This window comes from Stenella coeruleoalba (genome assembly GCF_951394435.1).
Source record: "Stenella coeruleoalba genome assembly, chromosome: 8".
NCBI classification, from domain to species: Eukaryota; Metazoa; Chordata; class Mammalia; order Artiodactyla; family Delphinidae; genus Stenella; species Stenella coeruleoalba.
This window is the reverse complement of record NC_137154.1, coordinates 44813522-44865253: the sequence shown is the minus strand read 5'-3', so window position 1 is coordinate 44865253 and position 51732 is coordinate 44813522. Positions and strand designations below refer to the sequence as shown.

The window sequence follows — 51732 nt, the reverse complement described above, 5'->3', positions numbered from 1 at the left end:
ATCACTGATGAACACAGATGCAAAAATCCTCAACAAAATACTAGCAAACAGAATCCAACAACACATTGAAAGGATCATACACCATGATCAAGTGGGACTTATCCCAGGGATGCAAGGATTCTTCACTATACACAAATCAATCAATGTGATACACCACATTAACAAATTAAGTAATAAAAACCATATGATCATCTCAATAGGTGCAGAAAAAGCTTTTGACAAAATTCCACACACATTTATAAAAACTCTCCAGAAAATGAGCATAGAGGGAACCTACCTCAACATAGTAAAGGCCATATATGACAAACCCACAGCAAGCGTCATACTGAATGATGAAAAACTGAAAGCATTTCCACTAAGATCAGAAATAAGGATGTCCACTCCTGCCACTCTTACTCAACATAATTTTGGAAGTCCTAGCCACAGCAATCAGAGAAGAAAAAGAAAAGAAATACAAATTGGAAAAGAAGAAGTAAAACTGTCACTGTTTGCAGATGACATGATACTATACATAGAAAATCCTAAAGATGCCACCAGAAAACTACTTAAACTAGTCACTGAATTTGGTAAGGTCGCAGGATACAAAATTAATGCACAGAAATCTCTGGCATTCCTATACAGTAACAACGAAAAATCAGAGAAATCAAGGAAACAATCCCATTTACCACTGCAACAAAAAGAATAAAATACCTAGGAATAAACCTGCCTAAGGAGGCAAAAGACTTGTACTCAGAAAACTATAGAACACTGATGAAAGAAATCAAAGATGACATAAACAGATGGAGAAATATACCATGTTCTTGGATTGGAAGAATCAATATTGTGAAAATGACTATACTACCAAAGCAATCTACAGACTCGATGCAATTCCTATCAAACTACCAATGGCATTCTTCACAGAATTAGAACAAAAAATTTTACAATTTGTATGGAAACACAAAAGACCCCGAATAGCCAAAGCACTCTTCCAAAAGAAAAACAGAGCTGGATGAATCAGGTACCCGACTTCAGACTATACTACAAAGCTACAGTAATGAAGACAGTATGGTATTGGCACAAAAACAGAAATATAGATCAATGAACAGGATAGAAAGCCCAGAGATAAACCCATGCACATATGGTCACCTAATCTATGACAAAGGAGGAAAGAACATATAATGGAGAAAAGACAGCCTCTTCAATAAGTGGTGCTGGGAAAACTGGACAGCTACATGTAAAAGAATGAAATTAGAACATTCCCTAACACCACAGCCAAAAATAAACTCAAAATGGATTAAAGACCTAAATGTAAGACCAGACACTATAAAACTCTTAGAGGAAAACACAGGAAAATCACTCTTTGACATAAACCACAGCAAGATCTTTTTTGACCTACCCCTAGAGTAATGAAAATAAAAACAAAAATAAACAAATGGGTCCTAATGAAACTTAAAAACTTTTGCACAGCGAAGGAAACCATAAAGACAACAACACTCAGAATGGGAGAAAATATTTGCCAATGAAGCAACAGACAAAGGATTAATCTCCAAAATATACAAACAGCTCATGGATCTCAATATCAAAAAAACAACCCAATTTAAAAATGTGCAAAAGACCTAAATTTTACCAAAGAAGACATACAGATGGCCAAGAGGCACATGAAAAGATGCTCAACATCACTAATTATTGGAGAAATGCAAATCAAAACTACAATGAGGTATCACCTCACACCAGTGAGAATGGCCATCGTCAAAAAATCTACAAACAATAAATGCTGGAGAGGGTGTAGAGAAAAGCGAACCCATTTGCACTGTTGGTGGGAATGTAAATTGATACAGCCACTATGGAGAACAGTATGGAGGTTCCTTAAAAAACTACAAATAGAACTACCATATGACCCAGCAATCCCACTACTGGGCATATACCCTGAGAAAACCATAATTCAAAAGGACACATGTATCCCAATGTTCATTGCAGCACGCTTTACAATAGGACACGGAAACAACCTAAATGTCCAACGATAGATGAATGGATAAAGAAGATGTGGTATGTATATACAATGGAATATTAGTCATAAAAAGGAATGAAAGTGGGTCATTTGTAGAGATGTGGATGGACCTAGAGTCTATCATACAGAGTGAAGTAAGCCAAAAAGAGAAAAACAAATATCGTATATTAACGCATATATGTGGAATCTAGAAAAATGGTACAGATGAAGTTATTTGTAGGATAGGAATAGAGACACAGACATAGAGAACAGACTTGTGGACATGGAGGGGACAGGGAGCATGGGACGAATAGGGAGATTAGGTTTGATATAAATACACTACTGTGTGTAAAATAGATAGTGGGAACCTGCTGTATAGCACAGGGAGCTCAGCTTGGTGCTCGGTGATCTAGATTGGGGGGGGCGGGGGGGAGGGCAAAGGTGGGGAGGGAGGTCCAAGAGGGAGTGGATATTGGTATAAATATTGCTGATTTACTTCACTGTAGAGCAGAGACTAACACAACATTGTAAAGCAATTTTGCTCCAATAAAAAAATTAAAAAGAATTAAAATCTCAAAAAAAAGTATAACTGCAATAAAAGGAACACTCATCAGACACAGTTCCTTGAAAATTTTTATACCTTCAACCTCTAAAGGAATATGTGATTAGAAAGAGGATGCCAAAGAATTAAGACTATAAACAGCTGCAAGATTATCAAAATATATCTGAGGGGACGTTTATGTCTTTGATACCAAAATGTGTACTTCTCCATGACAATATACATTAATTATTAACTGCTACTCCTTCTTATAAATGGCTTTCCACTTCTCAGCACTAAGATTCTAGCCTGCTTCTCTAATTACATTCTTTTATCTTAGAAATGATCTTATAAGGTAAACATCAAAACCACCATAAAGTATTTTATCGATTATTTTTACTATTCAGTAGGGTAACAAAAGACCATGAAAACAAATGAAAGTCTGTTGCTAACTCTTTATATTATATTGTCATTGTGTTGCCCATTTTAAATGTGGGTGAACAGCTGATTTCCCTAATCTCCAAGTAGTTTTCTTATTCCTAGACAGACAAAGTAAGCTGGACTTACTTAATGAAGAAAAAAACAGTGAAAAGTGCAAATTCTTTGGACTACCTTTTAATGAATCCAACTTTCCAGTGATAAAAATCACTGAACCAAAATATATTTTCAAGCAGCCTTATTACCCATACATATATTAGGTATAAGGAAATTGAGTCTAATTTGAAATGAGTTTTAAAACATAGCACAAAAACATTACAATCCCCCAGAGCACAATACAAAATAGTCCTCTAAGGAATATAAACACAGTATATAAGAATGTGAAACTACATGATAAGAAAAAAAAATCTCTTCAATTAGCTAAAATTTACTTGCTAAAGATTATTTATTGCACAATATGTCAGTTTGCCCTAAGAATAAAACAGATACTATTATTTTCAACGTCTAAATTCAGTACATAGTCAAATCCACTTTCTCAAACTAAAGTTCTACAGTATTATGAGTAAACCCTTTGTTATTGGGTTAAGATAGGGAAACTTTATAACTTATAAAACAAATTTCTTAAGAGATCATGAAACCACTTCATAAATCCTAGAAGGCACACATATTTCCTATCATAGTAAGTGCGTTTAAGTACTTCATATTTAAAAAAGACAAGCTGTACAGAATACAAAAAGTATACATTTCATCCATTAAACAAATTTATAACTTCTATGATTAGCTATTACAGTAGAACCTACCTAACATTCACATCTGAAGAATTATCACCCAGTTTAATGGAGTGAGCAAAAAACTGTGCTCCTTTATTTGATAAGGCTAGTAAAAACGTTTAATTTCACAGTAGATCAGTTAGTGTCTTGGAGCTCATATTGGAAAATAAATAAAAGGTTTGGGCAATATCAAGTCACTGGGCTCACTGTTAAATAATTCCTTGAAAGGTGAAGGATTCTGGGGGATAAAATCATTGGCTATACCTGGAAAGATCTAAAAATCAGTAAAGCCACTTTGTTCATTTTCAGAAACATTCTTAAATTGGGCAATCTGAATGAGACTCAGAAAATCTAATCCATAAAGACAATTTAAAATCTTAGAGCTGGAAAACACCTCAGAGGATTCTCTGTCTCAAGGTTTTCAAAATAGGTTCCATGGAGTACTAAGAATCCATGGAGGAGATTCAGAGTTCTGGATTTTGACTTGAATTATTTAATTCTTTCTTTTGAAAAAAAATTTTAAAAACAAGTCCCATCATACAACTGTATTACTCATCAGATTCCAATATACTGGTAATCACCAGTGCATTAATACATGTTTTCATTGGTTGACTTCATAAATATTTAGTTATTATGGTATATAAAGTTTATATAAGGAAATTTATAATGATAAAATGACATTTAGTGGGGTAGGGTGTGTGTTCATGCATGTGCAGCACGTGTGTGTAAGGGTTCTGAGTAAGATTTTTACTTGAAAAAAAAGTTCTATTGCTGAAATAAAGTGTGAAAACCACAGATAAAGTCTGTTTCTAAAGTAAGAACCTACAAACCAGAGGAAGGGGCTTTCTCTAGGTCACACAGCCATCAAGTACACTGCCAGGTTGATATGCTACAGCCCCCAGTACTCTACTTGCATAAGCGTCCATAGCAAGTGTTTAGCTATTTGGTACTGAGCTGCCCCCATCATGAATGTCAACCAATTAGTTATCACTATTTTTGGGGTAAAATCAAGCTACCTTTTGTCAGACATTTTTCCTAAAAATGAATTACTTAATTTGCATGCCTATTAAAGTCCCTAGTATCCAAAAATTCTGCTGTCAATAAGCAGCAACTTAAATTGTATACTTTGGTACTCTGGAAAATAGTAACATTTGCAATTTACCAATAATAAATCAGAAAAGTTACATGGAATGTTAAAATACTTTTTAAAGACATCAGGCCCTAGTTTATTATATGCTGAAATGTTAGTGTTTGCATAAAATAAAAAATTTTACTTTATAAGCAAAATTTTAAAAAAATGGTTCAAATGCCACTGAACATAACTATACTCTTTCAGGGTATTTCAAATAAAATGCAGTGAAACAGTAAGTCAAATTAATCTCCTAACTTTCAGAGGTGTTTTATGTACGTATGGTTAAAAGGCTACACCCTATTTTCTTCTCTCTTAATCTAAGAAATTTGAAGACTTTGGGACCTCAGAAAGATGCCTTCAAATTAAGAAAATAAAAGCACCATAAACCAATATTGAATGATTTATCATAATTTGGACATAAAATTTAGGGTCTGTGATGAAGAAAAATTTCCATCTGAAACGGCAAGATACATACGTATTATCAAAAGCTATTTAGAACAGTTTCCCAGCTGTGGGAAAGCATTTCCAGAATAGCCAAGAAGATTCTCCAGCAGAAATCCATTTACAAGGCAAAGTCCTGCCCAAGTTTATAGTCCTAATCCAAATTATACAGCATGGGGGAGGGGGGAGAAGACTTTTAAGTGAAAAGCATGTAGTTCCAAAACACTTAAAGTTATGAAATAATTGCGGATTATTTCAAGTAAAAACTATAAAAGGAGCAATAGCTAACCACAAGGGGGCATACATACTCCTTAGATTCCAGCAGTAAGACTAATTTAAGTAGTAACATGCACTTTGATGTATTCTACATTTTCAGTCATTTAAGATTTTCTCTCAGATGGCTACAGCTTTTTAACATTCAAGGTTTATTTTAAACCTAACTAAATAGATTCCAGAATACTCTTGTCCTGAAAAATAATAGTATTTCAGAAGCCCCTGGAAATGTTGCTGTTACCTCAGCAAAGGAGTCAAGAGCTATTAGTCCTAATATATATTAGAACAGATAAACAATAGGAAAATATGGTCTAAAACAGTAGCAAGTTTTAGTTTACCATAAATGGAAGACATGGAAAGTTTATCAAAGGAAATGGACAAATTGTCAGAATAGTGAAAATAAGAGGGTGGGGAAAATTGACTTCTCTGTGTCTGTCCTACAACATCCCTGCATTCTTCCGCCATGACCAAAGTGTTTGTAGCCCACATTAGCAACAGAACACTTCACCCCAAGGTCATGGCCTATGGGGCTGGCCTGCCTCATCAGCCATGTTAAGAATATAGTTAGCCATATCATCTTCAGTGGGTGCATCTGACACCACCCAAGATTCATTTGCTCCAGTCATCTGTAGGCGGCAAATCGGGCAATTCCTGTGTCGATCACTCCTATTAGAGAAGTCAAATAACAGTTTGTTTTCTTTTTCTGTTTAAAAAATGGATTTGGAACAATACAAGTACATTTATTTTTAAAGTAAACAGCATAAAAGTATATAGTGAAAAATATATCTCTTCCTCCTATCCCAGTCTTTAATTATTATCCCCAGAGGCAACCACTGTTACCAGTTTCTTATACATTCTTCTAGAGATAGACCAGGCATGACCAAGCTTGTGTGTATCTATACATCACTGCTCTTTTTACAAGTATCAGCACCTGTTAGAGCTGTCTATTCAAAATAAACATACACTGTTTGGATAGGCCATACTTCATTTAACTTATCTCCCATAGAAGGACATTTAGGTTTTCTCCTATCTTTTGCTGCTATAAACAATGGAATGGAAGCATTCAAGGTTTAAAATAATAAATGAACTTTACATGCAGAATAATTTTGGGGGGAGGAAAGAGCTTATATATAATCACTTAAATCAGATTATGTTTTCCAAAGGGATTTTTTTGTCTTGTCAAACATTATTTTGGAAATTTCAAAAATAACATATTTGAGCCAGAAACATGTCATAGAGGGAAAATATTTTTCTCTTCATCTCTCAGTGAAGTCTGAGACCAAAGTAATTAAATTATATCAATTGCTCCTTGGCTTCTGTGCAAAAATTTAGAAATCTGTTCCAAAAACTCAATGTGAAAGTAGAGCTGGCATATATAATTCAGATTCATTTCTGGTTCCTCAGAGATATTTTTCAAGATAATTGTGTGCTTTTCTGTGCACAAAGTTACAATTTTAAAACAGTCAGTTTCTGGCCAATAGGGAACAGATTTATCTTCCCACTTGAAACAACTAAAACACTGGACAAAATACATGAAATAATGGTTTTCAACACTAAGCATAAGATGACAAAAGATTATAACCCTGGAGAGATAGGAAGCAAAAGAAGGTGAGCCCTATAATTGCCCAGCTTACTGCCCTTGAGAGTTTCCAGGCTACAGAGCAAGCAGGGGAGACTGAGATGGAGCCCGGTAGACTCCCTGAGTTGACAAGTCAGAGCTGAGGACCTCGGAAGCCAAAGCAGCTAGAGTTCATAGGGTGGAGTACTGCAAAGGAGAAAGCTACACAAAGGGAGAATCCCACAGTCTACTGAAGGTCCCCGTAGATATATTCAGTAGAGTAATGATCAGTGTGTGCATGTGAGGAAACTACTCGAGGCTGTGGAATCACCCAAAAGGATTTGAGGGAACAGTAACCAAAGCTCACACAGGGCCTGGGACATTGCCTGTTCCCACCAGCCAGCGTGGAAAACCTCATAATTTATGGAGCATTGGGTAGAGTACTCTGAAGTCTTGTCTCATTAGTGGGGCATAATTAGCTTCTAAACTAAACATCATTCTGGTCCTGCCTAACAAACCATAAAAGCAAGACTCAAAAGGATTAAACTGTTTCCAAGTAACTATATTCCAGAACAAAGCTCAAGAATATTTATACGTATACAAAAATATCCAGTACCCCAAAAGGTAAAAAAATCACAATGTCTGGCACCCAGTTAAGAACTACCAGTCATACAAAGAAGTATAAAAATACAACCCAAAATGAAGAGGAAAATCCATCAAAAGTAATCCAGAACTCACACAGATATTAGAATTAGCAGCAAGAAAATGAAAGGTTATGATAATTATATTCCATATATTAAAAAAGTAGAGGAAAGACAAACATATTAAGCAGAGATTGGAAGATATTAAAAACTTAAACTTCTGGATGAAAACTAAGATATCTCAAGAAAAAAATACACTGGGTGGGATTAATGGCAAGTTAGACATTGCAGGAAAAAAAGATTAGTGAATTTGAAACGATATAGCAATATCCAAAATGAAATACAGAGAAAATGACTCAAAAAAGAAGGAAAGGGCTTCCCTGGTGGCGCAGTGGTTGAGAGTCCGCCTGCTGATGCAGGGGACACGGGTTTGTGCCCCGGTCCGGGAGGATCCCACATGCCGCGGAGCGGCTGGGCCCATGAGCCATGGCTGCTGGGCCTGCATGTCCGGAGCCTGTGCTCTGCAACGGGAGAGGCCACAGCAGTGAGAGGCCCATGTACCGCAAAAAAAAAAAAAAAAAAAAAAAAAAGAAGGAAAATAGCATCAGTGAACTGTGGGACAACCTAAAGTGGTCTAATACATTAGTAACTGGAGTCTCAGAAGGAGAGGGGACAAAAGAAAACAGAAAAAAATATTTGAGAAAATACTGGCTGAAAAATTTCCAAAACTGATGATACTATAAACCTACAAATCCAAGGAGCTCAATGAACCCTAAGTGCAAGGAACATGAAGAAAACTAACGCACATCAATCAAATTGCTCAAAATCAGTGATAAAGGGAAAAAACCTTAAAAGCAGCCAGAGAAAAAAAGGCACATTACCTACAGAGGAAAAATGATGAGGATGAGAGCAGATTTCTCACAGGAAATGATGTAAGCAAGAAGGGGGGGGAGCAACATCATTAAAGTACTGAGAGAAAAAATATCAGTCTAGAATTCTATATCCAGAAAAAATATCTTTCAAAAGTGTTTTTCACACACTTGATAAAATCCTATGGAATCTACAATAAAGCTATAAGAGCTAATAAATAAATCCGTAAGGTTGCACGATAGATTGATACACAAAATCTGTTTATTGCTAGTACATAGAAATACAATAATCAGAAACTGAAATTTAAAAATACCATTTAAAGTAGCATAAAAATTATAAAATACTTAGGGATCAATCTGTCAAGGATATGCAACACTGGAAACTACAAATATTGACGACAGAAATTAAAGAAGACCTAAATAAATCGAGAAATATACTGTGATGTGCGTTGGCAGACTCAGTATTGTTAAGAAGTTAACACTCTCAAAATTATTTAATGCAATCCCAATCAAAATTCTTATAGCTTTTTTGTAGAAATTGACAAGCTGATTATACAGTTCACACTGAAATGCAGAAGATCTAGAAAAGCCAAAACAACTTTGAAAAAGAACAAAGTTGGAGGATTAACACTCCCTGATTTTAAGACTTACAAAGCTACACTAACCTATGTAGTGTGGTATTGGTGTGAAATAGACAATAGGTCAATGGAACAGAATAGAGTCCAGAAATAGACTCACCTGTGCTTTAACAACTGATTTTTAACAAAGGTGAAGAGGCAATTTAGTGAAGAAAAGATAGTCTTTTCTACAAATTGTGCTGGAGCAACTGGAAAGCCATGTAAGCGTAAAATAAAAACTTTTTGATCCACATGTCACAGCATATATAAAAATTAACTCAAAATAGATCATAGACCAAAATGTAAAACCTAAAAACTATAAATCTTTTGGAAGAAAAAATGGATGAAAACCTTTGTGACCTTGGGTTACACAAAGATTTCTTAGATATGACAGTAAAAAATCATTATCCATTAATCACAAACTGAGAAATTGGACTTCATCAAAATTAAAAACGTCTACTCTTTGAAAGACATTCTTAAGAGAATGAAAAGATAAATCAGAGTGGGAGAAAATATTTGCAAATCATATATCTGATAAAGGACATGTATCCATAATACATAAAGAACTCTCAAAACTTAATACAAAACAACCCAATAAAGAAATGGGCAAAAGATCTGAATGAATACTTCACCAAAGATGAAATAAATACAGATGGAAAATTAGCATAAGAAAATATGCGCAGCATCATCAGTCAGGAGGGAAAGGCAAATTAAAACCACAGTGAGATACCACTACACATCTATTAGAATGGCTACAATTAAAAGGACTGACAAATACCAAGTACTGGCAAGGTTGTGTGGCAAGTGGAGCTCTCATACACTGCTGGTAGGAGTGTAAAATGTCACAGCCACTTTGGAAAACAGTGGGCAGTTTCTTACAAAGTTAAACATATACCTACCGTATGATCTAGCCATTCCACTTCTAGTTATTTATCCAAGAAAAAAACAAAATGTATGTCCATAAAAGCAGTTGTCCACAAATGTACATTTAAAGTATATATAAAGGCAGCTTTATTTGTAATAGCCAAAAATTGAAAACAACCCGATGTCCATCAATGGGTGAATGGATAATAAATAAGCTGTGGTATATCCATACAATGACTACTACTCAGTAATAAAAAGGAAGGAGCTACTGATACATACTACAACATAAGTAAATCTTGAAATAATTATAATGAATGAAAAAAGCCAGACAAAAAAAGAGTACATACTGTATGATTCCATTTATAAAAATTATAGAAAATCCAAATTATTTTATAGTGATTGAAAGCATATTAGTGGTTGTCTGGGGACTAAAAGAAGGGGTGGGGGGAAGGAGACCTTACAGTGGGCATGAGGTAACTTTTGGGAGTGACAGATTTGTTCATTACCTAGATTGTGATGATGATTTTTATGGGCATATATATATATCAAAATATATCAAATTGTACGTTAAATATATGTAGTTATAACTGACATATTGTATGTCAATTATAAATTCTCCTGAACACTTGATTCTTATTTTGTAAAATAATGAGCTTGACTAGCTATTCTCTAAAGTTCTCTCCAGGTCCAATATTCAATATTCAAGGATTCATATTATTCTTTCTAATCATATATGGAGGAAAAAAGTAGAAATGAGGAGGAAAATAGAAGAAAAGGCGGAATGTTTGATTCTAGACTCTAGTCAGGCACAAATCTCCTTACAGCAAAAGTAAATTGTCAAAACTAAGATACATCCCCACATTTTATAAACTTTAGGTATAAAAATATTTTAACCAGTAGGAGGCATGTCATAAAATCCAAAGTACTAAAGAACAAAATCTCTTATACTTAACTATAATATTTTTGCATTTTTTGAAGTTTATTCATATACACTCTCCCTCTTGATCTTGGCCTAACCCATGAAAGCAGCAGATTACTTACCACTTGTCAATGCACTTCTGACAAAAGCTGTGAGCACAAGGCAGGATGAGGTCAGCTCGACCATCCATACAGATACAGCACTCCTCCTCGTCAGTCAGCTGCTTTACCCTGCAATGTGAAAACTGAGCTGGAGCAATGATATTCTCTGTTGTCACTGTGCAGTAAACTTTGTTTCCATTGCCTTAAAAAGCATTATCAAGCATCTATGTGCCCCCAACATAAAGCACAATATGACTCATGCAATATCAGAGTAAATTAACTTATCTTTTAGGGACAGCTAATATATTAGGGAAGAAGTACTAGAGGGGCAAATTCCATAAAGGAAGGACTGGATAAAAGATAAATCCTGAGATGGTTAAAAGGAAAATATGGACCAAAACTGGAAAATAACTTAGCCCATTTTAATCATATTGAATTTTTATAAATGAATTCAACCAATATATGATTTATGTACCATGCAGGATACAAAGCTTTCTAAAATAGGGATCCTGCCATCAGGGTCTTGTTATGCTACTGCTGATAATGGGCATATAAGTGAAAGAATAGCTTAGTCTTAAGGATCAGGTGCTTGCTATATGAAATACAAAAAGAGTTAGAAAGCAAAGTTATTTGTCCTCAAAGAGCTCTTTCATCTTGGGAAGAAAAGAGATACTGAACCTTCTACTCCAGCCACAATTCTGAAGGCCCCTGAATGAGCCAAGGACCTTTGTATGTGGTGTTTTCCTTTCCTGGCATACTCTTGTGAGTTTGGTAAACTCCAACCTCAGTTACTCAGCTCAAGATACCATCTTCTCTATGCTCTCAAAACCAACATTTTCCTCAGTTAAAGGACTTAAATACTGTATTTTAATTGGCTATTTATTGGTTGGTCTATCCATACACTGTAAGCTCTTTGAATACAAGGAGTTTGTCTTAGGTTCTCAATACATGTTTCTTGAAGTGATTTTAACTTGCTTTTAATCTTTGTGCTATTCTGTAATTTTTAGGTTTACTTCATCAAGCATGTACTACCTTTTATAATTATACAAAAATTAAATGTTTCAAAGTATAGCCACTGGACTATAAGCTTCTTGAGGGTAGGAACTATCTTTAACATGTTTTTATTCCCTGCTGTGCTTATACCACTGTATATAAGACATTATATAGTACTTTAAAATCTGTCAATTTGTATATAGAAGATAAGCAAATGTCAAATGTGCATTACATGTAGTAAGTGCTAAGTAAAGAAGGAAGAAATGAGTATATTTCAAACTTGTCGGAAAGATGAGGTAGAAAAAAATGATAGGATTTCGACAGACAGAGGACGTTCTATGTGAATAAACAAAGCTACAGAGGTAGGAAAAAAAAACCCCAAAACTCTGTATATGTGTGTAACAAGGAGGCTAGCATCATGCTCCGGGGAGAAAAATAAGAGAAAAGATTGCTTAAGTATAGCAGAGATAATCTGATCCTTGTATGTCAAAATAATAAGTTTAAACTTGTTCTGACAGAGTTTAATCAAGGGGAAAGTGAACCCCCATTGGAAATAATGCTGTAGGAGATTAATTGGGAGAGCAGTATGGAGGACAGTCTAGAGGGAGGAACACCAATCAGATCCTTATTTCAGCAATTCACCTGGGAGATAATTAGGGCCTGGTCTAAGTGGCATTACAAAAGACAAATCATCAGGATGTGGTAATAGACTAAATGCTATGCTTTAGCAATGCATAAAAGAGGGCAGCCCCTGAATTGAAATGGGGAAACTTAATGAAACCCTAGATGGATGTAGATCTAATGTTATTTGAATTTTTCTATATCTATTCATTTAAATGTTTAAATGCCTTTTAGGTGCCACGTATTGTGCCAGACCCAGAAGAACTAGGGTCTCTGCTCTTGAGGAGTTTACAATTTATGTCTAAGGACATGGACTTGGGTGTCAGTAGCAGAGAATATAATTGAATCCATAAACAGTGACAGAGTCCTGACGGTTAAAGTTTAAAACTGAGGAGTAGAGGGTTACAAAGAACAGCATTCTGGATGGAGGTGAAAGAAAGAACAGGAGACACAGAAGCAGCCAGTAGAAGCTGTACTATGTTCACTTTTCTTGCTACCTTCCTAGCAATACAGTGACCAGAAGAAGGAAGGAGGAAGAGTCTTGCTCTGTTTGTCCTTATTAGAACACTTGTAAAGTGGAGAATTCAGTTCTCTGCCCCCTACCCTGAAAGACAAATTGACAAATAAAAGATCATCCAGGAAAGCCTCTGGGATATAGAAGAGACCTATACAAACAAAGGCCGAAGGAACTGGGGAGGCTTATCCTGGAGAACAGAGGCTCAGTGAGAATCTGATTTCTGTTTTCAAGTATTTGAAGGACTGAAAGAGAGAACAGACTTGTTTGGTGGATTTCCAGAGGGCAGTCACTGAAATAAGTAGAATACAGTAATAATTTAAGAATAATGATAGTTAACTTTTACACACTTTTTTTTTTTTATGGGCCAGGCACTGTTCCAAGCATTTTATTTATTTAATTTATTTATTTTTGGCTGCGTTGGGTCGTTGTCGCTGTGCGCAGGCTTTCTCTAGTTGCGGCGAGCAAGGGCTACTCTTAGTTGTGGTGCGCGGGCTTCTCATTGCGGTGGCTTCTCTTATTGTGGAGCACGGGCTCTAGGCGTGCGGGCTTCAGTTGTGGCTCATGGGCTCTAGAGCGCAGGCTCAGTACTTGTGGCACATGGGCTTAGTTGCTCCGTGGCATGTGGGATCTTCCCAGACCAGGGCTCCAACCCATGTCCCCTGAGTTGGCAGGTGGATTCTTAACCACTGCACTACCAGGGAAGCCCCCAAGCATTTTACATATATTAACTCACTTAACTCTCCCAAGAGTCCTATGAAGTAGATCTTATCATTGTCATCCTCTTTTAAAAGATGAGGAAACTGAGGAAAGAGAGTTTAATAACTTGTCCAGAGTGACATAGTAAGGAGTAGAGCCAGGATTTGAAAACAGGCAATTTGGTTCTAGAATCTGTGCTATGCTGCCTTAGGAGAGCCAGATTTTGTCTCTGAGGAAAATAGCAAAAGGGAAAATTACATAGTGATTAAAGCTATTTGTGAATCAAAAGGCTTGCCTTTCTGAGGCAGTGAGTCCCTTACAGCTGCAGGTGTTCATGTACAAGCTGGACTACCACTTGGCTAAATGTGGTTAAGTCTCACTATGCAAAGTGCTATCCATGGATGAGCAGTAGTGACAACACCTGGGAACCTGACAGAATCTCAAGCTCCTTCTCAAAACCAGTGAATATTATAGTTTAAGAAGCACTCTAATATAGGATCTTCCTGCACCAGAGAGTACTAATGCAGAGGTTGCGAGCATGGCTGTATTGCCAGACAGGCCAGAATGTGAATCTCAGCTAGGCCAATTTCTAGCCGTGTCATTTATTTGTCTAAACCTCAGTTTCTACATCTGTAATGAACCAATAATTGTATTCCTATGGGGTTGTTGTGATTTAATGAGTTTATACGTGTAAAGCACTCATCACAATGCCTAATACCCTACAAGTACTTAATAAATATAAACCACTAATAGAAATAGGCACCAGATGTAAGGCTGAACCAAATAAATACCTCTTAAGATCCCTCTCAACTTGAAAAGTCTGTTTTTCTATGAACTAAGTGTATCAGGGTGTAACAAAAAAACCCAAAAATCATACAAAGGCAAGAAGCAGCCCTAACCTACCAATCAGGCATTGAGTTTCCCAGTCTCAAGCGCACATGAAAAGGAATAACACTCTTACCTCCTTCATTACAATGACTGCAATAAGAAAAAAGTATTACTTTCAATTAATTTGCTACCATCGAGCTTAGTAAATACTATTTACTAATAAATACTATTGTCAACTTTCAAAATACTCAAAAAAAAAAATCACCATTCTGAAGAGGGAGAGGACAAAAAGCAGGAAATCAGACGCCTGTCTTTGAAAGATTAACTTTACAAAATACAGGAAAGATAAGCCAAAATCCTGCCTATAATACTCTAAAACTCATTTGGCATTTCATCAGCAACACTTGTACAGCCCAAACGTAGAAAACCAAACAATCCTATTAAAGATAAACAGGAAATGATAAGTTAAAATACAATCTTACTACAACATAGTATTTGGAAACCAGGTGGTTAAGAATGGATCGGAAAATGCAACTGTAAATGGAGCAATAAAAAAGAAGTTCTTGTTAACCATATTCTTAACTTCAAGTTAAAAGACACTGTCAATTCAGATTTGTGCTGTCTACCCTGTATGACAATAAGACAGGATGTCAACATGTCTGGACCCACATAAGCCTTTTTCCAATGAGGCATTTATAAAGTTAAATTATGGTCATGGTTGTCAAGTGGCAACAGGTGGGAGTTTTCACATGCCAAAAGCATTACAGAGAAGGAAAAGAAAGTTTAGATAGAACAATAATATATTAGGCCTGAGTAAACAAGCACCATCACAGAAAATGCTGTCTGACTTCATTTCCTTCTGGTAACTCAGTACATGCAATATGTGTACCAACTACTTGTTCATTCCTGAATGGACTGCCAAGTCCTGGAGACAGTATTTACAATGTTAATGCTCCAATTAGTCAGATATCTTTAAGAAAAACTGGAATGGTTTTGCCAGATTCTTGGACCTAATTCCCTGAAGAGCTTTGATTGTCTAAGAACCTAAATGCCTATTATAAGAGGGGTATTAACTATATCCTTTGTCATTAAATGCAAGCAGGTAGAGCGAAGAGTGGATTCATGGAAACTAGATTGACAGAAGCATTACCTGGTGTGAGCCACTTTAGTTTTTCTTTTATTTGGCACTCTAACAATGTCCTGAAACACAGAATAATCCAAAAGCAGATCTGGGATATAATATCAACTAAGACAAAAAGTAATGTGATTTAAGATGTCATGGAGAACACCAGCAAAAACATTAATGCGATTTCAGTACTTTGCATGTTGGAAAATAAGAGAAACATGGTATTTATGAACTGTATACCTTCCCATCCAAAGACTAGCCTGACAAGATGTTACAGATGATGAGTTTTCATCAGGGTCTTCAGAGGTGGAGCTCTGTGCCAATACTCCTGCTGCTTGACTTGTGATGTCTTTATAAAGCTGCATAAACTGGTACAAATTCATGATCCGTGATGCTTCCACAATGCCACTGCTTTTGTTAATCTAAAAATACAAAGAAAATGAAAAAAAAAAGTTGATAATTTTTTTGATCGATTTTTCCCAAAAAAGGGGAACAAATATTTAGTCAAACATCCTAGGAAACAGAAGTTTTCAAAGTTTGCAAATTACCTAACAAGAGAGCAAGAGTCTGAGCAAATGAATAATATCATGTCCCCTACATTTGTGGGGTTCAAAATATACAATATTATATCATGTGATACTCAAAATAACCTGTAGGGTTGATTAGCCATCATCCTGTTTAGTTGTTGAGGTCAGGCAACTTTCCCAGAATTAAGAAACTAATTTTAGAGATCAGTATTGACAATCCTTTTCATTTTAATTTATTTAAAGAATTTCTTTTTTTTTAAATTAAGGTTCAGTTTTTAAAAATATTTATTTATTTATTCATTTATCATTTATTTTGGCTGTGCCGGGTCTTAGTTGCGGTATACAGGATCTTCGTTGTGGCACGTGGGATCTTTAGTTGCAGCATGCATGTGGGATCTAGTTCCCCGATCAGGGATCAAACCCGGGCCCTCTGCATTGGGAGTGCGGAGCCTTACCCACTGGACCACCAGGGAAGCCCCTATAGAATTTTTTAATTAAAGATTTATTTGAATCCAACAACCACATGCCATTCTACTATAACTGAAACAACAGATTTCCTTCTTGAATATCTTAAGTTTTATTATATACCAAAACTTACAATCTGGAGACATGAGAAAGTGAAGTACAATAGTTAGGTTATATTAAAAAGACATGATTATAGCAACATTTCAATATTTTGAACAAAATAATAATATTTGTAACTAGCATTTATTAATTATTACTTGAGAGGGCAGTAAGAGAAAAAACAGAATCAAGTATGAATCAGATTCCACTGTGAAAATGGTAGAACCATCTCTAGTAATCAGAAAATTCATTAAATTTGGGGAAGGTAAGGTCTCTACAGAGATGCAAATATGTAAGATTCTTTGTAATAAAAGACTATACATGGGGTAGAGAACAAATAAATAGCATTAAAGGTGACAGGAATTTATACAGGCTTACAAAATAAGACTTTCAGAGCTGAGGAAACTGGGCCAGTCTTCCTCTGGAACTGCACAGTTCAGAAATTAGGGAATAATTCATATAAACTTAGTATTTAATAGCAAAGCTCATCAAACTTCAATTTTTTAAATTGAAGTATAGTTGATGTACAATATAAATTACAGGTATACAATATAGTGATTCACAATTTTTAAAGGTTATACTCCATTTATAGTTATTATATTAGCTATATTCCCTGTGTTGTACAATATATTCTTGTAGCTTATTTTATACCTCATAGTTTGTACCTCTTAATCCCCTCCCTTTATATTGCCCCTACCTACCCACCCCTGCCACTGGTAACCACTAGTTTGTTCTCTATATCCGTGAGTCTTCTTTTTTGTTATATTCGCTACAAACTGTTATTATTATAATCATACAATTCACATAATATTTATCAAGTACCCATTACGTGGGTGTTACACGTACTATGTGCACTGCTCTAGGCACTGGTGACATAGTGTGTAAAAACCAGACAAAAATCCCTGTCTTCATGGAGGTTACACTATAGGTAGGAGAGACAGACAAATAAAATACAGATTAGATAAGATGGAAATAAGTGCTATGGAGAATATTAAACAGAGGAGAGAAAATGCTGAAAGGCTACAGGGAAGGCCTCACAGAGTAGGTGACATTTAGGAACTAAAGAGGTGCACGAATCAGTCATATGGATATCTGGGGGAAAGAGCATTCCAGGATGACAGTCAAGTGCAAAGGCAGAAGTGAATCTGGCAAGGAGCCAAGCGTGGCTGGAACAGAATGAGAGAGAGAGGAGTGGTTGAAGATAGGGTTAGGGAGTGAGGTGGGGACAGAATGTATAGAACTTTGCTGTTCATAGTAATGACTTTGGTTTTTACTCCAAGGGCATGGCAAGTCACTGGAGGGTTTTGAGCCAAGGAGTAATAAGATCTAATTTCATTTCAGATTATGAGTGGAACAGACTGGTTATTGTGCTGAGACTAGACATAATGGGGACAAGGGCAGAAGCAGGGAGACGAGTTAGAAGGCTATTGGAATAATCCCAGTGAGAGATGATGGTTGCTAGGAATAAGGTGATAGTAATGACAATGGTAAGAGTTGGTCACATTCTGAATATATTTTGAAGAGAAACCTGACAGGATTCACTCATACACTGACTGTGGGGTGGGTATTAAGAGAAAAAGAGAAGTCAAGGATGACTCCAAGGTGTTGGTCTAAGTAAAAAGATGGATGAAAATAAAATAATTCATGAAGCTTCTTAACAGCCACCTTAGTCCATAATTTTAATTAACCCATTAATTTTTCTAATATTATTTCCACAAAATATTGCATTTAAACATTATTTAGATTATTTTTTTATAATGTTTGAGTATAACCGCCACAGCAGATAGCAGATACTCAGGATAAGGTCTTACTGTAAATTGGCTTTTAGTTGCTTAAGATTAAGAAATATAAAATTTCAGTCTACTATCAGCTTTTTTTTTTTTTTTTTTTTGCGGTACGCGGGACTCTCACTGTTGTGGCCTCTCCCGTTGCGGAGCACAGGCTCCGGTCGCGCAGGCTCAGCGGCCATGGCTCACGGGCCTAGCCGCTCCGCGGCATGTGGGATCTTCCCGGACGGGGGCACGAACCCGCGTCCCCTGCATCGGCAGGCGGACTCTCAACCACTACGCCACCAGGGAAGCCCTACTATCAGCTTTTTATACTGGACTTTAACTCTTTTTTTCTAATGTTAACACTGACTTCTCATAGAGTCTTTCAAAAAGAAACTAAGAAATGCAAATAAAACATTTCTTTAGATCTAAAATCAAGAAAAATTATACAAATGAAAGGTCTGATTGCCTATGTTTTTAATACTTTTGTTTTTCTAACTTAGAATCTTATTTTAAGGATGATGTTTAATCACCATAAAGATATAATGGTTAGAGATACTGAGGCAAAAAAAATTTTTTTTGACTAATAGTAAAATCAAACATTAATTCTGTGTTTGCCAAAGAAAAGCAACAGAAAACTAAGGGATCAGAAATCTGCTACATTCATATTCCTACAGTTTTCTACAATTTCTACTGGGCCCTTCAATGTGAGCTGAGTAATTTATAAAACAAAGATGGAGAATGTAATTTAGGTACTATACTATATCAATACACAAGGAAAGCTTCAACCTATCCCAGTCATTTAAAATGAGAATATTTCTTCAACAGATTTTTGTTCACTCAACATATATTGAGTTCTTACCAGGTACTAAGCATTACAGGCTGTAAGAGATACAAGGATGAATCTAGACAGAGTTCCTGCTCTCAGGAGCTTAATATCTTCTAGGGAAACTAAGAACCTAAACAAATAATTTTAGTCATAACGTAAAATTTTATCATGAAGTATAAATAAAGTGCTTTTGGAGTTTAGAAGAGCCAAAAGAATTTCTTTAGGTTAACTTTATGGATGAGATGGTATTTGAGGTGGACCTTTAAGGAGACCTCAAATTTAGACATGCAGAAATAAAAGATGTGGCAGAAACTACTGGCTGATTATCCAAATGCCATTCCCACTTTTTACTGTGCCAGTAGTGCCGTAATTTTGTTTTGGTGACTACCACTCCCTGAAATGACTCAGGAGTCAATCCTTGTTAGTCTCATCTAAATCAATCACAGTAATCACATCCCCTCTGCCAGTGTAGGTGTAAGAAGGGGAATGTGAGCTAATATTGACCCAATGAGTTTGAAAGAGGGATCTGCTAGGTCTTTGAATTAACCAATCGAGGAGGTACTTTATATTAGGGTTTCTTGATAAGTGAGAAAATAAATACTGTTTTTGTTTAAACTGGTGGAATAGGGTTTTTTTGTGACTTGTATCTGATGGCAATTTAAACAACAGAGGAATGGACATTCTAGATGAGGGAACTCAGTGAGCAGAGGCATCGAGATAGGAAAGTAACAGCTATACAGCCTTAAATTAGTTAAGCCTGGTGACTGCAAAAGGGGATAGTGGTAAAACAGAAAAGATAGCTTGGAGCCATATTGTAGAGGGCCTCAAATGCCAGGTCAAAGGGTTGGGACTATTTTGAAGCCAAGGAAGAACTGCTGAGGAATTTTAAACAGAAAAGTGATCTGATGAGAGCTGTGCTTTAGAAAGGTTATTCTCACAGCATCATAAATTAGAACTGAGGTGGAGTCAAGATGGCGGTGTAGGAAGACGTGGGGTTAGCGTCTCCCCACAACTAGGGCGACTGCCAGCCAATGGTGGGAGACTCTGACACCCAAGGAGATGTGAGGAACCCCAAAGTGAATTGGTAGGACGTATGGGGGACTGAGGCAGGAGGACAAGTGGAGGCCAGACAGGATCGGTGCCCCTGAGGCCAGGGAGATCAGGAGAGGCAGGCGGGAGGGACTCTCTGAGAAGAGTGGGAAAGGAGTGGGGGGCAACTGCCCTGCCCATTTGGGCCCGGGGAGGCTGATGAGGTCCCAGGCTGATCCCCTGCCCTCAAAATCCCCTCCAGGCCACATGGGTCCTTGGAGGTACAGGAGGGAGGCCAGAGGAGATCAGGAGAGGCAGGTGGGAGGGGCCTCCCAGACCGGAGGAGAGGAGAAGAGGGCGTTTGCCCCACCCATTTGAGCCCAGGAAGCCTGCTGGGCTACCAGGTGAGGTCTGCTGCCCTCTGAGACCAGGGGTGGGGGGCACACCTGGGCCCCTTCTGTTCCTTGAGCCTAAGCTCCACCCCCCCACAGCCCACAGGGCCTTTTCCAGCCCTGTGGGTCCTGAGCATTGTCCCTGCCCACCACCCAAACCTCACCAATGTTTAGGCCCCACCCTCCACAGCCAAGGTCTCCCCCCACCCTTTTTTTTTCTTTTCCTCCCTCCTCTTTTTTACTATTGTGGTACTGATGTACCTTCTGGTTGTTGAGTCATCTATATTTTCATTTTTATATTCTTCCTAGCATATCTGTTAGTTTCCTAGTCTAATTTTATTTTTTACTTTGTTATTGTTCTTTTTTTATTTTGCCACCCCAGGTGGCTGGCAGGATCTTGGTTCATGAGCCTGGGGTCAGGCTGAAGCTCCTGTGGTGGGAACTCCGAGTCTGAACCACTGGCTAACAGAGAACCTCAGACTCCAGGGAATATTCATCGGAGCGAGGTCTCATGGAGTTCCTCATCTCGGCAGCAAGACCCAGCTCTAGCCAATAGCCTATAAACCCCAGTGTTGGAAGACTCAGGCCAAACAGACAGTAAGACAGGAATACAACCCCACTCATTAAAAAAAAAAAAAAAATGAGATGGCAAAAAAACACGTCACAGTGCTCGCTTCGGCAGCACATATACTAAAATTGGAATGATACAGAGAACATTAGCATGGCCCCTGCACAAGGATGACACGCAAATTCGTAAAGCGTTCCATATTTTTACATATGTATATGTAGAGCTGATTCACTTTGTTATAAAGCAGAAACTAACACACCATTGTAAAGTAATGACACTCCAATAAAGATGTTAAAAAAAAATATGTCACAGATGAAGGAGCAAGGAAAAAAGCTACAAGACCAAATAAATGAACAGGAAATAGGTAATTTACCTGAAAAAGAATTCACAGTAATGATAATAAAGATGATCCAGAATCTTGGAAATAGAATGGAGGCACGGATTGAGAAAATACAAGAAATGTTTAACAAAGATCTAGAAGAATTAAAGAACAAACAAACACAGATGAACAACACAATAACTGAAATGAAAAATACTAGAAGGAATCAATAACAGAATAACTGAGGGAGAAGAACGAATAAGTGCGCTGGAAGACAAAATGGTGGAAGTAACTGCCAAGGAGCAGAATAAAGGAAAAAGAATGAAAAGAATTGAAGGCAATCTCAGAGACCTCTGGGACAACACTAAATGCACCAACATTCGAAGTATAGGGGTCGCAGAAGAAGAAGAGAAAAAGAAAGGGTCTGAGAAAATATTTGAAGAGATTATGGTTGAAAACTTCCCTAACATGGGTAAGGAAATAGTCATCCAAGTCCAGGAAGCACAGAGAGTCCCATACAGGATAAACCCTAGGAAAAACACACCAAGACACATATTAATCAAACTAACAAAAATTAAATTCAAAGAAAAAATATTAAAAGCAGCGAGGGAAAAACAAAAAATAACATACAAAGGAGTCCCCATAAGGTTATCAGCTGATTTTTCAGCAGAAACTTTGCAGGCCAGAAAGGAGTGGAAGGATATACTTAAAGTGATGAAAGAGAAACACCTACAGTTAAGATTACTCTACCCAGAAGGATCTGATTCAGATTAGATGGAGAAATCAAAAGCTTTTTCAGACAAGCAAAAGCTAAAGAGAATTCAGCATCACCAAACCACCTTTACAACAAATGCTAAAGAAACTTCTCTAAGCAGGAAACACAAGAGAACAAAAAGACTCACAAAAACAAACCCAAAACAATTAAGAAAATGGTAATAGGAACATGCATGTCGATAACCTTTAATGTAAACGGATTAAATGCCCCAATCAAAAGACACAGACTGGCTGAATGGATACAAAAACAAGACCCATATATATGCTGTCTACAAGAGACCCACTTCAGACCTAGGGATACATACAGACTGAAAGTGAAGGGATGGAAAAAGATATTCCATACAAATGGAAATCAAAAGAAAGCTGGAGTAGCAATACTCGTATCAGATAAAATAGACTTTAAAATAAAGACTGTTACAAGAGATAAGGACACTACATAATGATCAAGGGATCAATCCAAGAAAAAAATGTAACAATTATAAATATTTATGCACCCAGCACAGGAGTACCTCAATACATAAGGCAAATGCTAAAACAACCATAAAAGGGGAAATCAACAGTAACACAATAACAGTAGGGGACTTTAACACCCCACTTACACCAATGGACAGATCATCTAAACAGAAAATAAATAAGGAAACACAAGCTTTAAATGACACAATAGACCAGATAGATTTAATTGATATTTATAGGACATTCCATCTGCAAGTGGCAGAATACACTTTCTTCCCAAGTGCACATGGAACATTCTCCAGGACAGATCACATTTTGGGCCACAAATCAAGCCTCAGAAAATTTAAGAAAACTGAAATCATATCAAGCATCTTTTCTGACCACAACACTATGAGGTTGGAAATCAATTACAGGAAAAAAACTGTAAAAAACACAAATACATGGAGGCTAAACAGTGAGATACTAAATAACCAAGAGGTCACTGAAGAAATCCAAGAAGAAATTTAAAAAATACATAGAAACAAATGACAATGAAAACACGACACCCCAAAACCTATGGGATGCAGCAAAAGCAGTTCTAAGAAATTGCTAAGTTTATAGCAATTCAATCTCACCTCAAGAAACAAGAAAAATCTCAAATAAACAATCTAACCCTACACTTAAAACAACTAGAGAAAGAATAACAAAGAAAACCCAAAGTCAGTAGAAGGAAAGAAATCATAAATATCAGAGCAGAAATAAATGAAATAAAAATGAAGAAAACAATAGCAAAGATCAATAAAACTAAAAGCTGGTTTTTTGAGAAGATAAACAAAATTGATAAACCCTTAGTTAGACTCATCAAGAAAAAAAGGGAGAGGACGCAAATCAATAAAATTAGAAATGAAAAAGGAAAAATCACAACTGACACTGCAGAAATTCAAAGGACTATAAGAGACTACTACGAACAACTATGTGCCAATAAAATGGACAACCATGAAGAAATGGACAAATTCTTGGAAAGGTACAATTTTCCAAGACTGAAGCAGGAAGAAATAGAAAATATAAACAGACCAATCACAAGCACTGAAATTGAAACTGTGATTAAAAATCTTCCAATAGGGCTTCCCTGGTGGCGCAGTGGTTGAGAGTCTGCCTACCGATGCAGGGGACACGGGTTTGTGCCCTGGTCCAGGAAGATCCCACATGCCGCGGAGTGGCTGGGCCTGTGAGCCATGGCCGCTGAGCCTGCGCGTCCAGAGCCTGTGCTCCGCGACGGGAGAGGCCACAGCAGTGAGAGGCCTGCGTACCACACACACACACACAAATCTTCCAATAAACAAAAGCCCAGGACCAGAGGGATTCACAGGTGAATTCTATCAGACACTTAGAGAAGAGCTAACACCTATCCTTCTTAAACTCTTCCAAAATATAGCAGAAGGAGGAACACTCCCAAACTCATTCTATGAGGCCACCATCACCCTAATACCAAAACTAGACAAAGATGTCACAAAAAAAACTACAGGCCAATATCACTGATGAACATAGATGCAAAAATCCTCAACAAAATACTAGCAAACAGAATCCAACAACACATTATAAGGATCCTACACCAAGATCAAGTGGGATTTATCCCAGGGATGCAAGGATTCTTCAATATATGCAAATCAATCAATGTAATACACCACATTAACAGATTAAGTAATAAAAACCATATGATAATCTCAATAGATGCAGGAAAAGCTTTCAACAAAATTCAACACCCATTTATGATAAAAACCCTCCAGAAAATGAGCATAGAAGGAACTTACCTCAACATAATAAAGGCCATATATGACAAACCCACAGCCAACATCGCTCCCAAAAGTGAAAAAATGAAACCATTTCCTCTAAGATCAGGAACAAGACAAAGTTGCCCATTCTCACTGCTACTATTCAACATCGTTTAGGAAGTCCTAGCCACAGCAGTCAGAGAAGAAAAAGAAATAAAAGGAATACAAATTGGAAAAGAAGAAGTAAAACTGTCACTGTTTGCAGATGACATGATACTATACATAGAAAATCCTAAAGATGCCACCAGAAAACTACTAGAATTAATCAATGAATTTGCTAAGGTTGCAGGATACAAAATCAATGCACAGACATCTCTGGCATTCTTATACACCGACAATGAAAAATCAGAAAGAGAAATTAAGGAAACACTCCCATTTACCACTGCAACAAAAATAAAATACCTAGGAATAAAGCTGCCTAAGGAGGTGAAAGACTTGTACTCAGAAAACTATAAAACACTGATGAAAGAAATCAAAGATGACATAAACAGATGGAGGAATACACCATGTTCTTGGATTGGAAGAATCAATAATGTGAAAATGGCTATACTACCCAAAGCAATCTACAGATTCAATGCAATCCCTAACAAACTACCAATGGCATTCTTCACAGAATTAGAACAAAAAATTTTACAATTCGTATGGAAACACAAAAGACCCCAAATAGCCAAAGCAATCTTGAGAAAGAAAAACGGAGTTGGAGGAATGAGGCTTCCAGACTTCAAACTATACTACAAAGCTACAGTAATCAAGACAGTATGGCAGTGGCACAAAACCAGAAATATAGATCAATGGTACAAGATAGAATGCCCAGAGATAAACCGCCGCTGAGCTTGTGCATCCGGAGCCTGTGCTCCGCAGCAGGAGAGGCCACAACAGTGAGAGGCCCACGTACAGAAGAAAAAAAAAAAAGAATGAAATTAGAATACTACCTAACACCATACACAAAAATAAACTCCAAATGGATTAAAGCCTTAAATGTAAGATCAGACACTATAAACCTCTTGGAGGAAAACATAGGAAAAACACTCTTTGACATAAGCCACAGCAAGATCTTTTTTGACCCACCTCCTAGAGTAATGGAAATAAAAACAAAAATAAACAAATGGGACTTAATTAACCTTAAAGCTTTTGCACAGCAAAGGAAACCATAAACAAGACAAAAAGACAACACTCAGAATGGGAGAAAATATTTGCCAATGAAACAACAGACAAAGGATTAATCTCCAAAATATACAAACAGCTCATGGAGCTCAATATCAAAAAAACAAACAATCCAGTTAAAAAATGGGCAGAAGACCTAAAGAGACATTTCACCAAGGCAGACATATAGATAGCCAAGAGGCACATGAAAAGATGCTCAACATCACTAATTACTAGAGAAATGCAAATCAAAACTACAATGAGGTATCACCTCACGGGTCAGAATGGCCATTATCAAAAAATCTAGAAACAATAAATGCTGAAAAGGGTGTGATGAAAAGGGAACCTTCCTGCACTGTTGGTGGGAATGTAAATTGATACAACCACTATGGAAAACAGTATGGAGGTTCCTTAAAAAGCTAAAAATAGAACTACCATGTGACCCAGCAATCCCACTACTGAGCATGTACCCTGAGAAAACCATAATTCAAAAAGAGACACAGGGGCTTCCCTGGTGGCACAGTGGTTGAGAGTCCGCCTGCCGATACAGGGTACACGAGTTCGTGCCCTGGTCCAGTAAGATCCCACGTGCCGCGGAGCGGCTGGGCCCGTGAGCCATGGACGCTGAGCCTGCGCGTCCGGAGCCTGTGCTCTGCCACCGGAGAAGCCACAACAGTGAGAGGCCCGCATACCGCAAAAAAAAAAAAAAAAAAAAAAAAGAGACATGGGGCTTCCCTGGTGGCGCAGTGGTTGATAGTCTGCCTGCTGATGCAGGGGGCGCAGGTTTGTGCCCCGGTCCGGGAAGATCCCACATGCCGTGGAGTGGCTGGGCCTGTGAGCCATGGCCGCTGAGCCTGCACGTCCGGAGGCTGTGCTCCGCAACGGGAGAGGCCACAACAGTGAGAGGCCTGCGTACCGCAAAAAAAAAAAAAAAAAAAAAAAAAGAGACATGTACCATAATGTTCACTGCAGCTCTATTTACAATAGCTAGGACATGGAATCAACCTAAATGTCCATTGATAGATGAACGGATAAAGAAGATGTGGCACATATATACAATGGAATATTACTCAGCCATAAAAAGAAATGAAATTGAGTTATTTGTAGTGAGGTGGATGGACCTAGAGTCTGTCATACAGAATGAAATAAGTCAGAAAGAGAAAAACAAATACCATATGCTACGCATATATATGGAATCTAAAAAAAAAAAGGTACTGATGAACCTAGTTGCAGGGCAGGAATAAAGAGGTAGAATATGGACTTGAGGAAATGGGGTGGGAGAGTGAAGCTGGGGTGAAGAGAGAGTAGCATCAACATATATACACTACTGAATGTAAAATAGTTGGCTGGTGGGAAGCAGCAGCATAGCACAGGGAGATTGGCTCGATGCTTTGTGATGACCTATGGGGGTGGGATAGGGAGGATGGGAGGGAGGCTCAAGAGGAAGGGGATATGGGGACATGTGTATGTATATGGCTGATTTGCTTTGTTGTGCAACAGAAACTAACAATATTGTGAAGCAATTATACTCCAATAAAGAGCTATTAAAAAAATAATAAATAAATAAATTGGAATTAGGAGAAGAGTCTGAAGGCGTGGAGATTAATCACTGAATCTAAAGTAATCTGGATGAGAAGAAAGAGGGGCCTGAGCATTAGTTACAGTCTCCTTGAGAGTGTGAACTTTGTGTTACAAGTAAACTCAAGTGAAACCTAGTAGAGATAAAACTGAAAAGATCAGCTGGATGGTTACTGTGGAAGAGAGAGCAAGAAAAGGAGAAAGAATGCACAGTTCTCAGAAATGACCTTTGTCACTAGAGTTCTTATAAATTCACCCATGTGTCCTCTGAAGTTGACTTTCAAATAGTCCTGAAAGATTATGTGCAGTGTAAACTCAAAGATGATGGGAGTACTGTATGGGATTTACTTAGTCTATTTGAATGGTTTTACATGTTTTAAGCACAGTTCTTCATTTCTTCTTTACCTTATTCCTTTGCAAATTCAAAAGTTCTTTTGGGAGTATGAATATTTATAACACTGTAAAAAACTGCTTATGAACGTAATATAAATATAATATAAACCCCAAAACAAACAGAAAATGGAAAAATATGTGTTTGGTATACAGTTTTAAAAAAAATAAATTTATTTATTTATTTGTTTTTTATTTTTGGCTGTGTTGGGTCTTTGTTGCTGCGTGCGGGCCTTCTCTAGTTGCAGTGAGCAGGGGCTACTCTTCGTTGTGGTGCATGGGCTTCTCCTTGTGGTGGCTTCTCTTATTGTGGAGCACGGGCTCTAGGCGTGTGGGCTTCAGTAGTTGTGGTGTACGGGCTGTAGAGCACAGGCTCAGTAGTTGTGGTGCACTGGCTTAGCTGTTCTGCGGCATGTAGGATCTTTCTGGACCAGGGCTCGAACCCATGTCCCCTGCACTGGCAGGGGGTTCTTAATCACTGCGCCACCAGGGAAGCCCTGGTATACAGTTTTTGAGCCCAGTAATCTAAGTATAAATAACAAAATGTGATCTTGGATCAAGCTGTATTTCAGTGTGTATTCTGTTACTATGATTTGTGACATATTATACACTATATAAAGTTACACTGCTACCCACACCACACTGTATCACATTAACTACCTCTGTCATGAATAATGCAAAAATTTTTTGAATGATGGTTCTCTGGCAGCTGTTAAGTGCTTTTTAACATTTGGACTTAAAAAAAATCAATAAGCAAATGTTCAGTGTTGATAGACACAGCTGAGTGGTATTAAACTATACTATATATTTTCTCTAAATCAACTGTAAACTTTAACAGGTGCCATTCAACTTCAGGCACTTAGCCAAGTCTGGAATTAAGATCTCTCTGTCTTTGTTCCTCTAATCCTTTTTAAAGTTCTTTTATTACTTAAATAATTAGACCTTCAAATTCGATCAACTAAACACAATCAATCCTACTCCACTTATAGCATAGTAGTGGCAATCAACCCACTGGGGAAATGTGACATTATTATTTGGGTAACATCCAGTGTCCATGATACAAAAGAAAAAAATCTCCTTACCCAGGAGTTCTTCATGGATTGATCAGGAGTTGAAATAAAGGCATTCATGAATGCCCAACTTATTGTTTATATGCATATGGATGATTTTATTGTGTTTTAGAGCAAGGGTTGGGATAGGAGGAAGCTTAATAAAATTCATGCCTTTAATTTCACCAAAAGTTCTATGGCCTCAAAAAGGTTAAGAACCACATATTCTAATCTACCCATTAGTGGATGAGGCTTCCTAATACTCTATGACAGCTGCCATATTTTTTAGCACAGTTGATATACTCTATTATCTAAAATTTAAAGATGAACTAAGAGACACTTAATTTTTAAGAAGTCATCTTAGAGCTAAGTAGGGTGTTACTTTAGGATTCCACAGTCAGTTAAATTCCAAAAAGAGAGGTACAAGATAAGGATGAACGTTTACTGCCACTTTCCTTGATTATAAAAACCTCTTCTGGGGCTTCCCTGGTGGTGCAATGGTTAAGAATCCGCCTGCCAATGCAGGGGACACAGGTTCAATACCTGGTCTGGGAAGATCCCACATGCCATGAAGCAACTAAGCCTGTATGCCACAACTACTGAGCCCGCATGCTGCAACTGCTGAAGCCCGAGTGCCTAGAGCCGGTGCTCCACAGCAGGAGAGGCCACCGCAGTTAGAAGCCCTTGCAGTGCAACAAAGAGTGGCCCCTGCTTGCCGCAACTAGAGAAAGCCTGCATGCAGCTACGAAGACCCAACACAGCCAAAAATAAATAAATTAAATTAAAAAATAAATCTCTGCTATATGGCAATTATACAACCAGTGAAATTCAAACAGTTAACCTGGAAGGCAAAAATAGTATCAAAACTGTTTTATATGGTTTTACAAATAAATGTTAATAACAACCAAATTATAAACATTTATTTCCACTGTATTATATTATACTATTAAATGTGGTTCTAACCACCAAAATAGTTTAAGCTCAAAGTTGGAAATATCTATCACTCTCACCTTGGTACAGACTACTCGTACAACCACTTTCCAAAAGGCAGAGGAATCAGACCCAGGTTGTACCTCAAAGAGAAGATGTTTTTCCTGGCCAGAAGCCACTTTAGCAGTTCTGAAAAGAGGTAAACACATTCGTTAATTTTATGAAAAGTCACGTAAAATAATGGAGCTACGAAACCAGATTCAAGAAAGTTTAAGACAGAGGAGGAAATGTGAAGAAAACACAGAAAGACAAATAACAATAATGGTGATTGTAATAATTAGATTTTTAAAATACAGGGATAGAGAATGTTTTGACTATAAACATACAATTTAATTTTCAAGGTGGAAAGCATAGTGGAATGATATTTATAAATCTATTTTTTTCATATCTATATCTCAATGGTCTTTAAATTTCTAACAAAGACAGCTAGGAAAAACATGTGCAAGGAATCAGGTACTTAAAGAAAAAATTTAGCTGGTTTCATTTATCCATATTTTGACTAGTGCCTCAGATGTATATAAAGTGTGAAAAAATGTTGATCTTGGTTGAGTCCTTCCTTAAGCAACAACACTTATATACCTCTTTGAAGACAATTTTTACAGATAATTTGAAACTGGATGAAGCAAATGATTTTGAGACGCTTATGTAACTTTACTGTCCTCCCCTAGCAGAGTAATTCTGATTTAGAAAGCAACAGGATACTAACATAAAAAATATAACACTTTTTAGGATAACTCAATATCGTGCAACAATGCCAATTTAAATCAGTTCAAAGACATAAGTATTGCAGCTCCCTTTTATCATTACTCACATTTCTCTCTGAGCACCAGTGGGGATATCACAGTCAGAACTAAGAAACTTACAGCTAAATAAATTGAGGCCATTGAAAATTAAGTAACTAGCCCTAGGTAACAAAGTCTGCCAGTGAAAGTAGTACTGCCAGTTCCCAGTTCTGTTTTCTAGCTATCAAGCCATGCGTCTTTTGCGTAGGTTTAACTTTATAGTTCTCAGACAGCACTGAACTTGTGAAATTCCAACTCTGACCCAGGGGAATTGGTTTTAAGAAGCAAATCCAGTCAGAAACATTCTGTGCTAATAAATAAAAGGGAGATACTCTTTTACCATCACCTCTATATTACACAGTAAGCTTAGCTTGAGGATGTTTTCATAGGACACATTTTATCCAGTATCTTTAGGCCAAAAAACAAAATTTCATATAAGAGACTAGGTTTTTTTGTATGTAAGTTCTAAGACTCTAAAGGGATGGCAAATGTCATTGATTACTCTTCAAAAAAGTTGACACAATATACATAAAAATTCCACTCTTATGATACTATTAAATTCTCAATTGAATTTTATTCCTTAAGAATACAGTCTCAGAAGTAATGCCTCAAATGCTACCATTTGGATGATCTTTAAAAAAAAAAAAAAAGAACAAAGTAAAATGCTAGAGTTTTAAAAACCATGACTACATTTTTATTATAAAAGATCAGACAATACACAAATATACACAGTAAAAGGTAAAATCTCCCTTCTCTGCTCCCCTTTTCCATCACCTCCCCAGAGAGCTGTGTATATCTTTCCAGTTCATTTTCTATGCATTTATATATATATATATATCTACACAGGATCCATCCATATATCCATACAGGGCTTCTTTTTGGTTTGTCTGTTTTTAATGAGTGAAATCCAGTGTTCTTAAAAGAAATGATCTTCTAAGATAACTTTTAAGAGTTAAGAATGCTTTATTCTTCATGACTGGCTAATCACAGGACACTCCAGCCATGTCCTTAAAAACACTGCATTTCCTTCTCTTTATCTAATGTGTTCTAAATGGCCAAGTATAATATGTCTCTTATCCAATACAGTTATTGCAAAGCTTAAGGAGTACATTCATGTATTTTACCCTAAACTATTAATAGTGACTATAATATAAATTTATATATACTAAGTGGTTCCAAACTGCTTGGTGATTTTGTTTGGCCTTTTTGGGGTTTAAGGAGAGGTAACATGGGATAGTGGAAAGATCTTCAGACTTGGGGAAAGCTGGATCTGCCATCGATACTTAGGTAATCACTTTAGGCCTCAGTTAAAATGTCAGACTGTCAGCAGAGTGCCTTGCACATACTATGGGCTCAGTGAACGTTAGCTAAGTTGGATAGACTAAAGAAAGAACCTTTAAGATCTCATTTAAAAGGCAATGCCAATAAGTTATAACTATACCCCCAGGGAGACAGAAGATACATATACAAAGAGAGTTGGATATGGGTGCTGCTAGAGGAAGACTTAATAGAAAGAAGTGACATCTGCTCTCCTGTCACTAAGGGAGAACACACAAACAAAAATGGAATATTTTAAAAGTGTAACAATCTGGGGTCATTCAGGGACAGAGCTCAGTATATTTTAATAGCTTCTATACAGATCAGTATAAAAATTGATTTAATAAAGAATAATTCACAAAGAGAAGGCTGTTCTATTGGATGTGCTAAGGAGGCAGAGAAGTTTATACTCCATCTTAGAAACCTATTCAAGAGTTAAGTAGAGATGTAAACATGATAGCTAATTAGAAAATATTTATAAACAAAATATCTTATTCTTCAGTGATGACAAATGAATTATTACCATATATATATATTTCTCTGGCAAAATAATGGTTCAATGAACAAACACAGAAGATTTATTTATTAACTAGATGAATTGGTTGATATTCAGAAACCTGAAGTGCCCTTTGACTATCCTAGGTGCCTTTCTCTAGATGACTAACTGGTATATTCTCTTCTGTTATGCACCTCCTTCAGTGCTTTCAAACAAGGGTCAATTTACACGCCTGTGGTCAAAATTCAGTTTTAAGTTCCTTCTGTTCTTTTAGTCCTATGACATATTTTTAGATAGCTACATAGAAAGTCTTATAGTACTCAATAAATATTTGCTAACTGCTGCTGAAAACATTCTCTTACCAACCAATACGTGTGGTTATCTCTCAGACAGTCATAACACTGGGGCAATATGTCAAGGGGAGAAAATAAAATGAAAAAGAGCAAGTCTTACACATCATTAAGTTCTGCTACTCTTCCAAGAAATTCTTCATAAGTTAAGGAGCCACTTTCTCGAACCAATGTGACATGTTTTGCTACTTTTTCTGGTAACTTGTTAAGAACCAGCTGCGTCTGATCCGAAATTTGCTGTCCCATGATGAAATGATGTCTTATGAAATCCAAAAAGAGTGTTGCTTCACATCGTTTCTGTCAAATATACATAAAAGTTACTTTTACATGTAATATATGGTATATATATTGTGTATATATATATATATGTAATATATACTTTTAATATGTAATATAAAAATGGCAACATACCCATCCCTTCAAGAAAGTAAAGCAAAACAGGAATACTTTTAAGTGAGATCTCAACAGACTTACATGAGTCTAAGGTGGAATTTATTTAAACAACTATATTTTAAAGTAAAGATTTACAGTTCTATTTTTTAAAGATCATACAGGTAAATGAGAATACAGGATTCATTTATCTTATTGGGAGGGTGAATTCCTATAATTTTGCCAAGTTAAAAACCATTACACACACACACAGAGGCATTTAAGTGATTGTATTTAATAGGAAGTTTGTTTACCTCATATAATTTTCCTAAGAACATTTCCTGACTGCTTACCATGTCAGGCTCCAAACTAAGGGCTTTCATATATTATCTCATTTATCTCTTACAATAACCCTAAGAGGTAGGCATTATTATATTCCTAGTTGACAGATAAGGAAATAGAGTTGAGTGACTTATCTAAAGTTAAACAGCTGGGGACTTCCCTGGTGGTGCAGTGGTTAAGAATCCGCCTGCCAATGCAGGAGACACGGGTTCGATCCCTGGTCCAGGAAGATCCCACATGCCAAGGAGCAACTAAGCCTGTACGCCACAACTACTGAGCCTGCATGCCACAACTACTGAGTCCATACACTGCAACTACTGAAACTTGCGCACTCTAGGGGCCAGGGACTGCAACTACTGAAGTCTGCATGCCTAGAGCCCGTACTGTGCAACAAGAGAAGCCACTGCGATGAGAAGACCGCGCACCACGACGAAGAGTAACCTCTGCTCGCCACAACTAGAGAAAGCCCACGCGCAGCAACGAAGACCCAACGCAGCCCCCCAAAAAACATTAAACAGTTGGTAGCACTTCCCTGGTGGCGCAGTGGTTAAGAATCCGCTTGCCAATGCAGGAAGCCCTGGTCTGGGAAGATCCCACATGCCGCGGAGCAACTAAGCCTGTGTGCCACAACTACTGAGCCTGTGCTCTAGAGCTGGCAAGCCACAACTACTGAGACCTGCGTGCCACAACTACTGAAGTCCATGCACCTAGAGCCCGTGCTCCGCAACAAGAGAAGCCACCGCAATGAGAAGCCTGTGCACCGCAACAAAGAGTAGCCCCTGCTCGCCGCAACTAGAAGGAAAGCCCACGCACAGCAATGAAGACCCAACACAGCCAAAACTAAATAATAAATTTATATGAAAAACAAACAGTTGGTAAATGGTTGAAGTGAAATTTGAACTCATGTTTTTTAGATTCTAGTGCTTATATTCTTTAACGCTATGATATACTGTGATGTATAATCATGATATAAATAGATCAGCTAAAAAATTTATTGTAGAATTACTTTATTTATAAATGTACAACTTAATTTTAATTGTAAAATATACGTAAATTAAACAGACTTTTTAGCTAATTCAACTATGTTACATTTTCTGCTGAGAAAAAAAAGTGCTTTTGCTTTTTAACTCCTCTAGGTATTTATTTATTTATTTTGCGGTACGCGGGCCTCTCACTGTTGTGGCCTCTCCCGTCACGGAGCACAGTTTCCGGATGCGCAGGCTCAGTGGCCATGGCTCACGGGCCTAGCCGCTCCGCAGCATGTGGGATCTTCCTGGACCGGGGCACGAACCCGTGTCCCCTGCATCGGCAGGCGGACTGTCAACCACTGTGCTACCAGGGAAGCCCGGTATTTATTTTTTAATTAATTAATTATTTTTGGCTGCATTGGGTCTTTGTTGCTGCATGCAGGCTTTCTCTAGTTGCGGCAAGTGGGGGCTACTCTTCGTTGCAGTGCATGGGTTTCTCATTGCGGTGGCCTCTCTTGTTGTGGAGCACGGGTTCTAGGCACTCAGGCTTCAGCAGTCGTGGCACGCAAGCTCAGTAGTTGTGGCTCATGAGCTCTAGAGCGCAGGTTCAAGAGCTGTGGCACACGGGCTTAGGTGCTCCAGGGCATGTGGGATCTTCCCGGGCGAGGGCTTGAACCCATGTCCCCCACACTGGCAGGTGGATTCTTAACCACTGTGCCACCAGGGAAGTCCCTCCTCTAGGTATTTTTAATTTCGAATTTATATAACTTGTTTTCTAAATATGAAGGTGATATTTTAGTTAAAAGGCTGGATCACTACTTTAATAATCTACTATCAAGGTAGATCAATAAGTTACTGAATTGACTTAAAATTTAATCACAAAACATTTATTTAATAATCACTCTAAAGTCTTGAAGGATATAATTCTATGTATTGTGGCTAGAGAAGAGTTGGATGTGTTTATTCTAGACAGTTTTTTCTCCTTTGGTAAATAATGATTTATCAAAATATTAAGCACGGAGATACGGTTAAAATAGAAAATAAGATAAATTTTTAGTATTTATGTATCCTGATATATTCTACAGCTGAATAAGGAAATCCCAATTCAATACGAATACCACTACTAATAATAGTAAAATCAACTAATATTCGTTCACCACTTCTACTGTGTAACACAATCTTCTAAGTACTTTATATATATTCATGAATTTAGTCATTTAAATCCTCATGATAACCATTTCACAGATGAAGAAACAAGATAGCTAAGGAAACAAGCACAGAGAGGTTAAATTAATAAAGCCACAAAGCTAATATTAGACTTTTTTAAAAAAAATAAAGTTAGAAAAACAAAAAAGCATTAAAATTAAAAAGAATCTGATCCTCCCCCCTCCTATAAGAAATTCCATTTTATTTACATGTCAAAGACTATCATTTTACTTCACCTGAATTAACACTCATATCATATAAAGCAGGTGAAACAGTAACAATTTATAGTAAAAATTTTGTCAGGAAACCTGCTTTATCATTTAATCAAAAAAATGAAAAGTTATAACTCTAAAATATAAAATCATTTACAATAAGAGTTCTCAGTAACCATAAATATGCAAATTTTGCTTTGTATTCAAATTTAATGTGTTATATTTGAGGTTTATTCTTTTAGTCACATTAAATATAGGAAAAGTACAACTGTTCTAAAGAGAAAAACTCAACAATTACTGTTTTGAATCTGAGCCTACTTGGCAATGATAAATATGTATTACAGAGATAAATGAAAGGAAGTTGTTGAGGAAGATCCAGGCCACTAAGAAAACATCTCTGAAGGCAAAATTATATACTTTAAATATAGCCAAATGGATTCATAGCAATCGTATTCAAAGAGAAACAAAGATTTTAGCTTAGAGGAGGTCTCTAGAGTACTCAACATTAGTAATTTCTGGATTTCATAGTCTAATATAAAGTCTCAAAGCACCATGATGTTGCACATTTATTTCTATTCTAAGTAAGGATACTTTCCAAAAATAAATGAAAAAAATCTCTAAAACTTAACAAAAATTTAAAGAATAACTTATAACCTAGGAAATAGAAGGATATAACACTAGAATAAAAGTCCTTCCCAAGAAGGCAGTAATTTCACACCGACTTATACTACATACAGTAACACTATGGTCCTTATTTTTCTTGTTCTAATCCAGATGTGTGAAAAAATGATCAGGAGCCAAAGGCTGTACACTGGTGTTAGGGAGCCACTGTTACATGGCCTTTTAAAAAATTAAATTCAACAAGCACCATATGCCTGGCACTGTGCTGTGTTCTGGGGATACAACAGTGAGTGTAAGAAACAGGGTTCTTGCCACCATGGAGCATCTGATTCAGTGGGGAAGAGACAACAATCACACCAATAAATACATAATTTCAAAATAATAAGTGCTAAGCCAAACAAGTATAGGGTACTGAAAGCCTATAAAAGGGGGACTTGACCTGGTCTTGTGACAGGGAAGAAGTCCTTGGGCAAACATTTGATTTGCTATCGGTCAGAGTTAGCCAGAGAAGAGAGGGATAGAGGCATGGCAAGGGGAGGACATTCCAGGCAGAGGTTATAGAAAGCGCCTAAATAGGAAGGAGTATGGTGACTTCGAGGTTAAAAAAAAAAAAAAGCCAGAGTGACTAAAGCCTAGGCAGAAGGAGAGGGAGATTGGCACCAAGAGATGCGATGTTTACCATTTTTGTTTATGACACAAAGACAAGACTGCATGCCTGCCCAATCTGTGGATGACTGAAACTGGAATGAATGAATAATGTCCACAGAATACCAGAATCAAGACTGAAAATGGATACTGATTTTCTGAAATAGAATAAATTTTTATGTCAAATATGACTAAAAGTTAAATCCTGAATATGTTTTGAAAGGCACATAAAGCACATAGGTAAGTTATGTTTAAAAGCAAATAAAATATAAAAGGTCTGAATGTTCCAGTCAAAATAAGTAAACAGTAACTAGCGATAAGAAAGATGCTAAAATAATCCTAAACTCTTGCTAGAAGCAGATGTCCAGAGCAAGAGCCTAGTTCCACTGTGCTCTGTAATGGTTCCAACACACCAGAGTTCTCTAATCAGCTCTAAGCAGTGACACTTTTAAAGGGCACTAATCATTTGAATATATTTGGGAAAGCACGCAAGATGTTATGGATCTAGAAGAGGAAACAAAGCAATTTATTCTAGATAATCATAGTTCAGTAACAACATGGAGCATGGTGATAGGTTTGTTCAAACACCTGAAGAGCTTTCATGTGGAAGAGGAAGTAATATTTACTTTATATAATTACAGAGACCAGAATGGCCAGTATAAATTAGGCTGATTTCAGGTCAATATAAGAATTTCCTATCATCCATAATTATCCAGAAGGGTTAAGGGCTGTCTTGCAAAGCATGTGAGCCTGCATTCACTGGAAAGGTGGAGGTGTTTAAGCAAAAATAAGAAGTTCATCTAATTAGTGTTTTAGAGAAAATTTTTGCTTTAATGAGAAGTGGAGAAGGCAACCTCTAACCTAATATTTTGCTCCCAAAGTGAAACTTAAATTCTCTCTAGCATTCCTGTACTGATTTAATAAAAATGCAATAAAATATTCTAATCAACCAGACTGAAAACTTTAAATTATACCTACAATTCTTAACAAAGAAAAATTAAACTTTTGAAATATATGGTCTTAAGATTTCATGTAAAATATTAATGATAATTTAATCAATATGCTCACCAAACAGATATTAAAGAGATTTAGTTGTTTGTTTATTGAGTTACAAAATGGACCCTTTTAAGAGGTAAAATTGTAATTATATGCAGATGACATGATAATATATATAGAAAACCCACTCCACACAAAAACTACTAGTACTGGTAAATAAATTCAGCAAGGTATCAGGATACAAGATTAACACACAGAAATCTGTTGCATTTCTTTACACTAACAATGAAATACCAGAAAGGGAAAGTAAAAAAACAAATCCCTCTTAAAATTGCACCCCCTCCCCCCCGAAAAAATACTTAGGAATAAACCCAACCAAGGAGGTGAAAAACTTATATGCTGAGAACTATAAAGCATTGATAAAGGAAACTGATTCAAAGAAATGTAAAAATATTCTATGCTCTTGGATTGGAAGAATTAATATTGTTAAAACGACCATACTACCCAAAGCAATCTACAGATTTAATGCAATCCCTATCAAATTACCCATGACATTTTTCACAGAACTAAAACAAATAATTCTAAAATTTGTATGGAGCCATAAAAGACCCAGAATTGCCAAAGCAATCCTGAGGAGAAAGAACAAAGATGGAGGCATAACCCTCCCAGACTCAGACAAAACTACAAACCTACAGTAATCTAAACAGTGTGGTACTGGCACAAAAACAGACATATGGATCAATGGAACAGAATAGAGAGCCTAGAAATAAATTCACACACCTACAGTAAATTAAACTTTGAAAAAAGAGGCAAGAACATACAACGGAGAAAAGACAGTCTCTTCAGTAAGTGGTGGTGGGAAAGCAGGACAGCCACATGTAAATCAATGAAGTTAGAACACTCCCTCACACCATATACAAAAATAAACTCAAGATGGCTTAAAGACCTAAATATAAGACATGACACCATAAAACTCCTAGAAGAGACCATAGGCAAAACATTCTCTGACATAAACTGTAGTAATGTTTTCTTAGGTCAGTCTCCCAAGGCAACAGAAATAAAAGTAAAAATAAACAAATGGGACCTAATCAAAATTATAAGCTTTTGCAAGGCAAAGGAAACCATAAACAAAACAAAAAGACAACCTACGGACTGGGAGAAAATATTTGCAAATGATGCAACTGACAAGGGCTTAATTTCCAAAATATACAAACAACTCATACAACTCAATAATAATAATTTGAAAAAACCCAATCAAAAAATGGTCAGAAGACCTAAATAGACACTTCTCCAAAGAAGACATACAAATGGCCAATAGGCACATGAAAAAATGCTCAGCATCACTAATTATTAGAGAAATGCAAATCAAAACTACATGAGGGAGAGGAATCAAGATGGCGGATGAGTAAGACATGGAGTTCACCTCTTCCTACAAATACGTTGAAAACACATCTACAAGTGGAACGACTTGCACAAAACATCTACCAAACACTGGCTGAAGACCTCAGACTTCCTAAAGGGCAAGAAAACCTCCATGTAACCAGGAAGGACAAAAGAAAAAGAAAAGAGAAAAGAATTGGGATGGGACCTACACCCTAGGGAGGGAGCTGTGAAGGAGGTAAGGTTCCCGCTCCCGGGGAAGTCCCCTCACTGGTGGGGAGATCAGCCTGGATGGAAAGGGAGCTTAGGAGCCTTGAGTGGAGTGCAGAAACCGGATTGTGGAAGGCAAAATGGAGAGTGACCTGAACAGACGTTGGTACCGTCACCTTGTACTCCCCAGGCTGAGACGCTTGTCCACCGGTGTGGGTGGAGGCTGGGTGCTGAAGCTCAGGTTTCGGAGGTCAGACCCAGGGAAAGGACCAGGGTTGGCTGTGTGGACACAGCCCGAAGAGGCTAGAGTGTGGCAATTGAGGGTGTGTTCAGAAGAAGCCTGGGCCAACCAGAGAGGCAAGGCGCCACTCCTGGGGGTGTGTGCAAGGAGAGGGGTGGGACCACTATAGGAGCTTCCTTCCCTGCAGGCATGGTCTCAGGCAACAGGACACCACCTACACAAGCTCTGGGGGCAGGTGTGAGCTTCCACTGCCACTGTGGGCTCCAGAGACAGGCACAGGCCACCGCCACTGTCATGATGGGCTCCAGAAGTGGGCACAGGTAGCCGCCACCACTAAGAGACCTGCGAGCAGGATCTAGTTGCTGTCCCTGCTGTCCTGGGAGGGCGAGGGCTGGCGCTGCAAGATCCATGAATGGGTGCCAAGTGTTGCCCCCACTGTCCCGGGGGGGCGTGGGCCATCGCTACTGTTGGGAAACCTGTGAGCAGGCGGCAATAGCTGCCCCCACCATCTGGGGAGTGTGCACAGGCAGCGAGCAGGTGTCAAGCACTGCCCCTGCTGTACAGGGAGTGTGTGGGCTATAGTTGCCACTGGGATACATGGGAGGAAAAGTCAATTGCTGTCCCTGCTGTATCAGGTGTGAGCATGGCCTGCTGCACCTACACACCTCATATCAAAGGAATTACAGCTAACACACACTGAGGAAAGAGGCAGCAAGCATCCAAACCAAAAGCAACCTCTTGATTCCCAACAAGATGGCAGAGTAGAAGGACTTGAGCTCACCTCCTCACATGAAAACACCCAAATCACAACTAACTGCTGAACAACCATGGACAAAAAAGACTGGAACTTACAAAAAAAGATATTTTACATCCAAAGACAAGGAAAAGCCACAACTAGATTGTACGAGGGGCACTTCTGCAATATAATCAAATCCCATACCGGTCGGATGGGTGACCCACAAACTGGAAAATAATTGTATTACAGAGGAGTGAGAGTTCTGGGCCCCATGTCAGGCTCCCAAGCCTGAGGGGTCTGGAATTGGAGCCCCCAGAGCATTTGGCTTAGAAGGCCAGTGGGCCTTTAGTGCAGGAGCTCCACAGGACTGAGGGAAACAGAGACTCCACTCTTGAGGGCGCACACAAGATTTTATGTGTACTGGGACCCAGCACAAAGAATTGACTTCATAGGAGCCTGGGCTAGACCTACCTGTGGGTTTGGAGGGTCTCCTGTGGAGGCAGGGGTTGTCTGTGGCTCACTGTGGGGGTAAGGTCACTGGTGGCAGAAGCCCCAGGGAATACTGATAATTGTGAGCTCTCCTGGAGGTCCCCATTTTGGCACAAAGACCTAGCCCTACGCAACAGCCTACAGGCTCCAGTGCTGGACGCCTCAGGCTAAACAACCAGCAAGACAGGAACACAGCCCCACCCATCAGCAGACAGGCTGCCTAAAGCTGTACTGAGGTCACAGCCACCCCTAAACACACCCCTTGACATGGCCCTGCCCACCAGAGGGACAAGACCCAGCTCCACCCACCAGTGGGCAGGCACCAGTCCCTCCCACCAGGAAGCCTGAACAAGTCTCAGGACCAATCTCACACACCAGGGGCCAGACACCAGAAGCAAGAGGAGCTATGATCCTGCAGCCTGTGGAAAGGAGTCCATCCACACAGAAAGTTTCACAAAATGAGAAGACAGAGAAATATGCTCCAGACAAAGGAACAAGATGAAAACCCAAAAGAATAACTAAGTGAAGTGGAGATAGGCAATCTACCTGAAAAATAATTTAGAGTAATGATAGTAAAGATGATCCAAGATCTGAGAAAAAGAATGGAGGCACTGATCGAGAAGATACAAGAAATGTTTAACAAAGAGCTAGAAGATTTAAAGAACAAACAAACAGAGATGAACAATACAATAACTGAAATGAAAAACACACTAGAAGGAATCAACAGCAGAATAAATGAGGCAGAAGAACAAAGAAGTAAGCTGGAAGACTGTCGTGGAAATCACTGCTGCAGAACAGAATAAAGAAAAAACAATGAAAAGAAATGAGGACAGTCTCAGAGACCTCTGGGACAACATTAAACGCACCAACATTCGCATTATAGGGGTCCCAGAAGGAGAAGAGAGACAGAAAGAGCCTGAGAAAATATTTGAAGAGATTATAGCCAGAAACTTCCCTAAAATGAGAAGGAAAACACTCACTCAAGTCCAGGAAGTGCAGAAAGTCCCATATAAGATAAACCCAAGGAGGAACACACCAAGACATATATTAATCAAACTGACAAAATTAAAGACAAAGAAGAAATATTAAAAGCAACAAGGGAAAAGCAACAAATAACATACAAGGGAATCCCCATAAGGTTATCAGCTGATTTTTCAGCAGAAACTCTGCAGACCAGAAGGGAGTGGCATGATATATTTAAAATGATGAAAAGGAAAAACCTACAACCAAGAATAGTCTACCCAGCAAGCGCTTCATTCAGATTTGATGGAGAAATCAAAAGCTTTACAGAGAAGCAAAACCTAAGCGAATTCAGCACCACCAAACCAGCTTTACAACAATCCTAAAGGAGCTTCTCTAGGCCGAAAAGAAAAGGCCACAACTAGAAACAAGAAAGTTACAAATGGGAAAGCTCACTGGTAAAGGCAAATATAAAGTAAAGGTAGGAAATCATCCACACACAAATATGATATCAAAGCCAGCAACTGTGAGAAGAGGAGAGTATAAATGCAGGATATTGGAAATGCATTAGAAATTAAGAGACCAGAAACTTAAACAATCATATATATATAGACTGCTATATCAAAACCTCACGGGAACTGCAAACCAATAATCTACAGTAGATACATACACAAAAAAGAGAAAGCTATCCAGACACAACACTAAAGTTAGTTACCAAATCACAAGACAAGAGAACAAAAGAGAAGGAAGAAAAAAGACCTACAAAAACAAATCCAAAACAATTAACAAAATGGCATTAAGAACATACATATCAATAATTACCCTAAATGTAAATGGATTAAATACACCAACCAAAAGACATAGACTGGCTGCATGGATACTAAAACAAGACCTGTATGTATGCTGTCTATAAGAGACCCATTTCAGATCTAGGGACGCATACAGACTGAAAGTGAGGGAACTGGAAAAAGGTATCCTATGCAAATGGAAATCAAAGGAAAGCTGGAGTAGCAATACACATATCAGACAAAATAGACTTTAAAATAAAGACTGTTACAAGAGACAAAGAAGGACATTACATAATGATCAAGGGATCAATCCAAGAAGATATAACAATCGTAAATATATATGCACCCAACATAGGAGCACCTCAATACATAAGGCAAATGCTAAGAACCATAAAAGGAGAAACTGACAGTAACACAATAATAGTGGGGGACTTTAACAACCCACTTTCATCAATGGACAGGTGATCCAGACAGAAAATCAATAAGGAAACACAGGCCTTAAATGACACATTAGATCAGATGGACTTAATTTATATTTATATAATATATATAAATATATATTTCCATCCAAAAGCAGCATAAATATATATAAATATATACTTCCATCCGAAAGCAGCAGAATACAATTTCTTCTCAAGTGCACATGAAACATTCTCCAGGATAGATCATCTCTTGGGCCACACATCAAGCCTCAGCAAATTTAAGAAAACTGAAATCATATCAAGCATCTTTTCTGACCACGTTATGAGACTAGAAGTCAATTACAGGAAAAAACTGTAAAAAAACACAAATATGTGGAGGGTAAACAATATGTTCCTAAACGACCAATGGATCACTGAAGAAATCGAAGAGGAAATCAAAAAAATACCTAGAGACAATTGCAACAAAAGACAAAGATCCAAAACCTATGGGACAGAGCAAAAGCAGTTCTAAGAGGGACGTTTATAGGAATATAATCTTACCTCAGAAAACAAGAAAAATCTCAAATAAACAACCTAACCTTACACTTAAAGCAACCAGAGAAAGAAGAACAAACAAAACCTGAAGTTAGTAGAAGGAAAGAAATCATAAAGATCAGAGCAGAAATAAATGAAATATATGAAGAAAACAGAAAAAAATCAATGAGCCTAAAAGCTGGTTCTTTGAAAGGATAAACAAAATTGATAATCCTTTAGCAAGGCTCATCAAGAAAAAAAGGGAGAGGGTTCAAAACAATAAAACTAGAAATGAAATAGAAGTTACAACTGACACCACAGAAATACAAAGGATCATAAGAGACTATTACAAACAACTACATGCCAATAAAATGGACAACCTAGAAGAAATGGACAAATTCTTAGAAAGATACAACCTTCCAAGACTGAACCAGAAAGAAACAACCTTCCAAAACTGAACCAGAAAGAAACAGAAAATATGAACAAACCACTCACAAGTACTGAAAATGAAACAGTAATTTAAAAACTTCCAACAAAGAAAAGTCCAGGACCAGCTGGCTTCACAGGCAAATTCTATTAAACATTTAGAGAAGAGTTAACACCTATCCTCCTGAAACTCTTCCTAAAAATTGCAGAGGAAGGAACACTCCCAAGCTCATTCTATGAGGCCACAATCATCTTGATACCAAAATCAGATAAAGATACCACAAAAAAAAGAAAATTACAGACCAATATCATTGATGAACATAGACACAAAAATCCTCAACAAAATACTAGCAATTTGAATACAACAATACATTAAAAGGATAATACACCATTATCAAGTGGGATTTATCCCAGGGATGCAAGGATTCTTCAATATCCACAAATCAGTCAGTGATACACCACACTAACAAACTGAAGAATAAAACCCATATGATTGTCTCAATAGATGCAGAAAAAACTTTTGACAAAATTCAACACCCATTTATGATAAAAACTCTCCAGCAAGTGGGCATAGAGGGAACTTACCTCAACATAATAAAGGCCATATATGACAAACCCACAGCTAACATCTTTCTCAATGGTGAAGGGCTGAAAGCATTCCCTCTAAGATCAGGAACAAGATAAGGATGTCCACTGTCACCACTTTCATTCAACGTAGTTTTGGAAGTCCTAGCCATGGCAATCAGAGAAGAAAAAGAAATAAAAGGAATCCAAATTAGAAAAGAAGAAGTAAAACTGACACTCTTTGAAGATGACAAGATACTATACATAGAAAAATCCTACAGATGCTACTAGAAAACTACTAGAGCTCATCAATGAATTTGGTAAAGTTTCAGGATACAAAATTAATACACAGAAATCTCTTGCATTCCTATACACTAACAACAAAAGATCAGAAAGAGAAACTAAGGGAACAATTCCATTTACCATTGCATCAAAAAGAATAAAATACGTAGGAATAAACCTACCTAAGGAGGCAAAAGACCTGTACTCTGAAAACTATAAGATGCTCATGAAAGGAACCAAAGATGACACAGATGGAAAGATATACCATGTTCTTGGATTGGAAGAATCAATATTGTCAAAATGACTATACTACCAAAGGCAATCTATAGAGTCAATGCAATTCCTATCAAATTACCAATGGCATTTTTCACAAAACTAGAACAAAAAAATTTTTTAATTTGTATGGGAACACAAAGAAACTGAATAGTGAAAACAATCCTGAGAAAGAAAAACGGAGTTGGAGGAATCAGGCTCCCTGACTTCAGACTAAACTACAAAGCTACAGTAATCAACACAGTATGGTACTGGTGCAAAAACAGAAATATAGATCAATGGAACAGGATAGAAAACCCAGAGATAAACCCATGCACCTATGGTCAATTAATGTACAACAAAGGAGGCAAGAATATACAATGGAGAAAAGACAGTCTCTTCAATAAATGGTGCTGGGAAAACTGGACAGCTACATGTAAAAGAATGAAATTAGAACATTCTCTAACACCATGCACAAAAATAAACTCAAAATGGATTAAAGACCTAAATGTAAGGCCAGACACTATAAAACTCATACAGGAAAACATAGGCAAAACATTCTTTGATGTAAATCGCAGCAAGATCTTTTTTGATCCACCTCCTAGAGTAATGAAAAGAAAAACAAAAATAAACAAACGGGACCTAATTAAACTTAAAAGGTTTTGCACAGCAAAGGAAACCATAAACGCGAAAAGACAACCCACAGAATGGGAGAAACTATTTGCAAAGGAAGCAACTGACAAGGGATTAATCTCCAAAATATACAAACAGTTCATGTAGCTCTATTTCAAAAAACAAACAACCCAATCAAAAAATGTGATAGACCTACAGTCTGTCATACAGAGTGAAGTAAGTCAGAAAGAGAGAGACAAATTCCGTATGCTAACACATATATATGGAATTAAAAAAAAAAAAATGTCATGAAAAACCTAGGGGTGAAACAGGAATAAAGACACAGACGTACTAGAGAATGGACTTGAGGCTATGGGGAGGGGGAAGGGTAAACGGTGACAAAGCGATAAAGAGGCATGGACATATATTAAAAAAAAAAAAAAAAAAAAAATGTGCAGACTTGGGCTCCCCTGGTGGCGCAGTGGTTGAGAGTCTGCCTGCTGATGCAGGGGACATGGGTTCGTGCCCTGATCCGGGAAGATCCCACATGCTGCGGAGCGGCTAGGCCCATGAGCCTGTGTGTCCAGATCCCACATGCTGCGGAGCGGCTAGAGCCTGTGTGTCCAGAGCCTGTGCTCCGCAACGGGAGAGGCCACAACAGTGAGAGGCCCGCGTACCGCAAAAAAAAAAAAAAAAAAAATGTTTAGACCTAAACAGACATTTCTCCAAAGAAGACATACAGATGGCCAAACAAACACAAGAAAAGATGCTCAACATCACTAATTATTAGAAAAATGCAAATCAAACCTACACCTCACACCGGTCAGAATGGCCATCATCAAAAAATCTACAAACAATAAATGCAGGAGAGGGTGTGGAGAAAAGGAAACCCTCCTACACTCTTGGTGGGAATGTAAATTGGTACAGCCACTATGGAGAACAAAATAAAGGTTCCTTAAAAAACTGAAAATAGACCTACCATATGATCCAACAATCCCACTCCCGGGCATATATGCAGAGAAAACCATAATTTGAAAACATACGTGTGCACCCCAATATCCATTGCAGTGCTATTTACAATAGCCAGGACATGGAAGCAACCTAAATCTCCATCAATGGATGAATGGATAAAGAAAATGTGGTACATATATACAATGGAATATTACTCAGCCATAAAAAGGACGAAATATAATGCCATTTGCTGCAACATGGATGGACGTAGATTTTGTCATACTGACTGAATTAAGTCAGACAGAGAAAAACAAATATCATATGATATCACTTATATGTGAAATCTAAAAAAATGGTACAAATGAACTTATTTACAAAATAGAAATAGAGTCACAGATGTAGGAAACAAACTTATGGTTACCAAGGGGGAAAGGGGGAGAGGGATAAATTGGGAGATTGGGATTGACATATACACACTACTATATATAAAATAGTTAATATTGGCCTACTGTATAGCACAGGGAACAATACTCAGTACACTGTAATGGCCTATATGGGAAAAGAATCTAAGAAAGAGTGGATATATGTATATGTATAACTGATTCACTTTGCTGTACACCTGAAATTGAAGTAATGAAGTAAGTCAGACAGAGAAAAACAAACACCATATGCATCACTAATACATGGAATCTAAAAAAATAAACTAGTGAATATAACAAAAAAGAAATAGACTCACAGATATAACAGAGAACAAATTGGTGGTTACCAGTGGGGAGGGGGAAAAGGGGAGGGGCAAGATAGGGATAGGGGATTAAGATATACAAACTATTGTGTATAAAATAGGTAAGCTATGAGGATATATTGTACAACAAAGGGAATATAGCCAATATTTTATAATAACTATAAATGGAGTACAACCTTTAAAAATTATAAATCATTATGTTGTACACCTGAAACATATAATATTGAACATCAATTATACCTCAATAAACAGTACCTCCCCCCCACAAAAAAAAGAAAATGGTCCCTTTTGTTTCTGCATTGTTTTGAACTGGTGTCCTAACTTTGAATAAAATTTATAATTTGAGGCAGCATATTAACTTGTTGTCTTATAATTCCACTTGGTATCAGGTATCTGGGAAACCTGATTATTAACTCCTCAGATTAAAAGGGAACACTATCTAGAGACTACTGAAAGGGCATGGAAAATTGGTTCTCGGGCTTCCCTGGTGGCGCAGTGGTTGAGAGTCCGCCTGCCGATGCAGGGGACATGGGTTCGTGCCCCGGTCCGGGAAGATTCCACATGCCGCGGAGTGGCTGGGCTCGTGAGCCATGGCCGCTTACCCTGCACGTCCGGAGCCTGTACTCCGCAATGGGGGAGGCCCCAACAGTGAGAGGCCCACATACCGCAAAAAAAAAAAGGAAAATTGGTTCTCAACCTGGTTCAGTGGAGAGGGCCCAGGATTTACAATTCATTTTGAATAACATAAAATGATAAATGTCAACGTCCATCATGGGCATAAAAATAAAACCACAATCAAGGGTGCATGCATGTTCATGAAACAATCTGCTGAGGCCACCCTCTCGTCACTCGCCACAGGTTTTTCAATGTTCCTCTTTGGTGACTAGGCACATTCTTCTATCACAGCACATATCATCAGTTAGGTCACTTGACCATCCCCCTCTATGAGCTTCTTGAGGGTAGTAGCTGTGTTCTCTCTTCTGGCATATACATAAGCACACAATAAATGTTTATGAATGGATACAGTAAATATTGCTGACAGTTTCTGGTTTTTTTATTATTAACTTAGTATTCTTTTCAGTTTTGTTAACTTGTTCAGTCATCTACTAGTTGCAGAGAAGCTGAAGTTAAAAAAAAAATACATGGAAGAAAAAATATAAAATTGTAAAAATGTATCATTAATGTTTATGTAAATTGAGAAACTTTCATTATTTGGTATAAGCAAAATACTTCCCTCTAGATCATGAAACAGTAGTATTGAACAGGAACTTAATTTGCCAACCACTGGCATAGAATTCAGCAAAAGATAAATCTCTGGTCAAGACTTCTCAAAGAACTGGCAGCTCTCATGCTATTGTGCCCCTATAATTTAGTCCTTTCAAGCAGGATAACAATGTGCTTTCAAAAAAGCATTTGAAGGATTTTCTAAATAAAGAATAATTGTTATTTTGAAACTCATAAGAATATCAAGGATTCCAAAAATGCCACATTCCCTAGTGGGTGGTAACATAACACTTGATCACTGCTTTTTCTAACAAAATGAATTGCTGTAGTTCAAATATTCTTTGTAAAGCTATAAAAATCACATCATGGGTAACTGGAAAAAAAAAACTTTCATGAAAATTTAAACCATATCCATTCATAAAAGGATTAAAGCAAAGATGAAAAGCCTGGAAGTACAAGATGACTAGCTCACAAATACTGCAGTATTTAGAAAACCTCTCTGAGCCCTCCATGAAATCTAGTATCAACTTCTTTAGTTACAGAAGAGATATTTGTAGTTGAAATAATCATCAACTATTTTCACTATTAACTCCGTTTTAGCATCAGTGAAAAAAACTAAGTACTAAAAACTAGGTCCCTATTTTATTACTCATTGTTTACTCAAACTCTAGATCTGTAAACAGATTATCAGCTGTCCTGCAAGACAAGAAAGTAACAGCAGTTATTACAGACCATAGTGAAACTATCAGACTAGTCAGAGCCACTGTAGAGTCTAGAATGTCTGTTCTGGGGTCAAAGACCTTAATCAGACAAAAATTTTATGCAAAGAAAAACTACAAAAGGATAGTACTTGGAGGCTGAAAACATGGGTTTCTGATATCACCAGGGTGTTTACTAAATACATTTCATATGTGGAAAACGCACTAACTAGACTTGTAAGCATTTTCTCTGGACATTCTCTGCCTTTGGGGAAGAGAAAGGGAAAGGAAGTGTGTCAAGTGCTTAAATGTGAACTTAGAAGGATCAGACAACACACATCAAATATAAAACTCACTTCTATCAAATGACAACACATTTTGGAAACACACAAGCATATCCTGGAGGGAAATATTTAGAAACTGCAGCCAGGCAGCATCAGAGGAAAGGAGAAATATTCATACTATTTTTGAGTTCTTAATTCAGAAAGCATCACTTCTTAGAGGGCTTTCCAATATAGAGGCGACTAATTTAGGATCGTTGGTCCGGGGCACCTCATGTGCCAGATGAAATTCCGAACGGATGGAGCTCATTTTATAGCAGGAAGAATGGGCGCGCGGGGAGGGGGGGAGGTGGAAAAGAATCACTTCATGCATAAGATCTAAGAGTTATAAGCCATAGGAAGTGTCACGGCCGCTTTAGAAATACGCCAGAGATGAGAACTGCATCACCTGGCACGGTGAAATAGGACAGGGTCAGAACACGGACGTACACTGCAATTTTCAAGGGGCTGGGGATAAATTTGAACAATAATAGTAAACTCACATTCTGTAACACGATAAAAATAACAAAGAAATCATTTCAAAAGCGACACAGAAAGTTTCCTTTCCAAGAATGAATACTACAATTAGTAGCCAGAAAACTTCTGGTCTCTGCCGGGTCTCACGGTGGCTGGTTCGACAAGGCCAGGCCTTTGGCAAGGGGAGCTGCCTAAGCTAATTTAGAACGGGAGGACGGGTTAAGTAGACGGACTTGGCCATTTCTGAGCCATCACCCAGGCAAGGGTTTCTAAGTGGGGTGTCCAGGGTGGGGCGCGCGCACAGGTTTCTAGCCTCACTCGCGCGTTAACTCAACACACCCACCACCCCGCCTCAAGCGCACCTGCACTCGGAACCAACAGCTACGTCTGCTGGCCGACTCACTGCGCCGGCGGCAACATTCAAAAGCGGATCCGCGCTCAAGGAGGAAAAGCTGTCTCCTGATCCCCCTGAACCACTCCCCCCGCCCGCCCAAAACGGAACAAGCCACTTCCACGCTCTGTCACTGGAAACCACTGGCTTAGAGACAGTACGACCACGGAAGGGCCTCCCAAGCCAGCTCCACACCCTAAGCCGAGGCCTAGAGACGGCGGCGGCGGGTCGGGGCTTGTCTCCCCACGGAAGCCCGGCGCGGCAGTCGAGGCCTGGCCCGCGTCTCTCCTCCCTGTCCGAGGGCTGTGGGGCAGCGCAGGGGAAGCGGCGACAGACCAGCGCTACGGAGCTCACCCCAGGTTCAAGGCATCGCGCTTCCGGCAGCAGCGGCGAACCCTCAGCCAGCCTCTCAGACCCGCAGGCGGCGGCGGCGGCGGCGGCTCCGGCCGTTACCCGGTCGCACCTCAGTGACGTACAAGGCGTGCACCACCACCCCCGCCCCAGCGCGTTGCTTAGAAACGGTGCTCAACCTTCTTCCCCAGAACTTCCGCTAGCTAGCTCAGCTTCTCCTGAGGACCTGCGAGGTCCCGGACCCGGAGGCCGCCCGATAGGGAAGTGTGGCGGCGGAGGCCTAGGAGGAGGCCGTGCCCTAGGGGC

At 38.1% G+C, this 51732-nt stretch overlaps 1 protein-coding gene across 1 annotated transcript; it reads right to left on the bottom strand.

Moving 5' to 3' along the window:
- Positions 1-2772: 2772 nt before the first annotated feature.
- Positions 2773-51526, bottom strand: RNF141 (ring finger protein 141). Its single transcript, XM_079930805.1, has 6 exons — positions 51430-51526; positions 33142-33335; positions 30114-30222; positions 16149-16330; positions 11149-11256; positions 2773-6224 (listed from the first exon to the last, which is right to left on the bottom strand). Exons 2-6 carry the CDS (start codon positions 33282-33284, stop codon positions 6074-6076), a joined length of 693 nt encoding a protein of 230 aa, XP_079786931.1. The 5' UTR covers positions 33285-33335; positions 51430-51526; the 3' UTR covers positions 2773-6073.
- Between the last annotated feature and the right edge of the window lie 206 nt (positions 51527-51732).

Excerpts from the sequence above, each read along its gene's own strand:
- RNF141 (XM_079930805.1), bottom strand. The coding sequence starts at position 33,284 with ATGGGACAGCAAATTTCGGATCAGACGCAGCTGGTTCTTAACAAGTTA. Across the intron at positions 30,223-33,141 it reads GTAGCAGAACTTAATGATGT|AACTGCTAAAGTGGCTTCTG; the intron begins GTAAGACTTGCT and ends ACCTCTTTTCAG. Across the intron at positions 16,331-30,113 it reads TACGAGTAGTCTGTACCAAG|ATTAACAAAAGCAGTGGCAT; the intron begins GTGAGAGTGATA and ends TTGTATTTTTAG.